The sequence below is a fragment of the Choloepus didactylus genome, chromosome 1, assembly GCF_015220235.1.
Source record: "Choloepus didactylus isolate mChoDid1 chromosome 1, mChoDid1.pri, whole genome shotgun sequence".
NCBI lineage: Eukaryota > Metazoa > Chordata > Mammalia > Pilosa > Megalonychidae > Choloepus > Choloepus didactylus.
In genome coordinates this window covers 196229514-196301602 of record NC_051307.1, presented here as the reverse complement: position 1 = coordinate 196301602, position 72089 = coordinate 196229514, and positions in this window count along the sequence as shown.

The window sequence follows — 72089 nt, the reverse complement described above, 5'->3', positions numbered from 1 at the left end:
CCATACCACACAGAACTATCCTCAAGATTCAATGAGATGACGAGGGTGAGCGCTCCAACTAAGTGGGTGCCTGGCACACAGCAGGAGTTCCTGAGAATCGCTCGCCTCCTGTGAGTGCAGCACATTTTATCACACCCTCCCAACAACCGTGAGAGGTAGATGGCATGAACGCCACCTGACAGATGAGGAGCTGCAGCTCCGCAAGGTTAAATGCCTTGCCAAGATCCCAAGGTCACTTGGCCAGTATGTGGAAGAGCTGGGATCCTGACGCTTGAGTGGGCTTTTTCCCACCCAGTCACCCAGCCTCACACCTGAATATCCACACGAATTCTAACTGTTGTTTTCTGAATTCATTGGTCTTCTCCTTTGACTGTGCCTCACTTCCTAGCATTATTTTACAATCTTTCTATCACGGCTTGGCTATTTCATCTGCTCGATCGAAACTCCATTTTACCCCATTTGCCGTCATCTGCTAAGCTTCTTCTAAAAGCCCTCAGAAATGCTGTAGACCCAGGCAGAGCCAAGTCCCTAGGGGAGATGTGCTCTTGTTATTTCTCCCACACTCTCCGCCATGTGTTTTCCTGACACCCTCACAGAGCTCCGTGTGGGGACTGACAACTGAGCTCAAGAGCCCCAGTGAGGTGAGTCGTCATCCTAGTTACACAGGCCTGCAACCGAGCAGCACAGCCAGATGGTTCTTGAATTCTTCGGGTAAACACCGTCCACCTGACTTACAGACCACTCGCGTGCCTGGACTGTCCTCACTGTGGGAGCCTCTGCTGCAACTGGAGCTAGGTGAGTCAGGCACATTAAGAAATGCAGACAGGGTTTGAGCACAGTGCGATCAGCTCAGGCTTCAGTGACAGACCAGGAGCAGGGTGGAGAGCACAGCGTCCAGCTTCTCTGAGCCTCAATTACCTTTTCAGTTAAATGGGAATTACACAACCTACCATGCCAAGTTTTGGTGTCGATAAACAGATGTGTGAGAAATCTCCTGGCACCAAAGGTACTCAACACATCTTTGTTAAACTTCTCTGACCTCCCTAATATTTGCTCATCAGGAGATGGTCCAGGATCACTATCTCTTTCCTGGTAAGGGAAGAACCCTCTCCTCCAGGTCCAGCGTCCAGCTTGAGGCCTGACCAGCTCTCAGGGACAGAAATGGCAAGTGGGCGGGTGGGGACTTCTTTCCTCCCAGTTATCTCCAACTGGCTTCTTGGCTTCTTAGCAGATGAGTTTGCAGATATCTCTGTCTTTGTATCTACTTAGGCTTAGCTTTCTGCCCACCCATGAGCCACGGTTGTCACCATGCTAGGTGCTGGGATACAAAGGTGAACAACACAGAAACAGCCCTGCCCTCATGGCCCCTACTGGGAAGCCTACTGGGGAACAGAGGAACAAAGCAGACCCATCCAAGTATACGGCTGAAACTACAGAGTGTCATGAAGGAACACAGAGGCAGCGAGAACTCACGAGGGAAGGGTGGGCAAAGGGGCATAATCTGATCAGACTTGTGTTTCTAAAGGACACCGTGGCTGCGAGGTGGCTGGGGACGGGGAGCCAAGGCTGGACACAGGTGGATCAGACGGAGGCTGAGACGGGGGCCTGAGGAGGGAGGAGCTGGCTTTTACTCTGACGGCCATATATGGAGAGGGGAGATGTGGGCGTGAAGGAGATGAAAGTATCTGGGATGCCAGCCAGGGTTGGGGCTTGCACAGTTGGCTTGCCGGGGTTCCTGGTACCTGGCAACTGCAGGAGAGACTTTTGGTCCCCTGAATTGCACCTGCATTCTGGCCATGAGGCTAGAAATGTCCCACACGGGAACAGCTGGGGCAGGGAGGGCAGGTTGGGGTCTCTGAACCACGCCCCTTGTATACAATGGCCTGGACCATCAGGCCACCATCTGCTCTTTTGGTCTCTAGATGTGGCTGTAGTGCCAGTGAGAAACCTGGCTCAACTCGGCCTCCAACTACCTGGCCAGGCACACAGGACCGCGCGACTGGATGAGGCCTTAGCCTGCGAGCACAGGAGGCACCTTCTTAAATGGAAAAAAGTCATGTGACTTTCAACAATACAGCATTTATGCCCCAGCCCAATGGCACAGGGAGTCGAAGGCAGAAGCAATGCGTCAAGTGAGAGCAAACACAAGGAGTGGAGTCACTCTGGTAGGACCAGTCCAGCTTCCAGAACTGCAGCCAATTTCTGCCCTAATCTCATTCCCACCAAGGAGTTACAACACATCAAGAGAAAGCAGAAAGAAGATAGATCAGACCCTGTGTGGAACTCAGCGTGGCATAAAAAGTTAAATAAACAACAAATCACATAATCTCCCCCCAAGTCCTGTGATGCGGCTGGCAGGGCCTCTTTTGATTTTACGTCAGAGCCTCACTGGAATTGTCAACTATCTCTGCTTATATGAAACAGAGATTATTCCTCTTGTTCATTGGATGGAAAATAACCCCAACTATTGTTCTAAATAGCCCTTCCCAGAAACCAGTCCGTGCCAGTGGCTAACAGCAACGAGCACTTACTATATGCCAGGTATGCTTCTCATTGTGTTACAGGCACGCACTCGCTCAGTCCTCACCACAGCCCTACGAGGCGGTACTACAGATTCAGAAACGGGATACACAGAGAGGTTAAGTGACCTGCTCAAAGGCACACAGCAGCGAGGAAGTGGCATAGCCAGCATCTAACCCCAGGCCGCCTGAATCCCGGCCCATGATCCCAAGCACCATACTCCAGTGCACTGGAGGTTTCAGCCACCCATCCTGCCCCTCTCCTCCCCCTCCCCCTGAAAGCTGTGCCCCTCTGCCTTGGTTTCCCTTCCTGCTAAGGTGGGCATCTGGGATGCTGGGTCCTCCTCAGGGATGTCATGTAATGTGAACCCCTGAGCAAAAGCCCCTATTTGCTCAGCATTTCTCCGGCTAAGATTTAGGTTTCTCTGAGGCAGAATGCTTGATTGTTATCTGGGATGAAAAATTCAGGGTGGATACTCCACCAAAGCCAATATCCAGAGCTGACAGCATATGGCTATATATTTTGTAGAGATAGAAATCTAATATTCAAACAAAAAATAATTCTGCAAGACTTTGGAACACTATAAAAAATGAGCTGCAGAGGCAGACATAAATCATTGTGAAGGAAACTTTTTCTTATAATAGGAATAAAAACCCTGAGGAAAAAAAGTCGAGGAAATGACTCACTGATGCACATGGAGGCGAGAGCAAGTGGGCCGCGGGGAGTCACATGGTGGGGATTACAGAGGTGCCAGGCCCAGCTGGGAGGAAGAGGCTGGGAAGGTGCCCCCGGAGGACACCTGTGCCTCTGACTCCTTCCTGCTTTTTCTTCTTCCACCGTTCACGACTCAGGAAACACCTGGGGTAGGTTGCAGGAAGGGCCCGGGAACCAGGGAGGAGGCAATTCCGGGTCCAGGCCTCGCGGCCAAGGGAGAGACAGGACTGCAGCATGGCCTGGCTCCACCTCCTCCTGGCTGTGCAACCCCGAGCTACCAGCCTGTCCTCTCGTGGGCACTGGGGTGTTGGGTCCTCGTCTGGCACACAGGACATTTCTTGTGCACAAAAGGACCTCTCTGTGTAGTTCCCTTGTTTGTAAAATGGTGATAAGAGCACCTACTGCATGGGGCGGTTATGAAGACAAAGTGAGAATGTCCGTGCCAAAAGCCTAGCTCAGGAAATACTAAAAGTGACCGTTAACAACAGGGATGGTCAATCGAGGGGACGGGGGATGGAGAAACCAACAAATCCCTTTATGTCCTGGATCATGATGCTCAGGGAACAGGGGGCCAATTCAGGTCCAGCCCCGAGAGATGGAGAACACACACCTGGACCCTCCCAATTCAAATGATGTCCCTAGAGCCTGAGACAGCGCCAGGGCCTGATGGTGGACCGAATGGGGATGCAGGCCCCACCCACACCCTACCTGCCCCTCTTGGCAGGGCAGGGGCTGCAGACCTGGGAGTTCAGGAAGAGGCAACCTGATGGGGCAGTGGCAGGTGGGACCGGAGCAAAGGCCTCTCAAGCTCTTTGGATCTTACTGCAGGTTGGATCACCCCTGAAACCGTGCCAGTATCTACGAGACAACTCCTTCAGGCTACTGTGTCTGCATGAAAAACCAAGAGAGAGGATGTGCATGTGGTGTCCTTAAGAGATGATGGAGTATTCGTCCTAACATCCTCAATTACAAATGCACTTCATCCTTTCCCCATGTGGACTTGTAGCTTTCAAGACTGTAACTTTAGGTCGTTAATGAACGTGAGCATCTCCGACTGGCATGAGTTGGCCAGATCAGCTCCCCACCGCCACACAGGCTGCTGTGTCATTCTGCAGGGGACTCTCAGACAGGGCCTGGCCTGGGGCTTCAGGGCCTGTCACGGGCCAGCATCCATGAGGCAGCCTCCCCCATTGCTCCCAATTTACCAGACTCAATGACAGAGGCTCTGCCAGCAAATTCCTGGTGACAATGAGCCTCTCAGTGTGCTTCAAATCAGAATGACCCAGCACCCTTCCTAGAGCAGTGCCGTTTGACCATTCTCAAGTACAGTGCCTCCTATCAATAAAGATATAAATGGTGCTAACATGGACGACTGGCCCATTCTTGTGCACAAAAGGACCTCGCTGTGTAGGCCTGTTGTGAATTGTGCATTTCAGTAGCTTAATTGTCAGCCCAGAGCCTGAAAGCAAATCAGAGAAGACTGTCCTTCTAGAAGGCACTGGCAGCATTCGGGGGATGGCACACAAAAGGGGGGCCACCCAGAGGGGACACATCATTTCAGGCAGCAGGGTCGGGGGTGGGCGGCCGGCAGAGGGGCGGGGCCTGGGAAGGTGGAATGCTGCAGCATTCCAGCGGCGGCAGGGAGGAAACCTGAGGGCTCTTCCCCACAAAAAGTCACCAAAGGGCCTCTTGGCTGAGAGACACTGCTCATCTCCACAGCAACAGCACAATGGGGGCTTTACAGCCGTTTCCCCTTTGGGATTAGTTCTCCTTCCCACCTGAGGTTGAGGGAGGATGGGAAAACCTATCACTATCCAAAGAAGGGCTCTGCTACCTACGGAAGGTGGAAGGTGGAGAGAGTGGAAAGCATGCCGGCCAGCCCTGCAGGGTGAGACTCAGCATCCCCTTGTCCCACTGTGCACTATAGCACAGGGGACTCCACGTGGCGGCTGATGTGGTGGCTGACGTGGCCCAGGTGCAGACGGCTGCACAGCCTCGGGAGCTCTGCCTGGCCCAGCCAGCCCAGAGCATCGGTGTAGGGGCACCAGGAGGGGGACAGCCCCAGAGAGATGGAATGGGGGAAAGCGGCTGAAGGTGGCCCATGTGGGATCTGCAGTGCCCTAATGACAAGGTCCCCCTCTGCCCTGATGGTAGAATATGCAAGTCTCAGCAGGCCAGGCCAGGCCCAGGAACAGCGCTCTGGTCTCTGCCATCCCACCTCCATTTCCACCCAACACTAAAATACTTGACGAATTTGCAGGTCCTTGAGTAAGGCCTGCCTTGTCTCCCTCCCTCAGGCCTCTGCAAATGTCCACGCAGGAGGGCCTCAGCCTCTAACACCTTCCTCCCCTCCTCCTTCACCATGATCAATCTCCAGAAGGGTCTCCAACCCGCCCCGGGTGGATGAGGCCCTCGGCACCCGGGATCAACTGAAGGGATCAACCTCCCTTCAGCACTGGTGCCCCTCATCTCCGTACATTTGCTGGAGTTCCCTGGGGGATCTCCCAGGAAGAACGGGGATGGCTCTGAGGGTCTGGCTCAGCTACTTGAGGCCATCCGACAGGTCCTGCCTGGGATCAGCAGCAGCCAGGAAGGCAGCTCCCTGGGGGCAGCTCAGGAATGGCTCAAAACAATATGGAGAGAGCTGTATTTGGAAAGCTGTCAAGGCAGGTGGGCTCAGCTGCAGAGTGGGGGGATGGGAGGGACGAGAGCATGGGGGTCCCTGGCAACCTTCTCCCCCCCTGCACTACCAACATGCACCATCTGGGTCTCCAAATTCCCATCCCTGGACATAAGAAGGGGGTGGAGGAAAGTGTTTTACAAAAGCACCACCAAAGGACTGGGAGGCTGCTCTGAGAACACAGGTAAGGGCAAGCAGCTCTGCTGGGGAGGCAGGGGGGAGGCGGCTGCAGGAAGGGGCAGGGCTCACCAGGGCAGCGATGCCGCATGTGGGCGCTGGGGCAAGGGCCCCCGAGAAGCTGGAGCAGCGGCTGGCAGACCGTGATGCGGGCCCAGCCCTCCCACGCTTGGGGGAAAGAAACCTGCCTGGAACATCCGGTCAATAGCACTTAAAAATTGTGTCTCAAGGCAGAGATACTGGAACTCTAGAGCATTGTTGGTGGGAATATAAAATGGTGCGGCCACTGCGGTAAGCAAGGTGATGGTTCACCAGAAAGTTAAATATTGAATACTGTCTATTCACTCCTAGGTACATATTCAAAGAAACTGAAAAGGGGTCACAAAGAGATAGAAGTACACCAATGCTTACAGCAGCATTGTTCACAACTGCCAAAAGCTGGAAACAACCCAAGTGTCCATCAACAGATGATGGATAAACAAAATGTGCTAATATATAATTTTGGCCATAAGAAAAAATGAAGTTATGAGACATACTGCAACATGGAAGAACCCTGAAAACATGCTCAGTGAAATAAAGCAAGACATATAAGGACAAAAAATTGTGTAATATTTTTAAGAGAATACGTGAGAGCAAATTCACACAGAAAGCAGATTAGGGGTTGGGGATGGAGCAGAAGGGTATATGTATGTGTTTGTTTAAAAAAAATAAAAGATGCCTCAGGTGGGAGTGTGTGATGCACAGAGGCTTTGCAAAGGCCCTGCCTGGGAGCACCGGAGGAAGCAAGGACAACTACAGTTCCTGCCTGCAGGAGAGAGTTGGGGGGTGAGGTTGGGAACCCCGTGAGCACCTGAGTAGAGCCAGAGCAGATGAGGTAAGCGCTCCAAAGAGCAGAGGTATAGGAGAAGGTGTGAGACCTTGGGATTGAGGGGTCTGGCCAACGATATCAGAGGAAGCTTATGGAGTGACCACGAACCAGACCTTGAAGGAGAAATAGATCAGTGAGAGCGGGGAGGAAAGCAGGAGTGGCTGGGCCACAGCTCCTGGGCTGCAGGGCTGCGGGGGTCCCAGTGAGCAGCCCAGGGTGGCAGGAGGAGATGAGACGAAAAGACAGGTTTGAGCAGATGATGGAGACTGTGGATTCTTTCCTGTCCCCACCAAGAAGCCCTTCCGAGTTTTCAGTGGCATGAATTCTGTGAACTGACCTATGTTGCAGCAACTGGTGGAAGGATGACTGGGGAGAAAAACAATCAGAGGAAGCAAAGAACAACTCAGGGCATTTCTAAACACCCTGGGCATGAGATGGTACAGACCTGAATGAGGTCAATATCAGTGTTACTAGAGAAGGCAGGGCACGGCAGGAGGACCACGGGTGGATGCAGGAGGACTGGGGACCAAGATGGACACTCAATTTGTGGGGTAGAGGAACAGCTGAGGAGGACACTGAAGATTTGGCAACCCCACTTCCAAAGAAAAGGAGGTACCTGGAGCAGAGGTGGGCAATGTGGTGCACTGAATGGGGACTGGTTCAGTTTCAATCATGCAGAAGGAAATGTCCAGCAGACGATGGAAAGCGAGATCTGGAAAGGGCACTGCTGGAGACACAGGCCTAGGGCTCACTGGCCCAGTGGATAGAGAAGTGACGAGACTGAAAAAGGCAGAAAACGGGAATAGGCCAGAGACGCTGAAGCCCAGCATCATGCTCAGGAGGGCCTGAGGCATACTAGGTGCTCAACATGTATTTATTGAATGAGTGAGTGAATTAATGAACACAAGCTAAGGTGGTACACACCCCAGGCAAACTCCGATTGCAACATCCTAACCACTCCTCTGTGGATATAACCAGTGCAGAGCGTCCCCCAAACCCAGCTGGGCTGCATCAGAAGCACCTTGGGGACTTTAAAAAATCACCCGAGTCCAGGGTTCACCCCCAGAGATTCTGACTTAATCTGGGGTGGGACCCCGGCATCAGCATGTTTTAAAAGCCCCCAAATAATTCTGTGAAGACTGAATGAAGGGTGGGGCCAGGAATTTGTTTTTTGGTATTTTAAAAATGCTTTCCTGTGTGATTCTGGGGGACGGCCAGTTTGGAGGGTCTTGGGTCTAGTAGAAATGGTGGGGTATAGGCATAAGCTTCCTAAGGACAGTGACGTGCCGCAGCCACCTTCACACCCCTGGAGCTCAGCGTCCATCTGTTCCGCACCATCTGAGCCTCCTGTGAGTTCTGGGCAGCACGAGGCTGCCCAGGGTAGGGATGTAGAGGGAGGTCACTGATGGAAAAAGCTCACCCTTTCTACCCTTTCTCTCCTTACACACCACTTTTTAAAGTCTTGGGATGGTGGGGGCACGGGAACAGAAGAAACCAAGCCCCACCAGGAATACATCCGCTCACCCCAGTACTCTCTACTCTTGAGTCCCTGAGGCTCTGAAAGCCTCCCGGTCAATTCAAAGTCAGGGGACCCTCTACTTTTATAGGGAAAGATTTAGCTGGTTTGAGTAACAGGACTGTGTCTCAGGGGTGAATGAATTGTTGCAACTTCTTAATCAGTATCATCTTGACTGAGGTTATTGCTACTTATTTTTTAAGTGCACTTGAGGTAAGATTCTTTCAGACTCAGGGCTCCAAAAGTAAGTCAGATGGGGATGAATCTGACCAGGTGCAACACAGGGTGAGGTGACAAAGAGAAGAAGAAACAGTGGTCGAAGGACCCTCTTGAAGGGCAGTCCAATGAGGGCCGCATCAGAAGCACCTTGGGACTTCAAAACCCATCAGAGTCCAGGGCTTTTGTCCCCCAAACCCTGATCCCCAAAGCCAGAATTCTCTTTGAACTCATCTCAGATGTGCACTCAAAAGTCAAACAAACAAGCCAAGCTCTGGAGAAGTTCTGGGTCAACCAGGACTGTCCAGATGGAGACTGGGTCTCAGAGCAGCAACGATGTCACACGCTGTGAGCCGATCAGGAAGCTCTGTTCTACTTCAAAATGCAGAAACAAACCCCAACAGGAATAATCGTGACTTGTAATGCAGCATCATGCTGGGAGAGGGTGGCCAGCAGCACTGGCCTCTCTCCAGTTTGCGAGGTGTGCCCTGTCCTTAGCTCATGAGGTCCACAAAGAGGACTCCATGGTGAACCTAACTCGCTCCCCGCTTCTCTAAGGCTATGCCAACCAATATGTGGGGCTTTTTACATTTAAATTCTAATTAATTTGAACTTAAAGATTTAGTTCTTCAATTGTACTAGCCATGTTTCAAGTGCTCAGTAGCCCCGTGTGGCTAGTGCACTAGACAGAACACTTCCATCATCTCAGAAAGTGCCACTGGACGGCACTGCACTGAGGAATAGGCCCTGTAAGGACTCCAGTCAGCCACTTCTAAATCGAAAAAATGAAGAATGTTTGGATGACCCCCAGAGTGACATCCCTGGGCTATTACAAAAGAAAAAAAAAAAAAATAAATGAATAAGAAGAAGAAGAAGAAAAAACCCAGGAATTTGGCTGAGTTCCTTGCACTCACTAACACCACCAAAGAAACAGTGGCAATTTCATTTCCATAAATGTTCACCCCGTGCTGTTTTATATTTTCTTAAACTGTGGATTTAAATCCTTGCCTTAAAGAGGTGTCTGTCTGTCTTTTTGCTTTAATCCAGCATCCCAGCTCTGCAGACACCAGGCTAAGGTCTCCGGAGGGCACCGTGAAGGCTTGCAGCTAGAGCTTCAAGTAGGCTTAAAACTCATGTCCCCCAAGTCGCTTTATTAGAAGGACCTGACAATGTGAGTCTGCAGTAGGTTTCATATTTGTAAGTCTAACTTGAACACTAATTTTTATTTTTAATGATAAGAGAGGAAAACAATTTTGAAGACTCATGAAAAGGTATAATTGTTTGCAGGAAATACCAAAAAGAACACACTGACAAAAAGATGATTATGAAGACGGTGTAGCCACCTTGCTGGAGAATGGCCATTGAAGCGGAATTTTCAAACCCTGGGGGAGAGAATTCCTCAACTGGGCTCAGCTTGGCTGCGCCAGAATCCAGTCAGTCAGATGTTGGATCTGTGTGTCCACACACATCAGTTCAATCGAAGCAGCCTCAAGAAGTCCAAGTCGCAGCATTATGAAGGAAGAAATCTAACCTGAAGGTGCTATCAAATGTTTCAACTTCGTTTTTTGATTTTTAAAAAAGAGAGTCTCCTTTACTTAAGCTACCTCCCAACCCCCATCCAGCCCACCACACACACGAGCGTGCACACACACACATATACAACAAAAACAAAAACACCATGCATTTCTTTTTCACTAAATTCCTGCATGACCACAGTGGATCTGCTTATCAATAAGAAAACAACTTCTGCTACCGCATGTACCCCAAACCAAAATTTAGCAGGGGAAACAGCCAAGACTATTTTTTTTAATGTTGTAAGACATTTGGTTTTGTCTTTTTCTCACTATGGAATGACTGAAACTCAGTGAAATGGCGTGTACATTTAACTATAAATAAGGTCATGAGCAGGACAGATGCCGACAGGCAGTCACCCAGCTCACTCGGACCTCTACATTATTTCCCTCTTACACGGAGGATACAGGTTCTTAAGAGGCTCGTGGGAGTGCACTGAAGGTTTCTTCTGCATTAGTTCCCCTTAGTGAAACAAATTTACACAAAGCTCGGCAGTTACATGCCTTAAGCAAATTGTCTGTTGATCTTCCCCTAGCATGAGCAATTAAACCTGAAAATAAACTATTTATTAAATGTAAAGTTAGATTTATTAAAAGTAATAAATACCAAAGTACTACTTTGCTGATAATTGTATTCATATACTGTAATTTGTCTTTGCAAGGCCTGAACGTGTTTATTAAAGTAGGAAAAAACCCACAATTTTTAAAAAAGCATATTACCCTTAATCCATTTCATCAATCTAGTTATTATTTAAATCACGGTTGAAAGAAAAAGTAGCCCCACTGCAGTTCTTCCACTAAATGGGTATAACTTTAAATGCACTGCATCTAAAGGAAAAGATCTATGATGACTCGCTGGTTTCCGAGAAAGCAGCAATTTCAAGAAAACAAAAATACAGGACATCCAGTTATTTCCTAATCTCCTGTTGGCATATATAAAAATCAAACCCTAGACACTCATCATGTCCACTTCTGTGAAACAGCTGCAAACTCAAATCGGTTTTTCAAAATTTATGTTGAATAAAGACTTTTTAAAACATAATTTCAAAGCTTTACCAGGAACTTGGTGAGTATACTGATGTTTCTGGTTCTAGTGACCAGATCTATAGGTGATATGTACTTAAACTTGCTCTATTTGCCAGTAAATATTTTTCCTGGAAGAGGTTAACAAAAAAATCTACAAAAACTGGGTATTTATGTTACCAAACTAGGTATTACATTAACAAAACATAATCTCTAATATCTTTTAATCAGAAAATAGCTCATGTAATTTCTACTTATTTCGTATTAATTAACCTTTTCCCCTTCACTTTATTAAAATAAATTATAAAACTATCCAAAATTTAAGACCATAGCAAGGCCTGTAAGTCCAAATTTCAGACTCAAATTTCTTCCGAGAATTTCTCTTTACAATTTTCTTTGTCTTGGGATTTAACATTGCCCTTTTATTGGTCATATCCAGTAAATCCCAGTTTTAACACTTGCAAATATACACTTCTCTGTAGGTTAAAATTAATGAAATTCATTCAAATAGCTTCTTCTTGATTTTAAAGTTCTAGCATAACCTAGCTCTTGCTAAAATCTCAATGGCATAATTCCCCAATTTTAGACTATCTAATTCGACTGTTTGGGCAAAAAGCCACATACTATAAAGTTTCTAAACTACACATACATAAAAGAATATGTAAGATTTTGCTTATAAAACATCCTATTAAAATATGTAGCTCTACTACAATCATATATCTTTGAACCTCTACAATTGTCTAGTTCTCATATAATCTCATTTCTTCAGCAAACTTCTCTGTTAATCAGAAATCTTTTAAAACAAACCAGAAGCATTTCCATGCTGAAGATGAAAACAGGCAAAAGGTCCCAAAACTCTACAGAAAAGAGTAGACATGGTGATGGCCTGATGCCATGCTCTCTCTATCTTAACAGCCTCACTTGTTCTGTTTCACACATTCTTTGTGATAAGTAGATTTTTCTGGTTATCAGATATGACCTGAGGCTAAAATGGCAAAACTTCTACCAAAATACACTTTTAAAATTCTTGAATACTGCCTAGGAACTGGAAGAAACATTTGGCCATTGTGTGATTTTTTTTTTTTTTCCCATAAAAAAGCAAATTAAAAGCTGATTATTAGCAAAGAGCCCATTGGTGTCATTCACCGACAGGAGACAAAGAATTCCAAACGGAAGCTGGGCCACGTTCCACCCAGTAGACTGGGAAAAGCATAATGTACCCCACGCTGTCCTGGGGTGAGGCAGAATCGCAGCTGTGGCCAGATTCCACACAGAAAACTAACAGTAAAGGAGACGGCTATTAAGTCAGCTACATAAAGTAACCCAAAAATCACATTCCCAGGGATACCTACCATCATAATCACAACCCTACCAGGAAAACTGCTTTTAAAGAATTACATATAAAATTTTAAAAGTCAGATTCCTTTACACTTCATTCACTGTAAAATTAAAAAGAAAAAAGAAGATTTAGCTTTCCTAACGCATGACTACTCCTCTGCTCAGTTATTCTTAAAAATAAATTATGTAGAGTAGGATTTTCTCTAAATATACTGTGCTCTCCCATATACACATTGAAAATGATATTTGCATACACCGAGTGTATGCACTGATACACACATGGTAAAAGCTTAAAAAATATGGACTGCATAAATCAGAGGCTCATTTTAAATACACACCAACTTAAACAGATTTGTTTGCAATTTCTGAATTCCTCAGGTAGAAAAGATCTTTCTTGCTGGCTATGGTTCTAGAAGATACTTCTACTCTATAGGGTATGAAAAAATGCTTCTCCACATAAACAAAGAAAGAAAGGTTTCAGGATCTTGATATTCTAAACCTTGCCTCTGCTATTAAACATCCACGGATGAACGTGATGGAGACCAGAAAAATCAGTCTGTCATGCTACAGTAAACATGATATTTTGTGTGCTGCCCAAGACATTTTTTCCCTCATGAAAATAAGTTACCTGCCATTTATTATGAGATTTTCCCCCGATTGACACCCCATTATGTATATTCAGTCAAGCTCAAACAAGATTTCAAGTGATCAATATGCTATTTGTGCTGAAACTCTATTAGCAGCTCAAGCGATAAACTGCAGAGTAACAAAAATGCAGCGATATTTAGTGAACTGAATTACATGGAAATCTGTGTTTGGGGAGTGGGGGGCAGTCAGGAAGGCAGAAAAGCAAGGGGCAAGAGAGGGTAGAGGAGACATTTTTCCTAATAAAAACCAGCTTCCTTGAAGCCCGACCACTGATGAAATGCATTCAATGCCAAAGAATTTTTCAAAAATACTTAAAATTCCATATTGAGATCATTAAAGCAGCAGGGAAGGGTCTAAATCAGCACTGCGTCCCTTCCATAGAACCGACAATTCCCGCCTTAAAGAGCCATATTTGGAAGTACTTGATCATCATAAAATGGAGAAGGCGGACCCATCCCCAGGAAATGTGTAACATCTCATACCATCCAACATCTTTGTTTGACACTGCAGTGGCCTCCTGTATACTTTAACACCTTCCATTTTATAACTGAAATTTACCAGATACTAACAGAGCATGACCTTCATCAGCTGGGCTGAAGAAGCATTTTGGTCAAGGTATAGGGTAGGAAACGTAGTTCCACGGCAGCCACAGGATTTCATCTGGCACCGAGCAGCTCTGTTCCTGAAGTTGGGTATCTACATATTGGAATCCGTCTGCCTGAACCAGGAGAAGATGAGGACAGTCAGGGCCCCCCCCCCCAGGAGGAAGTGTCCATTTGGCATTACCCAGACACTAAAGGTCCATGTTCTATTACCACAAAAAATAACAGGGGTGGAGTGGTTAGAGAAGAACACTAAGCAATGGCTGTGATGGCAGCCATTTAAAGTTATACTGCTGTGTGCTGAACACACACTAGTCCAGGTAAGGCACTGTTTCCCTCCCAGGAGGTGATATCATCTCCTTTTAGATGCTTATTTATGAGGCTAGAGTTGGGTAGAAGGAAAGAAAACGGAAAGTACTGTTCTACATAGAGCTCCAGAATTATGGATGTTTGATTATTTAGTTTGCTGAACTTACATTTTTGAGCCACTCACAAGCAGAAGGACAGAGTCACCATCCATTATATCAAAGGAACATCTGTAAAACCAAAATATTTAGGTTATTAGTAGTCTGGATGGTTCCAAATTCCACGAGTAGCAAAGAAGATTTACAGTAATTTAACCAATAAAGATGCAGCCTGAGTTACATCTGGCCCAGAGCTATTTCTCACGATACTTTTAGTTCTAAAACTAGAGCTTGACTACTTTTAAATTGGCAACCTAAAAGAAGACATTGCAAAAAAAAAAAAAAGGTAATTTACTTAATTATAAGAATAATTCTATTTGTCCGCTGCCCCTTTTTAATGGTCCTAAGTACTAAGATACTCAAGCACAGGAGAATCAGAGCCCAACATCCGCCAGGAAAGACACAATTAAAAACCATCCCTCAAGTATTCCCAAAATAAAAAATCTGATCATCTTAAATAGCAATTTTGGTTTATAAAGGGTGCATGTTTATGTGGCAGAATGCGCACACCACAGCACGTTCTTTAATTCTGCAGATGCATACGCAAATATTTGTCATATAATTTTAAATGGGCAGCAATTTCCAAAGCCTTTTTAAAGACTACTCTCTACTGCCCCAACCCAACACTCATGCACTCAAAAAAGTATGAATATATTAATTTTTAACTACTTAAAGCCAATGAAACCTGATATTACTAGCCCCACGACTCCCTATAATATGTGGATTAGCAGAATGTGTTTTCCTCCATTTCCTTGCAAAACACACATATCCTGATATCCTCAAATGGAAAAGATAGATTCTTAATGGCCAATTCTGAAAAAAGTCAGACATCAGGTACCCTTCCCTGTTCTGCAAGGCTCTCTGATAGTCGTAAAAAAGGCTCAGTGTACGTCAATATCATCTCCTGAGGTAAAAAATGATATTTGCTGGCAGGTTAAGGCAGTCCAGGTGTTGATTCAGCCAGCACATTCACTTCGCCAGAAGGTGGATATTCTGGAATGCTCCTCACGCAATGTTGTGTGCATATTTACTGTCAGAACTTAAAGAACTACTGTTCTGGAACCTTCTCACACAGCAATTACCGTGCAAACAGGTAGAGCTAAGTTCCACAAAATAATCTCTGCAAATCTTGGGGAAAGAACCTCTTTGACAGCAGGCTGCCAGGGCACCAGCGTCGGAGCAATGCACCAGGAACGTCTGATCAATTTGATTCTTGAAGCCGATTCTCAAATCTACTTTGACTTTGGAATGACTCACAATCATAGGCAATTTACCTGACTGTGTGTTTCTGGTGAAATCTCCAAGTTTTCTAGGTGCAAAGATCTGCAGGTGTGGTTTATGGATTTTAAACAGGAAAAAGGTAACATAAGAAAGAAGGAAAAAAGCAGATGGTGGTTTCAGCAGCTTTGAACTTATCTTGGTTCAGAACAGAACACACAACTTTCACCTGGAGTATCACTTCAGACTGGAATAACTGTTGAGACACTGCTAACAGGTCCACCCCATCCAGATTTAGAAATGCATTAATTCACTCTAGCCATCCGGGGAAGAGCATCATTTTGTCTCCTTTAAATGATTTATCTGCCTTAAAAAAGGATTGGTAACATCAAGTGGGCCACTTTTTTTTGCTGTTGTTAAAAAAAAAAAGCAAAAGAAAAATGTCTTCATATTTCTCTTCCTCGTGGTCAGACCCGTTGTCTGCAGCAGACACTGCGGGTAAGCATGGGTGTGATGATAAAGAATTGTGAATTTATTATGCTCCTTTCTTCAGAACAGCTCAAAACATTTTCTTTCCCATAGATTTTTAAATAAGATTTGAAATCTTCTCGGCTTGTTGCAGAAATGGCCTTCCTCTAATCTGACATGACACGACTGGGTTTGGTTTGAAGGACCAAGCAGTAAAAGGTAAGCTCATTCATCTGTTTCCTGCTCCAATTATGCTTCTCTGTTCTAAAAGAAATGCCAGGTGCTTGTCTATCCCACATGCTTGTTTTTTCTATGCCCTGCCTGAAAACAAGCCCTTTCCAAAAAACTTACTTTAATAAAGAGATTTTATTAAGGATAACAGAGCAAAAATGACTCTCTTTTGGTTTCACTGTATGCTTTGATATTTGTCCTTCCAATAATGGATTATAGCCCCAGGATCTTAAAACTTGGAAGCAGCTACCACTTCATATCAAAATAAACCTCCCAAAGTTAAACAGACATTTTAACAAGCTGAAAGGTGAAACTGAATAGCACTGTGCTTCTTAACACCTACCTGTAAATTAAAGCCTACCCCCCAAAATGTCAGTATTATTTAAATAAACGTAACACCCAAGCCTAGAAACTGCCTCTCCCTGCACCACTGCAATTGTCGAATTCCTTTTCTAGTCTTTCTGCAGATGCTCAGAAACAGGGTGGGGCTCGCTGGCCTTGCAGGCAATGTTGAAGGAGTCTGTGCTGCAAAGAAAATTCAATTAATCGATCATATTCCAGTTTCTGTTTCCTTTCCAAATTCCTTTGACATAACCAGGTTGTTAAGAGTGCCACTGTTTATACTGTTACAATGTAGGTTAAAATCTTTATGTCAAACCAAATGTACTGTGCAAAAGCATGGATGTCGGGTACTGAAATGAAGGTGACAATTCTAGGAATCGAGGAAAACCTCCCTGAAGAAGAGATGTGAGGAGACTGACTTCTCTGTTCAAGGATGTCTCTGTTGAAGCTCTTTTCCTCTTTTTCCACAGGTAACAGTTTTTTAGGTCTACAAGAAAATCCAAACCTGCTAAGCCATGCTTGGTTCCCTTATGAGTCAGCAGGCCACTTACAAGTTCAGACAGTGCAGTCCAGAGCAAACGACCAAGAGCTGTCTTTGGACACACCCATTCTACTAATCCTGATTCTTTGATTGTTTTTTTAAATCATTTTTTAAAAAATCATTCTGCCCTGCAGAACCTGCATCAAAAAAAAACTGCATGCCTCTGCCTCCACTAAAGACTCAGGCTTCAATGTAAAAGCACTACCCTTCAGCTCTTTTACTGAGTGCAATTGAATTAAGGCTTATTTCCTCCTCAATGGACAACTCCTGTTTCTTTTTCTCTCCAGTCTGCATGTCATCAGCTTGACATTCCCTTCAGTGGCATATGACAAATCAAATTGGCCATCATTGCACTCAAAGGAAGATGTTTTCTATTTCCTATGCCTGCTTTCTCCACTCCTTTTACAATCATGGACACACCAAAGAAACATGTCTTGGGTTTGTTTTTGTTTTTTTTGTTTTGTTTTTTTTGGAGGGGAGAGGAAGAGTGGTGAGGGTTGGTAAGAGAGAATCAATGGATATAACTTGCCATAAAGAAGAAAAGCAACACATAGCCATAAAGCAAAAGACACAGTCTCAAATATTAAAAATCTGGTGCCTACACCATAAATTTAAGGCATTCATCCAAAAATGCAGGTGTTATTAGCTTTGAAAAACTTCACCAAAAAAAAAAGAAATTATTTTCCATGTCTTTTTGCATGATTCAGCACTTTAAAAAAAAAAATTTCTGCTGAGAAGTTAAAAGGTAAAAGAAATATTATCTGAGTGTCTTGAAACACCACACACTCTTTGTTGAACCACCTGCACTCCTATTTCAACAGGGCATATGAGAAATATGCGGTCTCTGAATTGCTGTTGTAATATGCAGTGACCACTTCAGAGACCGCAATTTCTCTCTCCAGCTTCTAAGTGGCTTTTGGGAACGGAATAACCCGCCGCAGAGGCTTCGCCCCACCTTGGGTTGTTCCTTGCCCGTCAGCCACACACACCTAGGCACACTCGAGTTCAACTATCTCGTTCCTACCAGCTGCAGCTATACGTTCCCACCTGGTGGGTCTTTTCAATCTCTGTCAAGTATCTCAAAACAAGCATTTCCCTAAGCCCTTCCCCCAAGTCAAGGATTTCGCCCGAGTCCCCGACCTTCCGAAGCGGCAGGGAAAGGCGGAGGAGGCAAGGAACCTCAAGCTCGCTCTGCAAACTTAACCTGTGCATGGCGCGAGCCGGCGTCCGTGCCCCGAGACCTCGCACTGTCCCCGCAGCATCCCACGCCCGCACTGCACACTCACCTGTGGGTAGGCGAGCCGCGCGCCTCCGCCGTCCAGCCTCCCGCCGCGACCTCCGCGGGCGAGCCTCCGCGCTGGGTGCCGAGAGCGAACTGAGGGCTGGCCCGGCCGGCGGGCCGATGCGGGGCAGGACGACCGGACGCCAGGAGCCGGCAGGACGAGCGCGCCCAGGCGGGTCCGCGCCGAGCCCAAGCGAGCGGGCGAGCGGGGCGGGAGGGGCCATTTGTAACCGAGCAGACGCTACCACCGCCCCTTACACGCGGGGGGCGGGGGCGGTCAGGTGACGGCGGCCCACCCTCCGCCGCCGAGCCGGGTGGTTTCTGCCCGGGAGGAGCCCCCTGGCGCGCTCTGATTGGAACTCCCGCCGCAGTGGCGGGGGAGGGGAGCACGTGACCGCCCGGCCCCACGGCCCGGCGCGCCCCACCCCCGCTGGGCACCCCATCTTCCCCCTGGAAAAGCCGGGGGACTCAGAGAAGGAGGGGGAGCACGCGGGGTGTAGAAGAGCCTACTAGTCCCTTTAGCTGCAGCTCGGGGTGCTCCGGGCCGCTGAGCCCGGGGAGGCAGGGTTCCTCTGTCCCTCCCCTTGGCCGCAGTACCCTACCCCCACACCTCCGGGCACAGACATTTCTCAGGATAGACCACCGCCACTCTGTAGATGCCTACGCCACTTAGGAGTGTTTGTATTTTCCCCCCTGCACACCGGCACGTTGTATCAGGAAGAAACCCACCGCGGTGCATTGCAGACACCGCCCAGTTCCGAGGCTCGAGAGATTCGGACCACGCCCCGGGATGCCTGACGGCTCCTGGGTCAGGATGCCGGGGAGGGGGCGGTGCTGCGGAAGCCGCAGTCTCGGATCCTGCTAAAGAAACGGTGTGGGGGCGGGGAGGAGGGCGATCCTCTGGGTGCGAATCCAGTTCGCAGCCTCTGGGAGTCCGTTGCTAATAAAGGTCAAATTAGAACAACTAAGCTACTGGTTCCCGCAGGGATGCGCCGCTTGGTCGCAGGAAGCCCGGCTATTAACCACCCATAACAAGCATTGCTTTTCTTAGCAGGGATGATGGGGTTGTGCAAGAGCCCCCTGGGGTTGCACGCTGTTCTAAGCCCCAGTGCTCCCCCGGAGCGAGTGCATTCTGCAGCTTCTTTCCTTCACCGCCTCTGGCCTGTCTCCGGGCTTCACCGCCCTAGAAGGCAAGAATCTAGAGAAAATGCGGTGTCATGTCAGCCGCTGTGCCCGCGGACGCGTCCCTGCAAAACTCAGCAATACGTGGGGACCGCGGGTCTGGGAGTCTGCTCTCCACTAGGGTAGTTGTGTGGATATGCTTATATGATTATGTATTATAACCAAATTGGAGGGACAAGTCTTTCTCTACACTGGTATCTTTCTAACTTCAGCCCAAGGGAGACTTGTACTTGCTTTGGGCGGAGACGCGGTTTCCAGGGAAGGCCGCCGCCGCGGGTAGCTGAGCCCGGGCACCGCGGGGAGGGTGTGTGCAAAGGCCCTTGTTCCTCGGGTGTCCAGCCTCCGTCCCCCCTTCCCCGTCGCCATCAACATTTAGGTCAGTCAGTCGTCTCCCCCGAAGGCCTTTCCAAACGCAGTGTAACTCAGGTAGTGTTGAGGTCGGGGAACACTGACCTGTTCGTACCTAGGAATCGCGCGGCATGGGACAAGTGACAAGCAGGTTTACCCCGAAAGGGGATTTAGAAAGGTTTTGGTACAAACGCAAGACAGGGAATCTTTGAGGAAGCGGAGAATCTTAATTTTAAATGGGGGAGAGAGAGGGAAGGTGAGAAAGAGAAACATCTGATCTATAAAGAAATGGCTCAATTAATAAGGCGCTTCTTATTTTTCAAGTGGACGCCTCGCTTCCGTTGCGTCCCCCTCCCCATTTCTCCAAACCACAAAGGCTGGGGAAATCCCAACAATAAATTAAAAGTCCGTCGGGGGGACGGGGCTTGATAAAAAAGAAAAAAAAACCACACACCTCTTCAATAAGAAAGGTTGGGTAAGTTTTCCATTCCCAGGTGTTAATCTTGATGACACCGCCGCGTTACAAATAGGAGGTTGATTGTGACAAGCGAATCTCAGTGCGCAGGACTCATACGAATTTTCACAATTAAAAATACTCTCCCCCACGCCCACACCACAGACAGCTACTCCCTCAGGACTGGGGGGTGGGGAAAGCGGGAGGCTGCAGGAAGGGGGTTGGGATGGGGTGCGGAAGCCCGGCTACTTGTTGCGGCCCTGCCAGGGGAGGTAATATCCAGGCTGATTTGTCAGGAATTTAGAGTTAAAATGCCTTCTTACTGTTTCAGACGCCCCAGAAGTCGAGGCAAGCGGCAAGCACAGACTCTGCGCCTCGAGAGGAAGCTGTGTGTGTGTGTGTGTTTAAACCTAAACTCGGGACCATCTTTGCTTGAAATGCTTTGTCCTGCATGTCTGGGAATTATTCTGTGCAGCTAAACGCTTGCCGCGCGCGCGTGGAAACACACACAGGGGGTAGCCCTGCATGGTGGGAGGGTGGGTGGCGGAACCGGGTCCTTGGACTTTTGACGGGCTCTGCCCCTGGGAAGCAGAGCGAGAGGAGGCCTCAGTGTGGTACTGTTGTAAGACAGGTAACTCGGAAAGGCCCTCCTCCGGCTGCTTCGGGAGTAGGAAACTGGGGGCCGTCACGGTGCACGCATGTAGCCGGCTGCAGGGAAGCGCAGAGGTGTCGCGCAGCAGAGACTGCAAAAGGGTAGGAAGGTTCTCCCGACTCCAAGTTATTTTGTCTACCGAGTCACTGTTGAGAAAATGCGCGATAGCCTAGAGGGATAGAGAGACACCAAGTGTCCACGCAGGGCTGACCAGCACGGCAAGGGAGGGGGGAGCGAGACCTGTCCACACCCGGCTGCCCCGGGAGCTGCCGCTCGCCTCCCACCGCTTCCTAAACCCGCGCGGCCGCCTAGCCTTTGCTTTCAGCGTCCTCCTGTGGCACTGTCCGGGGTTTGCGGAGCAGGAGCCAAGGGCATAAGCAACTCGCTGTGCGTTTGGAGTGACCACGCCTTAGAGCTGTGAAAAGCTGACACTAGTGTGACTTGAGGGTGGGGAGGTTAACCAAGTGAGGAATGTACTGGTTTTTACAGATAATGAAGCTGGTATTACTGAATGCTTAAATGAATCTTCTAGGAACTTGATGTGTGTGAGGGTAGGGAGGGGTGAGAGGATCGGGCTGATGATGGGTTGACAACTACGGAAAATACCCAATTTAAGGAATCTCCCCCTCTCCTGTCGCGCTCTCAGGAGTTCTGCCCAGGTGTAGGCACCGCTGCGTTCGCGGTCACCTGCCCGCATTATGACACCGGCCGTCGCGCTCTAACGCCGGTGCCCCAGCGGCCAAATCCTTTCACACCAGCTGGAATTAGCAAATGTCTTTGCCCGCCCTTGCCCCTTTATATGTACCCTTTGCCGTCTCCTTTCATTCTGAGGACAAGTTAACGCCAGCACGCACCGCAGTGCGACCGGCGGTTACCTAGTCGCACCCCGCAGCCTCCTCCACGCCCGGCGAGGACTGCGGGGCTGCTGAGACAGAGGCCACAGGCTTCCGGTGCCTTCCGCCCCCTTCCTGGCAGCCACACCTTAATCTCCACCCCTAGCCGGTACCCGCCCTGGGTCGCTCCCCTCCCCGGCGCGCTCCCGACGCCAAACAGTCAAGGGCGGAAGGAAGTCGGGTCCATGTGCAGGCATTAGGGAGCGCACACGCTGGTGGGGGGCCCGCGACCCCACCGCCGCCCCCAGTTTGGGGCCCATCCATAGGGAATCCACCCGCCCCCGTGGGTCCTCGGCGCTAGTCTCCAGGGTCTACTGCGGGCACAGCGACCTCGACGCCCCCACTGATCTCTATCCGTCCCAATCTTTCCTCCATGCCAGGGTTTGGACAATCCGGGGGCCTCTTCGCCCCACGCCCGCACCTCCAGCTAACCCCGGACAAAGCCGCTTGGCTTCCTGCACCTGAGCTGAAAGTAGGCCCCGGTACTGGGGAGGAGGACAGCGAAGAGCGCCTCCAGGCCCCGGACCAACGCGGCCCTACCCCTGGCCCTGACCGCTTGTTGCCAGACTGGGGCTAATGAGGGGTACCGCCTGAGCTGGGAAGGCACCCCGCCGACTGTTCCTCCATCACTGGCGCGGTCCGCCAAGCGCGGACTCCCAGCAGCCGCGGCGCTGCAGGGAGGAGGCTCGGCGGTGCGGGTTCCTCCACACCCACGTGCCCTTCGTGTGCGCGCCCCGGGCCTGCAGATGCTACCCCACTGGCGCCGCCGGGATTTCCGGGCGGCCCCACCCTCCCGGGCTGCAGCGCCGGCTTCCCGGCGTTCGGAGTCCCCTTGGCGTCCCCGCAGAAGCATCCAAGACCAGGCGCCGCCTCCGCGAGCCTGACTGCCCAACACACTTGCGGCTGCTGCCGGGAGGCCGCACCTCGGGTCCCGGCCGCCGCCCGGCACTCACCTTTCTTGTGGACAGTGGGGATCAGGCACTGCACCAGGGCTGTTCAGCTGCCGCCCAGGGCCTCGCGGAGGGTGCAGCGGGAGGGAGTTCCCGAGGTGCCAGCACCCTCCTTAAACCCTTCCCTTCAGTACAGCCCCTTCTCCAGTCCGCCACCCTCCGTGACAGTAGGGTGGGGTATAGCTCTCGTTCCTTCTGCTTTCTCTTTTTCACTCTCACACCAGCGCTCACCTACAAACACACCTACACACCGCTAGGCCAGGGCCAGTGTCTCCCTCTAGAACTCCCAATTCTAACACTCTGCAGCACGCATCACGTCGCTGACAGCAAGGGAGGGGGGGACTTGGGAGTTCGGTTTCTTAAAATGTAGAAAGTCATTGCGTTTTTAGGAGGATTGCACTTTATTTTGAGAAATATGTAGCCAAGGAGCATTCACACATTAAAAAAAGATATTTTGAGTTACTTGTAGATTCAGGTGCAGCTGTAAGAAATAATACAGAGAAAGCCTGGATGCTGTTTTCCTAGTTTTCCCGAAAGGTAACAGTTCCCAAAACTATACTACAAAATCACAACGAAGTCTTATTTAGATTTCCCAAGTTTTGTGTGTACTCATTTATGTGTGTGTGCATAGTTCTATGCAATTTCCGTGTATCCACCACCAGAGTCAAGATACATAGCAGTTCCATCACCACACCACAAGGCTCCCTCATGTTGCTGTTTTTATAACCCACCTTTCTAGAATTCTGTCATTTCGGGCATGTTATAAAAATGGAATTACACAGTAATGCAATTTTTTGGACTAGTTTTATTTACTCAGCATAATTCCCTTGAGATTCATCCAGGTTGTTGTGTGTATGTGACTCATTCTTTTTATTGCTCTGTAGTAGTCCATAATATGGATGATCCAGTTTATTTAGCCATTCACCTATTGAAGGGCATATGGGTTGTTTCCAGTTCAGGCTATTAGATATAAAGCTGCTATTAACATTCATGTACAGGATTTTGCATGAGCATAAGTTTTCATTTTACTGGGATAGTTGCCCAAGAGTGCAATTGCTAGGTACTATGGTAATTGCATGTTGAGTTTGATAAGAAACTGCCTGTTTTCCATTTTGCATTCCTACCAGCAATAAATGAAAGATGCAGTTTCTCCCCACCCTTGCCAGCATTTGATGCTGTCACTATTTTATTTTATTTTACCCATTCTGAAGGTGTAGTAATATCTCATGGTTTTAATCTGCATTTCCCTTATGGCTAATGATGTTAAACACATTTTTTTACATGCTGATTTGACATCTGTGTCCCCTCTTCTATGAAATGTTTGTTCATGTCTTTTGCCCATTTTCTAATTGGATTTTTTCTTTTTTACAGTTTTGAGAGTCCTTTGTATATTCTAGATACTAGTTCTTTTTCAGATATGTAGTTTGCAAATATTTTATTTGTAGTTTTTCATTTACTTAATAGGGTCTTTCTCAGAGCAAAGTTTCCAATTTTGGTGAGGTCCAATTTATCAAAATTTATTTTTATGGGGCTTGCTTTCGGTGTCAAGTCTAAAACCTTTTGCCTAGCCATAAATCCTGAAGATTTTCTATGTGCTTTTCTAAAATGTTTATAGTTTTACATTTTATATTTTAAGTCTGCAATCCATTTTGAGTTACTGTTTCTATAAAGTATGAAGCTGAGGTTGAGGTTCATTTTTCTGCCTATGGAGGCCAATCATTCCAGCACAATTTGCTGAAAAGTCTATCACTCTTCTATTGAATTTGCTTTTGCACCTTTGACAAAAATCAATTGGCATATGTTTGTGGATCTATTTCTCTGTTCACTATTCTGTTCCATTGATCTATATGTCATCCATTTACCAATAACACACTATATTGATTACTGTAGCTATATAGTAAGCCTATAGAGTGATTCCTCACACTTTCTTCTCCTTTTCAAGACTATTTAAGCCATTCTGGGGCTTGTGCCATTCCATATATAAATTTTAGAATAAAGTTTGTCTAGGTTTACAAAAAACACATTGGGATTTTGACAGGAATTGTGTTAAACATATATATCAAGTTGGGGAAAGTTGATCTATTTATTATGTTAAGTCTTCCAATCCATGAACATAGTGTGTCTTTCCATTTATTTAGGTCTTGTTTTATTTCTTTAATCAGTATTTTGCAATTATCAGCATACATATTCTGTACATGCTTTGTTAGATTTATACCTAAGTATTTCATTTTTTTGTGGCGGTTGTATATGACATTGTATTTGTAAAAATGCAACTAATTTTTGTGGGTTGATCTTGAGGCATTGCTGAATTCAGTTATCAGTTCTGGGACTTTCTGTGGAGACCATCATATCATCTACAAAAAGTGTCAATTTTATTTCTTCCTCTCCAAATCTGTATACCTTTTATTTCTTTTTCTTGTCTTTTTTCATTGACTAGAACTTCCATCACTATGTTAAAGAAGAGTGGTGAGAGCAAACTTCCTTACCTTGTTCCCAATCTTGAGGGGAGAGGATTCAGTCTTTTACCACTAAGTTTGATGTAAGCAGTAGATTTTTTTGTAAATGCTCAATCAAGTCAAGGTAATTCCCTTCTATTCCTAATTTGCATAGAGTTTTTATAATGAATGGGTGTTAGATTTTGTCAAATGTTTATCTGCATCAATTGATACCATCATATGATATGGTGGATTGATATAATTGATTGCTTTTTGAATATTAAATCAAGCTTGCATACCTGTAATAAATCCCACATACTGTATGAGTCATCTTGGTTGAGTTTTGATAGATGATGATTTTCAAGAAATTGGTCCCTTTCTTTTATATTTTCAGATATCTTCTAATAAGTTGAATGTGAAGTAGTTCATAGAATTCTCTTATTTTCCTTTTAATGACTGCAGGATCTATAGTGATATCCCATGTCATTCCTAATTTTGGGGATTTGTGTCTTCTCTCTTTTTATTGTTGTCAGTGTTGCTAGAGGTTAAGCAATTTTATTGATTTTGTTGAAGAACCAGCTTTTTGCTTCATTGACTTTTTTTTATTATTTTCCTATTTTCAATTTCATTGATTTCTGCTCTTATCTTTAATTTTCTCCTTCCTTCTGCTTGTTTTGAGCTTATTTTTCTCTATTTTTCTAGCTTATTGAGATAAGAGCTTAGATTATTGGTGTAAGATCTTTCCTCTTTTCTGATGTAAGTATTTAGTGCTATGTATTCCCTCTAAGCAACTCTTTTAGCTACATCCCACATATTATGACATGTTGCATTTTCCTTTCCAGTAGTTTAGTGTATTTTTAAAATTTCTTTTGACACTTCCTCTTTGACCCATGATTTATTTAGAAGTGAGTTGTTTTATTTCCAAGAATTTGGGGATTTTTCTGTTATCTTTCTGTTACTGATTTCTGGTTTGAACCTATTATGGTTGGAGAACATATTCTGTGTGATTTGATTTTTTAAAATTTGTTGAGGTTTGTTTATGAGCCAAGATACGGTCTATTTTTGGTGAATGCTGCATAGGCTCTTGGAAAAAAAAATGCGTATTCTGCTGTTGTTGGGTGGAGTGTTCTGTATCTGTTGATTAGATCCTGTCGGTTGATTATGTTGTTTAGATTTTCTATATTCTTACTGATTTTCTATCTAGCAGTTCTATCAGTTTCTGAGAGGGAACTGAAGAAGTTCCCAAGTATAATTGTGGATTTGTCTGTTTCTCCTTTCAGCTCCATCGGTTTTTGTTTCATGTATCTTGGGGCTCTGTGGTTTAGTGGGTACATGTTAGGATTGCTACGTCTTCCTGGTAGATTGAGCCTTTTATCATTATGCAATGTCCCTCTTTCTCTCTAGTAATTTTGTCTACTTTAAATGGTATTAAAATAGCCTGTCCTTTTTAAAAATAGGACAATTTACAAATAGGAAAAAATAATTTTTTTGTAAATTCATATGTGCATGATGCATTTTTTTCCATCATTTTAATTTCAGCTTACCTGTATCATAGAACTTGAACATTCACACATTTTTAAAAGTTGGTTTGGAGAGGATTTTGTTGTTGTTACCTGTTAATTGATAAAATTCTAAAAATAATTCCAATAAAAAACTTAATGGTTTGATTTGTCAGATATGTTTACCTTATACCACAAAGGTGTTTCCATAAAGCTTATGATGGCTCACTGTTAAGAATTCCTCCCTTACTCCCACTCCCATCCAATTTTGTTTTTGTTTAATTTTGGCATCCTTATTCTCCTTCCTTCAGGTGTCCTGCTGTATCAATTAGAGGATATTGTCATCTACCGTATTATCATTGGAATGAAAATAGCCAATTCATAGCAATGCTTCCAATTCAGGAAGAGTCTTCTCCTCATCTTCCCACTTAGGTGGAACCCAGAGCCATTACTGACCTCAGCAAAGGGCCACATTGCTAACCCTATGACTTGCCTCTTTAAAGATGAATATGTGGGCTTAGGGAAAACTACCCAACTTCTTACATTTCTTTCAAATTTCTTTGGCTCTGTGAGCCTTTTGGGCTGGCATTATTATTAAAGCTGCATCATCACAAAGATAAAATGCAATTATTGAGGGGGGAGAACCTAAGATGGCGGCTAGGAAAGACAGGGCAAAAAAACACCTCTGTGAAAAACATTAGATAAAAGCCAAAAAGTGACCCAGAACACCAGTTCCAGCGATGCACTGCTGGACAAGTTCTGCTAAATCCACAGGGACCATGCACTTGGTGAAACCAGGAGTCTGCATTCTGAAATGAATGAGTAAGCTTGCTGAATATCCGGCAGCCACGCTGCGGTGTGGGGAAACTGTGAGTTGGCGTTTGGAGTCGGACTAGTTCTTTTTTAAAAAACCCAAAAGCAGCTGCAGGTACGGCAGTGAGAACCGCACAGTGAAGCACGGCAGGAATGGGCTGTGCGAACACCTCAATATCTGGTGTGGAAGATAGCCTTTCGCACGCCCGCTACTAATTGTCTCAGAGCAAGGAAGCCAGAGGTGAGCCAAAAGAGAAAATAACCACGCCCCTTGCAGCCATCTTCCCAGCGGGCTGGAAATGCTCCTGCCCTGTGCCGGAGCCACAGCCCAGAGCCGCACCAAAAATCCCAGTGTGACAGGAAGTGTTTCCAGCAACACACGAATATGCCACAATATCAGGCACGGACAATAGCCTTTCCTGCACCCACAGCTAATTGTCCCGGAGCAGGGAAGGTGGAGCTGTGTGAAAAGGGGGAAATTAACACACCCCATTCAGCCATCCTTACAGCAGTCTGGGAATGCACCTACACGGCCCAGTGGCCCAGAACTTCCCTTGAGGGACAGCGCACCCTTGTGACGTAGCACAACCTTCCCTCAGCAGAGGCCCTAGAAGGGCATGGCTTGGAAGAGGGACCCACTTGGAAATCCCAGGGTCCATAAGCCAATACCAAGGAGTTGTGGGTCGGCGGCACAGACAATCTGTGGCGAGACTGAAATGAAGGTTTAGACTCTTATAGCAGCCTTAAATCTCCAAGAACACCTGGGAGGTTTGATTATTAAAGATGCCCTGCCTCCCTAACCACTCAGACACACACCCCATATTCAGGGCGGACAGCACCAACAACACACCCAAACTTGGTGCACCAAGTGGACCCCACAAGAATCAAACCCCCACACACCACAAGGACAAAGTTGGGGAGAACTGACTTGAGGGGAATAGGTGACTTGTGGAAGTCATCTGCTGGTTAGTTAGAGAAAGTGTACGCCACCAAGCTGTAGGTCTGACAAATTAGAGATTAGCCTTTGAATAATTCTACGTATCCTAAAAGAACCCTATCAAATAAAGCAAATGCCAAAAGGCCAAAAAGAACAGAAAATTTTAAAGCATATGAAAAAAACAGACAATATGGATAACCCAAACCCAAACACCCAAATCAAAATATCAGAGGAGACACAGTACTTGGAGCAATTAATCAAAGAACTAAAGACAAACAATGAGAGTGTGGCACAGGATATAAAGGACATGAAGAAGACCCTAGAAGAGCATAAAGAAGAAATTGCAAAAGTAAATAAAAAAATAGATGATCTTATGGAAATAAAAGAAACTGTTGACCAAATTAAAAAGATTCCGGATACTCATAGTACAAGACTAGAGGAAACTCAACAAAGAATCAGTGACCTCAAGGACCACAGAATGGAAAATGAAAGAACAAAAGAAAGAATGGGGAAAAAAATCAAAAAAATTGAAACGGACCTCAGGGATATGATAGGTAAAATAAAACATCCAAATATAAGACTCATTAGTGTCCCAGAAGGGGAAGAGAAGGGTAAAGGTCTAGAAAGAGTATTCAAAGAAATTGTTGGGGAAAACTTCCCAGATTTTCTACACAATATAAATAGACAAAGCATAAATGCCCAGTGAACTCCAAATAGAATAAATCCAAACAAACCCTCTCCAAAACATATTCTGATCAGAGACTGTCAAATACAGAAGAGAATGAGCAAGTTCTGAAAGCAGCAAGAGAAAAGCATATAAAGGAAACAACATAGACTAAGTAGTGACTACTTAGTGGCCACCACGGAGGTGAGAAGGCAGTGGCATGACATATTTAAAATTCTGAGAGAGAAAAATTTCCAACCAAGAATACTTTATCCAGCAAAGCTCTCCTTCAAATTTGAGGGAGAGCTTAAATTTTTCACAGACAAACAAATGCTGAGAGATTTTGCTAATAAAAGACCTGCCCTACTTGAGATACTAAAGGGAGCCCTACCAACAGAGAAACAAAGATAGGAGAGAAAGATAAAGGTTCAGTACTAAAGAGATGCAATATTAGTTCATTAAATGACAATAAGAGAGGGGAAAAAATATAACTGACAAACATAAACCAAAGGATAGGTTGGCTGATTCAAGAAATGCCTTCACAGTAATAACATTGAATGTAAATGGATTAAACTCCCCAATTAAAAGGTATAGATTGGCAGAATGGATCAAAAAATATGAACCATCAATATGTTGCATGCAAGAGACTCATCATAGTCACAGGGACACAAAGAAATTGAAAGTGAAAGGATGGACAAAATATTTCATGCAAGTTACAGCCAAAAGAAAGCAGGAGTAACAATATCAATCTCAGATAAAATAGACTTTAAATGCAAGGATGTTATGAGAGTCAAAGAAGGCCACTACATACTAATAAAAGGGGCAATTAATAAGAAGAAATAGCAATCATAAATGTTTATGCACCCAATCATGGTGCCACAAAATACATGAGAGAAACAATGGCAAAACTAAAGGAAGCAATGGATGTTTCCACAATAATTGTGGGAGACTTCAACACATCACACTCTCCTATAGATAGATCAACCAGAAGACCAATAAGGAAACTGATAACCTAAACAATCTGATAAATGAATTGGATTTAACAGATATATAAAGAACATTACATCCCAAATCACCAGGATACACATTCTTCTCTAGTGATCACAGAACTTTCTCCAGAATAGACCATATGCTGGTACATAAAACAAACCTCAATAAATTTTTAAAAAATTGAAATTACTCAAAGTACGTTCTCTGACCACAATAGAATACAATTAGAAGTCAATAACCATCAGAGGCTTAGAAAATTCACAAACACCTGGAGGTTAAAAATGAGGGGAGATGAGAACATTACTGGATAATCAAAAGCTGAGGGACGTCATCACCAGTAGATCAGTCCTATAAGAAATGCTAAAGGGAATCGTGCAGGCCGAAAGGAAGGGACACTAAACAATTGACTGAAACCACATGAAGAAATAAAGATTTCCAGTAAAGATCACATGGTAAATATAAATACCAATACTACTATATTTTTGATTTGTAACTCCACTATTTACTTCCTACAGGATCTAAAATACATCAAGTGTTATGATAAATCAGTGGTTTTGAACCCAATGTAAAATATGTAATTTTTGACAAGAACTACATAAAGGTGGGGGAATGGAGGAGTAAAGGAACATAATTTATGTGTCCTATTGAAGTTAAGTTGGTATCAAAGAAAACAAGATTGTTACAGGTTTAGGATGTTAAATTTAAGCCCCACGGTAAACACAAAGAAAGTATCAGAGAATATGATCACAGAGATGAAAAGTAGAATATGGGTTACAAGAAGTGGGGGAAGGGGCAATAGGGAGTTAAGAAATGAGTGTAGGGTTTCTGTATGGGATGAAGGGAAATTTCTAGTAATAGATGGTGGGAAGGTGATGGCATTGCAACATTGTGAATGTGATTAAGCCCACTAAATGGAATGCTTGGGAGGGGCTGGAATGGGAAGATTTATGCTGTATATATGTTTCCACAACTGAAAAAAAAGACAGTCTAAATAGGTAATGACAATTAAATGCCAAGGATGATCCTGGATGAGATCTAAGAATAGAGGAGAAAAGGCACAAAAGGACACAATTGGGACATAAGAAAAAAATGAAATATAGAATGTAAGCTTTATATCAATGTTAAATTTCTTGAATCTCTTAACTACACTTAATGTGATTACATAAATGAATATTCTTGTTCACAGGAAATGTATATGTAAATTACAGCATTTGCTCAAGGATGTGTGCAACTTGCTCTCATATGTTCAGAAGACAGAGCAATAGATGACGGATTATAGACAGGGAGAGAGGGAGGGAGGGAGGGAAAGAAAGAAGTGTTAAAGTGACAAAATATTAAAGTTGGTAGATCTGGGTATTGGTGGAGGGGGGTTGGGGTAGGCTGGAGTTCTGTGTATGGGGTTTGTATTATTTTTGCAACTGTCCTGTAAGTTTGAATTTATTTCAAAATAAAAAGTAAAAAAAAAAAAAAAAGAACAATTATTGAAAAAAAATTTCTAGTATCTGTGCCTAGACCTTCAAAAAGGCATATGCCATGTTCAATGACCTGCCACCTTCTGATTCTGAGACCATGATGCAGTAAGAGCAGCTTTAGGTTGCAGGAGGCCTGGGATCTGCCCCAACTGGCTGTTTGTGCTTGTTGAGCCATTTCCAGGTCCACTGTTTGTAAGCTTCCTTCATATTCTAAATGAAGATAAAAGGTCCTGGATTGTTGTGCTTCTGCCCATAACAAATATTTACTCTCCCCTCTTACCACAGAGAATATGTCATATTTTGTAATGAAGATATTCTTTATATGACATTTCAAAATCTAAGATATCAAAATTTAAAACATCACTCAAACCAAAAGCCTTGATCTTTTAGGTACCTTTCATTTTTCTTTCTTTCTTTCTTTCTTTCTTTTTTTTTTTTTTTTTTTTTCCCCATGATTGGTCTCTTTCCATAGGACTGACTGCAAAATTAAAATGCAGGGCCCCTTGTTCAAAAACTATTAAAATTTTCAAGGCAGAGATAGCATTGAACAAAGCACAAGGCCCTTCTGAGCAGGGCTCTTGAACCTTCACAGGTTGTACACTCGTGAAGCCATCCATGTCTGCTCATATGTTAAAAATCATCCTACTCCCCCATCTCACACCTAGGAAAACATTTAAGTTATTTGAGCATCTTGAACACATAGAGAAGCTATGTGTGGGGGTTGCATTTTAATACACAAATAACACAAACAGGAGGTAAGCCTTCCACAGCAGCTTGACCACATGAAAAATCTACAGAACTGGTCAGAAAAAAGATTCAGATTCTTCTTTTAATAAATATTTATTGAGCACTCACTATGTGCCAGGTCCAGAGCTAGGGGTTCCATCGGAGGTTACATAAATCTTTCAACCTGGGCAGTTTATTTAGTCTTAAGTTCTCAGTTTCCTGGATTATTAGATGGGAAAATAAGTATTGCTCAGTTGAAAATCTTGAGGACATAAGGTGAATTCAGAAGTTCACAAGTTATAGTTATGCCTGGAAAGCTTCAGTGACAATATCTGTTAAAAAATAAAATCATAAAAATATAGAGAATGAGTATCAATTATAGGGTCTCAGTGTAGCTTCTGATTTCCTTTCTTTGCTTTCTTTCATCTGACCAGCTCAGTGGGGGATTCCATGTCTGGAAACCATAACCAGGTCCTCCAATATCTTGTATGAATTAATAGAATTTTATCCTGGGATTTCAAAGGCATAAAAACCAGTAACAAGGAAATTTCAGGTGTACCTAGTTTTATGCAATCAATGTAGTACTTTAAAAAAAAGTCAACTGAATTGTTGACAACTAAATAATCTTTTAAGTGCACTACAGAATTTGGCTATAAAAAGAAAACCTGTATTGAATCCTTCATACAACAAAGAGTAATTTTTCATAAAGCAAAAGATTACCCCTAATTTGCCTGATGTGAAAACTCAGGCTGAAGCACATAGAGTTTTGTTCAAACGGGAGCCCGTTGGGACTGCACAATGGCCCCTCCTCTTCTTTTTCAGTACAAGGAAGAGCGGGTGGGAGCAAGAGGTTGAAAGGGTGGGAGGATGTCAGTGTTCTTTGCAAATGTTCATAATCCACTTCCTACTTGAATGAAGAGTCTTTTCTTAAGCAAAGGAAGTAGGGCACAAAGCCTTCGATGTGATCAACACTGATGTGAAAATGCGAGCACTTTTCAAGAAAGATGAAGTGAAGGGTAATAAATTAAACTAAGCACCCAGAGTTTTACTCAACTGGGATGAGGTGCTGTGGTGTGGAGATTCACAGGTCATCCAGCTGGTGGCTTTCAAACCCAAAGAGGCTGCACAAAAATCAGCCAGGTAGCTGTTAATAGATACACAGATTGAGAGCCCGCCCACAAAGGTAACTTATTAAGCAGTCTGATGCCTTCTTAAGTGATTTGGATTTCAGTGCACAATCAGATTTAAGAACCAATGATCTACAAGCATTAGACCATAGGCCTAAATAGGGAGCTGGGAGATTGAGAGTGGGCTAGAGCTCCTCCTCTGCATTCTCAGTGCTACCTTTCCTTATATAACATTAAAGCCTGGCCAGAGGGTATGTATATGTGACCTATGCATGCTTGTCCTGCTCTTCTGCTCTGCTCCCAGTCTCTTCTTCACAGTCTCCTGGGATCCTTCTTTCTGTCTTTGGGTCTACCTCACACCTTATACTTCTTATGGCTCCATCTAAGCCTAAATATCTGGCGGAAGTATCTGCCAAGAAACCAAAAGTATGAAAGAAAAGATATGATATGGATATGGAAGACATACCTAAAATTTTTAACATTCAACTCATAGGATTTCTAGAAAGAGGAAACAAATGGAACCCTCAAAGCAATTAAAGAAAAAAAAATTCCCAGAACTGCAAAAAATAATGAGCCTTCCCCTATAATAAAGGGGCCCATGTTCTGGTTTGCTAATACTGTCATTATGCAAAATACCCAAAATGGATTGGCTTTTATAAAGGGGATTTATTAGGTTACAAATAACCTAAGTTCTAAGGCCATAATAGTGTCCAAACTAAGGCATCAACAAGAGGATACCTTCACTGAAGGAAGGCTACTGGCATCTGAAACACCTCTGTCAGCTGAGAAGGAAGGCACGTGGGTAGCATCTGCTGGTCCTTTGCTCCTGGGTTGCATTTCAAAATGGCTTTTTTCCAAAATGTTTCAGGGCTTGTGTCTCTCTTAGCTTCTGTCTCTCAGCTCCTGTGCATCCTTGCTGGTTCTCTTAGGGTGTTTCTCTCTAAGCATCAGGAGGTCCTCTCTTAGCTTCTCTGGAGCAACCTCTGGGCTTCATCTCTTAGCTTAGCATCTCCAAACGTCCTTCTGTCTGCACCTCCCAATGTCTTCCAGCATCTGTGTGGGCTCCTGAGGTCTCTGAAGTACTCCAGTGAACTAATCAAGACCCACCCTAAATGGGTGGGGTCCACATCTCCATGGAAACAATCTAATCAAAGGCCTCACCCACAGTTGGGTGTCACATGTCCATGGAAACATTCAATCAAAAGGTTCCACCCAATAAAACTGGATTAAAAGATCATGGCTCTTCTGGGGTCCATAACAGTTTCAAACTGGCACAGCCTACCAATTGTGAAGCAGGATTAATGAATTACACACCCATGCACACACTTACACAAACCTATACTTGTAGTGAAATTTCAGAACACCAAAGGAGAAAGAGAAACCCCCAAAGCTTCCAGAGATACTACCTACAAAGGAACAAAGATCATGTTGACATCAGACTTCCTTTGGGTCACCAGAGTCACAATCAGGCAATATCTTTATAAAGTTCTAAACATAGAACGCCAAGCTCTCAAATAAGTGTGTGATTGAAATAGTGACATTTTCAGAGATGCTGCAACTCAGTTTACCAGCCTCAGGCACTCTCTGAAAGAAGCCCTGAAAGCTGTATTCTTAATTGAGAAAAAGTCAATCTAAGAGAAAGAAGTAGGAGAGAAAGAGCAGTGGTGAGTACAAACCCCTAGCAAAATTCAGTGTTAGGTCTAAATAATGATTAATTATGAAAGTGAAATTAATTATCTGGGACTAGATTCCCAGTAGTATCAGTAAGAGAAGGTAAACCATAAACCAAGGGATGAGAAGGGTCAGAAAGTGAAAATATGCCAAGTTATTTTCTTATTAGAGTGAGGACATAGATAGTGAATCTTTCTAAAAATTATTAGACAGATACAAGTTTAGTGAGTGGCAAATTTAACACAAGCTTAAGTGTGTGTTACAATTCAAGAATAGTAGCTAGATTAATAGAATATATAATATCTTCCAGGCTGTTGGAAGAAAAAAGATGGAACAAAGAAAATGAAATTGGTCAATAAAAAAAGAGGGAAATGATCAAAAAATGTGTGGTGAAGAAAAAAACAAAAAATAAGATGAAATGAATCCAAACACAACAGTAATCATAATTGTGAATACCTGAAATTCACCTCTTCAAAGATTAATTGGCTTAAAAAAATCAAAACCAGAGGCATTGATTTTTATAAGATAGGTAGACCAGATAGATAGATAGTTATAGAAGGTATACCTAAAACAAAATGACACAGGACAGTTGGCAGTAAAGAGATAGAATAACATTAACAATCCAAAGTTTACAAAAGAGTCAGAAAAAAAGTGAAATTTAAGGCAAAAAAAAAAAAAAAAATCACCCCAGAACTAACAAGGACAAAAGCTATATTTTCCCCTGGTCAAAGGGATGCTAACTGGTGGTAATTAGGAGACCACAGTGAACTTCTGCATAGCAACTTTGGACGAGTTGGGAGCTGAGGCCAGACTGAGGGCACGAGGAGAGAGAATAGACAGGGAATATGATTCCCGCCCCCTGGTGTACAGACTTTGTATAATCCTCTCTCCTTGAGAGTGAGCAGGATCTATGAAGGTCATGGAATCTCTCTCCTGTGATTAGGTTCCGTAATACAGCAAAGATGTGATTAAGATCCCTAATCAGTTGACTTGGAGTTAACCAAAAGGGAGATTTTTTGGGGGCCTGGCTTAATCATGAGAGCCCTTTAAAGCCAGGCCTAGAGGTCAGAGACAGGAGAAGTCAGAGAGATTTGAAACTGCAGGAGATGCTTTCCTGATGACCTTGAAGAAGATGGAAGTAATTGTGAGTTCTACAGCTGCCGTGAACTGAGTGCTGCCAATATCCCCAGTGAGCCTGAAACTCCTATGGAGCCCCAGCCCTGGCCGCCACCTCAGCTGCAGACCCTGAGGAGACCCAGCAAAGCTGTAACTGGACTCCTTATCACAGACACCATCAGAGAGTAAATTTGTGTTGTTTTAAGCCTCTAGGTTTGTGGTCATTTGTTACGTAGCAACAGAAAACTAATACACAAGATTGCCTTTAAGATTCTTTTCTTTGGAATAACGGGGTCTTAGAATGAAAAAGAAGGGAGGTATTTGAATTACAGAGAGCACCAAGACAGGTCTGAACCTTCTAAGCCTGTAGAGTTTGCAAGCACTGATTTCTACTGTCTAGGCAGCCTGCTTCCCCCCAAATACTAACCATAATCCCAGTGATCAGGGAACTGAGGCAGACCTGGGGCTGCTTCTGGAATAAATTACTGTTAGCGAGAACTGCCTTGGAACACATGGGTGCTACAGACTGGTGAGTCAGAGTTAATGGCAAGTTAGGTGCAAAGAAAACCTTGTTCCTCCATCTATGGGGATTTCAAGAAGAATTTTATTTCATCATCATCATTCAGTTTAGACAAAAGAGAGGCATCCTTAGAGCCAGCATGATTTGATTAGTAAGGGTTTCTAACCTAGATTAAATTTATAAATAAGATCCAGAAAAGTTAACCTACAGCTATTTGATAAGTATATATATCTTTGTACCTTACTCTAGTGAACACTGGTACTGATTCCAAGGATGTGAAAGAAGAATTTGATTATTTTGATATTTTTGCCACAAACAGTTTTTACTTTTAGAAGTTACTATTATTAGAAGTTACTATTTATTTTTACTTACAATGTCTTCTTTCGATACTTAATTGAATAAATAAGACGGTCCAGCACATCTGCCAGATAGAATAACAGCAAAAATAATAGCTTTCCTTTACACCAGCAATAGAAAATTAAAGAATAAAATAGAAAAAAATCCAAATTAGAAAAGCAGTATAAACAAAAATTACTTTGAAATAAATCCAATAAGAGATGTATAAAACTTGTAAGTAGGTCATAAAACTACTGAAATTTAAAAGAAAATGGGATTTAATGAAAAGATACACTGTATTCCTCGTTAGAAAGTTCTAATGTAATAGGGATGCTTATTTTTAATGAATTAGTCTGTAAAATTCATATAAACTCAAAATCCCAATAGGACTTGTCTTGAGCATTGAAAAGCTGGTTCTAAAATGGACTCATCTGGAATGGAAGATGAATAAGAATAGTCAAGACATATCTTTGAAAATGAATGTTAATGAAGCACCCCAAATACCACAAATACACTGTAAAGCTTCAATAATTAAAAGTGTGGTATTGGCCCAGAAATAAGCAAATAAATTAACAGAACAGAAAAGAGAGTTCAGGTACAAATTTAAATATATGGGAATTTTGTATATGGAAAGATAGTGCATTTAATTCAGTGAGGGAGGTTTGGACTACTCAGTAAACATGGTTAATAAATTTGCTATCCATTTGTAAAGGAATAAACAGATTTTATGTCTGCTATAAACAAATATTCCAGGTCGATTAAGGAGTGTGCCAGTTTGAATGTATTATGTCCCCCAAATGCCATTATCTTTGATGTAATCTTGTGTGGGAAGACCTATCAGTGTTAATTAGATTGTAATTCTTTGAGGTTTCCGTGGAGATGAGACCCACCCAACTGTGGGTGATGACTCTGATTGGATAATTTACATGGAGGTGTTGGCCCGCCCATTCAGGGTGGGTCTGAATTAAATTACTGGAGTACTATATAAGATCAGACAGAAGGAGCAAGCTGCTACAGCCAAGAGGGACACTTTGAAGAATGTACAGGAACTGAGAGAGGAGCTGCAGATGATGGGACAGTTTGAAGAGAGCCATTGAAAGCAGACTTTTGCTCTGGAGAAGCTGAGAGAGGAAAAACGCCCCAGGAGCAACTAAGAGTGACATTTTTGAGGAACTGCAGCCTAGAGAGGAATGTCCTGGGAGAAAGCCATTTTGAAACCAGAACTTTGGAGCAGATGCCAGCCACGTGCCTTCCCAGCTAACAGAAGTTTTCTGCACACCATTGGCCATCCTCCAGTGAAGGTACCCGATTGCTGATGTGTTACCCTGGACACTTTTTGGCCTTAAGACTGTAACTGTGTAACCAAATAACCCCCCTTTATAAAAGCCAATCCATTTCAGGTGTTTTGCATTCCGGCAGCATTAGCAAACTACAACAAGGAGCAATTATTAGATAAATAATGAGCTATGGATTAGAACATTTATAGCTTTGGGGTAAATTTAGCATTGTGCAATTTAGCATTTAGCAATTTAGCAAGGTGCAAAACTGAAAATATTGAAAAATGATTCACACTTAAAAAAAACTACAATATGAGAAAAGATGCTATAAGGAAACCACATATCTTATAAGGGTTTAACATCCAGAATATATAAAGAAATCCTAAAACTCAACAATAAAGACAACCAACCTAATTTAAAAATGGGCAGAAGACATGAACAGACACTTTTACAAAGAGAAAACACAAATGGCTGAAAAGCACATGAAAAGATAGTCAACATCTCTAGCCGTTCCAGTTTGCTAATGTTGCTGTTTTGCAGAATACCAGAAATGGATTGGCTTTTTAAAAGGGGGTTTATTTGGTTACAAAGTTACAGTCTTAAGGCCATAAAGTTTTCAAGGTAAGGCATCAACAATAGGGTACATTCACTGGAGAAAGGCCATTGGCATCTGGAAAACCTTCCTTAGCTGGGAAGGAACACAGCTGGCGTCTGCTTGCTCCGAGGTTGAGTTTCAAAATGATGTTCTCCAAAATGTCAGTGTCAGCTTTCACCTGCTGTCTTCAAAATGTCTGTCTCAGCTGCAGCAAGCCTCTGGGCCTGTGTGGCTCTTTTTAAAGTACTCCAGAAACTAAATCAAGACCCACATTGAATGAGCGGGGCCACACCTCCATGGAAATAATCTTATCAAAGGTTTTACCCACAGTTGGGTGGGTCACATCTCCATGGAAACAGCCTAATCCAAAGATTCCACCCTAATCAACACTAATACATCGGGCCCTACAAGATGGCATTAAAGAACATGGCACTTTGGGGGGACACAATACATCCAAACCGGCACACTAGCTGTAAGGGAAATGCAAATCAAAACCACAATGAGATATCATTTCACACCTACCAGAATGGCCATTAGCAAAACTAGCAGAAAACTACAAGAGCTGGACAGGATGTGGAGAAAATAGGAGCACTTATTCCCTGCTGGTGGGAATGTAGAATGGTGCAGTCGCTTTGGAAGGCAGTTTGGCAGTTCCTCAGGAAGCTAAGTGTACAATTGCCATATGATCTGGCGATCCTGTTACTAGGTATATACTCAGAAGGACTGAAAGCAGGGATGCAAATAGACAGTTTTCACACCGATGTTTATAGCAGCTTTACTGATGATTGCCAATAGATGAAAACAGCTCAGGTGTCCATCAACTGATGAGTGGATAAACAAACTGTGATATATACATACAATATAATATTATGCAACCATAAGAAGGAAAGAAATCCTGATGCATGCAACAATGTGGATGAATCCTTGAGGACATTATGTTGAGCAAAATAAGCCAGACACAAAAAGACAAATATTGTATAATCTCACTAATATGATCTAATTATAATGAGCAAACTCTGGGAGTTAAAGTCTAGAGTATAGGTTACCAGGAGATAGAAAGAGGGTAGAGAGTGGGCAGATGATGCTTAAGGTGTACAGAATGCTTAATAAGGTCGATTGTAAATGTTTGGAAATGGATAGAGGTGACGGTAGCACAACACTGTAGGTGTAATTAAAGTGCTGAATGTGTGTGGTTGAAAGGGGAAGTGTAGGATAGTGTATGTCACGAGAAGGAAAGCTAGAGGATAAAACATGGGATGGCATAACATGGCAAAACCTGTTGTGGATGATGATTGTGGTTAATTGTACAAATATAAGAAAGTTCTTACATTAACTAGACAAATGCATGTCACTATTACAAAGTGTTAATAATAGGGTGGTATACAGGAAAAAATACCAGTAATACAAACTAAAGACTATACTTAACAGTAACACTAATATTCTTTCATCAGTTGTAACAAAGGTACTATACCAAAGCAAAGCATCAATAATAGGGGGATATAAGGGGTATGTGTTTTTTTTTCCCAGAACAATAAGAATGTTCTCAAATTGATTGTGGGGGTGAATGCATGACTATGTGATTATACCAAGAGCCATTTATTGTACACTTAGGATAGATTTTATGGTGTGTGAATAAAACTGTCTAAAAAAACAGAAGACTAAATTGCCTATGATTGATCTTAAAAAGATATTTCCAACATATATCACAGGAGTTGATATTAAGAATATATTAAAAATTACAAATCCAATAAAAAGAACAAAGAATACAGCCTAATAAAAATGAGGGAAATATGAATATTTAATTCATATAAAGGAAATACAAGTCATCAATAAACATGGGAAATATGCTCAGACCTGATAGTAAGTACAAAAATGAAAATTAAAACAATAAGATCTTAACCTATCCAATCACTTAAAATATATTTTATATTTATTATTTAAAAGATACTAAAGAGGGTAAAAGGGAATTGCACATTCTTATGCAGTTATTGGAAGGATATATTCGTAGCTTTTAAATTTCTATTAGGCAGTTTGTTTTAAAATTTATAAGAACAAAAATCAATGAAATAGAAACTAACAAACAATAGGGTAAATTAGCAAAACTAAAAGTTATTTGAAGAGATTAACCAAATAGCTAGACAGATAAAAAAATAAATAAAATACAAGTTATTGACATTAGAAATGAAAGAAGGTATATTGCTACAGATCCTACAGACGTTAAAAGGACAGCAAATGACTATTACAATTTTATGTCAACCTATTTGATAAATTAGATGAACTAGATTAATTTCTTCAAATTACTTTAAAAATACAACTTACCAAAATGGACACAAGATGAAATAAATCTATTTAGATTTATAAGTATGAAGAAATGAAATTCATCATAAAAAACCCTCCTATGTATGAAATTCAAGGCCCAGATGCTTTTGTTGGTGACTTCTATCACACATTTAAGTAAGAAATAACCAGTATTATACTAACTCTTTCAGAAAATAGAGGAGGAAGAGGAGATAATACTTTCCAACTTGTTTTATGAGGCCAGCATAACCCTAATACCAAAACCTGACAAAGGCATTACAAAAAAGAAAAATCAGAGACCAATATCTCTCATGAATATAGTTACAAAGATTCCTAACAAAATATTAAGAAATTGGGTCCAACATTAAAAGAAAAATGTATCATAACCGAGTAGTGTTTATCAGAGGCATGCAAAGTTAGCTTAACTTTAAAAAAAAAATCAATGTAATTCACCATATCAACAGAAGAAGAAAACCCATAAGATCATCTCAATAGATGCCAATAAACCATTTGACCAAATTCAACGTTCATAACAACAACACACTGTAAACTAGGAATAGAAGGGAACTTCCTCAATGTGATAAATTGCATCTACTAAAAGCCTATAGCAAATATCATGCTTAATGGTAAAATACTAAATGCTTACCCCTAAGACTGCAAACAAGGCAAGTATGCCTATCTTCACATTTCTATTCAACATTTTACTGAGATTCTAGTCATAACATTAAGGCAAGAAAAAGAAAGAAAAGGCAAAAAAATTGGAAAGAAAGAAGTAAACTGTCCATTTGCAGATGACACCATTGTTTAGCTAGACAGATTTATGGAATCTATAAAATAACTATTGAACTACAAAGTGAATTTAGTTAGGTCACAGGATGCAAAGTTAATCTACCAAAATGAATTGTATTTTTATATACCAGCAGCAAACAATTGGGAAGTGAAAATTAAAGCCACCATTTCCATTATTTTTAAAATACTAAAGTAAAATATTTAGGAATAAATTTAACAAAAGTTATTCAAGACCTTTATACTGTAAACTACAAAACATGCTGAGTTAAATTAAAGAAGAACTAAATAAATGGAAAAGTATATCGTGTTCATTAATTGGAAAATCCAGTATTATTAAAATGATAATTCTCCCTAAATTAATCAACAGATTTCTCTCCATTCCAATCTTAATGCCAGCAGGCTTTTAAAACAGAAATTGACAACTAGATTTTAAAATTTATATGGAAATGCAAATGACTTGAATATCCAAAGCAATCCTGAAATAGAATAACAAAGTCAGAGGAAGTACACTACCTGATGTAAGACTAATTATGATGCTACGATAATCAAGAAAGAATGGTACTGGCATAAAGAACAAATAGATCAATGGCACAGAACATTGAGCCCACAAGTACATTCACACTAATACGGTCATTTTATTTTCAAATAAGTTGCCAAAAATAAATCCAATATTGAATGCAAAATCTTTTTAACAAACGGAACAGGAATAATTGAATAACCATATGGGAAAAAATGAAATACGATTCTTAACACATTCCCCAAATTAATTCAAGATGGCTCCTAAACCTAAACATAAAAGCAAAAACCATTCATTTGTTTTAGGAAAACATCAGAGAATGAATGAGCGTGGATGTGTGCCAGTAGAACTTGATTTGCAGAACAGGTGGTGGGCTGGGTTCAGCCTGCAATCCTTAGTTTGCCAATCTCTGGTCTAGAAGTGTGATTGATTGCAATCATGGCTCCAATGCTTTACCTATGTCTATAACCTTTGCTATGCATCTCTGTTTTGCCCTCTCTTTCTGACTCTGGGCTCAGTCACGTGGCTTGCTTTGGATCAGTGGGATATTGGTGAGTGTTATGTATGCAGAGGCTTGAAAGCCACTTGCACCAGTGGTCTTGCTCAGTCTTATACCTCTATCATTACTCTAAAAACATGCACATGAATCACCTAGGGATCTGGTGATTGCAAATCCTGATTAGCTCCTGTGTGATGCTGGTGCTGCTAGACCATGGGTGTCTTGGGGGTTGGCAAAAGACCCCAATCATATGGACTTGGGTCCCAAGGAAGAATTTTAGTTTCTAGACAAGGAAAGTAAGGCTTAAGTCCCACCTTAAGGACTGGGCCAGCTCAACAGGGAGGTTGAGCAGAGAAGCCGCTGTCCTTCCTAAGCCTGGTTCTTCATCTTTCATTCCCACCTTGGATTAGCAGTCAGTTTCTGCTGCTTGCAACCAAAGGAAACTCGAGTGAAATTGGCTCCTAACAGTTGGATAGGTCTCCCTTCCAATGTTTACATTTTGTAGACCTTCAGGAGGTATTCCTTTCTGTTTCTGGTCCCAGTTCTTGGGGGAATGAAGGCTCATTTGCTTGTAAACCACGTTCTTCATTTTGTGAAGCCAGTTCTGGGTTCCAAAACACAAGTGTGGTTCTGTGCTTTCCTGGGGCACATTCCCACCCCCAACACACACACACACAGGTTGGGACAACGTCCATCTTTCCATCTTCTACTCTTAGTTCTAAAATCTTAATCCTAAAGTCCAAGGGCTTGACCAACAGTCCCAAGGTCTTTTTTCTCTTCCACTCCTGGCAAATGAATATGCAAAAGGTTTCCTGGGGCTGGTCAACTTAATAGAATTCCCTAGGTGCAGAATAAGCTCTGAGGAAACCTTGTAGCCTACGGGAAAATTAGAAATGCTGCTTAGAGGCAGGTACAGTTCTCCTACAGCCACTAAATCTCTTGCCTGCCCAGCTTCCACCATTAGGCCATGGCACTAATAATTACAGCGTATCAAAAATTCAAATACCCTGGCACTCTCCTTGTCTGATTGTATTCTGGAAAAGTAAGTAAATAAGGACTCTGAATTCTAGAATAGAAGTCATACATTTATCTTAGTTTGTGTTCCCCTAGAAGCAGAACCTGAGATAAAGACTTAAGTGCAAATAGTTTATTTGGGAGGTGATCTCAGAAACACTGGGAGGGACATAGGGAAGAGAGACAGGGCAGGGAGGGCAGCCATGAAGGATGGATAATAAAGCAAGTTACCACTGTGGGCTCCTGGAGCTTAATGCTTTTGAGCAACTGTGGGAATCAGTATAAAACACGCATCTCAGATCTGTCCGGCCAGAGGGTGAAGGAGCTGGGGTATTTAGACAGAACTCCTTGGGTAAGGGCAGCTCCTGCGGTTTGAAAGCTCTGGCATGTGGGACCTGCTGCAAAGAGGGCTCCAGCAGCAAGAGAGAGCCCCCGGTTAAAGTAGTGTGGGCGCTGGCAGCTGGGAGTCAGGCCACAACTCCAACCATCTCAAACAGCTTTCTCAGAGGGGGCCCCTCAGAGCAGCATTCACAGCCCGTTTTCTTTACCTATCTGCACAGCAGAAGCAGCACACAAACTGCCCCACTGAAGAGCTGTGCCATGTAGGACCCTGACAGCCCCGCTGTCCCTCACGGCGGGGAAGGTCGACATGTCCCCCGATTGGAGAGCAATCCTGAATGGGGTGTGGGGTCCTAAGGCCTGAGGATCCCTGTCATTGTACACTGTGAAACAATCAGTTCTGTTTCTCCTTCCATAGACTCTGCCCTACTCCTAGCTCATTCCCTTTATTTCCCCCAGGAATATATGTCAAAGAGATAGATCTCTGGAGAAAAGCCATGCAGAGGGGCTATTTTCAAAGAAACTATTTTAAGGCTGTCCTTCCAGTCTGCCACATCCTGACAGTCAGTATATTTAGCATCATCCATAGACAGGGCTAATGGATTTTTAGTTGCAAATCATTATTATTCAAACCACTGCAGTCTTTGTGTGTTTTTTTTTTAATGTTGTTAAACTACAACCAAGTCACATACACACACACACATTAATAGCTATCTTATATTTATACACACAGGCAAAAATGCTTCCAATAAAAGCAATTTCTCTAGTTAAACTTAGAAGCCTTTGCTACTGAACCCTTATATTTGGGGGTGGGGGGTGGGGCAGCTAGTGCCGCAAGTTAGCATGTAGTGCTTCACACTGGGTGTGAAATGCACATGTATTTGGTCAAAGAAAAGAATGCACAAAAGGTGTTTTAAATTGACAGCCTGAGACAGGAGTAATTTAACATGCCATTCTTTGCCTCTGGCTCCTGTAGTTGCAGGGCACTGCTGATTTGCCTCTCTGAATACAAATTTATATTGTCCCTTCCATTAATATAGTTTCTTTTCAGCCCATAAATTAATCTCCTTTTGCCAGTACAGTAAAGACTAGAAGAGTAACAAGTTCCATTGTCAAGTATCAGAACTGCAGTAGACTCAGGCTTTCTGATGGAAGTCTCATTCCAGTGCAGCCCCACAAGCTGTATTAATTAACTTCAGATAAAATAGGAACCATGTATTCAAAAGCAGCATGCATAGTTCAGCTCTGTCCTGTTGGCCACCATGCTAAGGCTAGACTTCTTACCTGCTCTGATGACTGATTTGGTGGCTGAGTTTCTGGACTTTGGTCTCATCATTTTGAGATACAAATCCAGGTATCAAAACTCTCAAGCATTTTTAAAATCAGCTGTCTGGTATCATGGTTTATGTCTGGTCTTAATTCTCCACCCTGGGATATTCACCCTACCCATTCTTTGATGCTACATACATTTGGTCACATGCATTTCTGTATCTCTGCAACATTTTGCACAATGACCAACATTGTGGATACTCAAAAAATACTGGCTGGAGTGCACAGAGTATAGTAGCAAACCAGGGCCCAGCTCCTCTGGGGTGTGAGACCTACATGGGACAGGCCTTACCATTCTGATAAGACAGATCCGTTGTTACAAACATCCTCAACAGCACAATGACTGGGGCTAAGTACCATCGGCTACACTGGGAACTTGTTGGACATGCAAATTCTCAGTCCCCACCCAGACCTGCTGAATCAGAAACTCTGGAGGTGGGGCCCGACCATCTGGGTTTTAATATGTCCTCCAGATGATTCTAGCACCTGATTGAGTCTGAGACCCCTGTAGAGGACACTGAGAGTTCATCCTCTAGAGTCACACTGCTTGGGTTCCAAGCCCAGCTGTGCAACTTTAAGTGGTCTCCTCAATGCCTCAGTGCCTAAGTTTCTTCATCTCAAACACAGAGGAGGTCTTAGCTTGTGTTCCCCACAAAGCAGAACCTGAGCTAAAGATTTGAGTGAAAGACGTTTGTTTGGGAGATGAACCCAGGAAAAGGGAATGGGGAGAGGAGAGCAGGGAAGGGGAAGAAAGCTGAAACAGACCTGAGTGGCTCACCCCATGAGGACAACTGGGGTTGAATTCCACTGGGGACCCTATGTGATGGTTTGAAGCTGTATGTACCCCAAAAGATCAAGTTCTTAAATCTAATCCATTCCTGTGGGTGTAGACCCATTGGGGTGGGACATCCTAATTAGGTTATTTCAGTTGAGGCCTGCCCCAGGTGGGTCTTAATCCTCTTACTGGAGCCCTTTAGAAGAGAGAAGCTAAGAGAAAAAAGCCAGAGACACTTAGAGAGAAGCAGACACAGAAGCTAAGAGAGACAGGAGCTAAAAGAGAGAAAATGCAGAAGCTGAGAAAAGAAACAAGCCACTGAAGCCGGGAGCTGGAAGCAATGGAATCCGGGAGAGAAGGGGGGACCAGCCTCAGAATTGTGAATTTGTAAGTTAATAAATCTCCATTGTAGAAGCCAAGCCATTTCTGGTATATTGCACTTAACTTTAGCAAACTAAAACAGCCTATAAGAGAGTATGGAATAAATACCACAGTTTATTATCCCATCAGTAGGATGGTTCTGAGTTGCATTCCACACACTACCCCTTCACTGAATAAGGGTCACTCCTGGGGTGTAACCCCCAGCTCTTCTGGCCTGCCTTGTGCATGGGCTGAGCCCACTCCTGGACCAGAAGCCCTCAGGCATCAGTCTGCATGTTTGCGGACTGTCTGCAGGAGGCCTTCCTGGACAGAGCCTGCCACAAGGGTAAACTGAGTGTTCCCTCCTTGCCATGTCATGAGGATTAAATGAGGTGATAAATAACATGCAAAAGTTCTTGCAAAAATTCATCCTATCCTGGTCATAATCCTTTTGTCCGCCTTTCTTCTCATGCTCTGCCTCCAATCTGTCAGCAAATCTTATTTGCTCTACCTTCAAGGTATTATGTCACTTAATCCTCCTGTGTGACAACAGTGTAATGGTGACATCATGGTCAGTTCCCTTTTACACTGAGACCTAGAGGTGTTGAGAAATCCGTCTGAGGTCACCCTACTGGTAGGTAACAAGGATCCGAGTCAGGGTCTACCCAACTCCCAAGCCCATGCTCTCGATAACTATACAGTTCTGCTGCTGACAGATCAACTTCCTGTGTGTGGCCCCCCTCCCAAAGCACAGCCATTTAGAGACAAACTTGAAGAAACGATGTGTGCAAACTGTGCCACAGTCATATTATGCAGATGTGTGACGTGAAATTTCTGGAGATGTGGGTAGTCAAGGATCTGGGAGCCTCCTTCCCTCTGACAGAATCCCTAGCCCACATCGAAGGGGTTCTCAAGTGAGAGAAAGACACGCCCCCTCAAGGGGCCAGTTCTGCCTGCTGATTCCTTCAGCTCTATATTCAGCAGGACCATGTGTAACTGGTGATGGCTCTGAAGTCATCGCTTGGCCTTGGTCCTGCCTGACAGTTGTGTCATTCCTGTGATCTCACCTCCTGGGTCAAGCCTGGCTTGAAGGGCTAGCTGTCAGGTTTCTCCACAATTGCTGGTAGACGTTGTTGGATTCAAGGGGCTGAAGCAAGTCTTGCCAATCCGGCCATATAAAGCAGTGCACAAACCAGGTCAGCCAGTGTGCTCTTCCCTTTCAGCACTAATCTGAAATCTCAATCACTGGGCCCCCAACTTCCAAAGAAAGAAAAGCAAATAGATAATAACATCATTTATAAGCAGGGTGTAGGTAGACCTAGACTTGGGATGTCCTTGAAGGCAAGAACTGGACCTTGCTCACTGTTATATCTGCAGTTCCCAGGGCAGTGCCAGGCACCAAAAGGTGCACCATAAATGATTTTTTGGAAGAGTGTTATGGAGGGAAACAATGGTGGCAATCACGGAAGAATTATCGTTCTAGAGAGATATGACTCAAGACCTTTGAGAACCTCCAAATCTGTGTATTGCTTGGTGACAAATAATTGCACCTATAGGATACAATAAAGTAAAACTGACAAATGTGTCTCCTTCAAAACACTTAAACAGGAGTGACAAAGCCTCGGTGAAATGCGGAGGCCAGGTGCTCGGCAAATGGCAAATGCATACACATTGTTTTAAGTTGGGGTCACTCAGAGGCAGTCCCTGAGGCAAGAATTCAAGGGGAAAGTGGTTTATTTGGGAAAAGACCTCAGGAAGCACCTCTGGGGAAGTGGGAATGTGACTCAGGCAAGGGCAGAAATGAACACAGGATGTTTTTTAGAGCAGGTCACAGCAAGGAGAACTGCGGCTCGGTCCCACTGGGGCCTCTGCAAAGCTGTGTAGTATGCGTCTCGGAGTTGCCCCACCCCAGCTGGCAGGGGGCTAGGACATTTGTCCACCAATTCCCTCTATCATTAGTTGAAGGCTGCTTCCAGGAACCTGGCTCTCCAGACTTTCTAACTTTCCTTGCACAGGCACAGAGCATGCTCCCAGGACTGGAAAAATGCCCCCCTCAGGCAGAATTGCAGATTTCAGAGGGCAAGCTGGCATGGAGGGTTAGCCTCATGCAGCATGGGCACCGATCATGTCTGCTACACACATCAGGGTCACCAGGGGCCATACACAAACAGGAAAAGCTCCCAAGAGTTGGGTACACTTGTGTTTGGTTCAGCCAGAACAAGTGTGAAGGAGAAAAGCTTCCTGCATTGTCCCCTGAGCCTGCAATGGGGAGTGCTCTGGCTGACAGAGCCCCCTTCTCTTTTCTTCTAGGCATGCCTTTGCTTTTTGTCTCTGTCACACTCACATGGAGGGCCAGGCAGTGGGAAGACTGCATCACAACCACCCCTCCCCACCCGTCACCAGTCCCCAGAGAAACCGAAGCTTTCATTACAAAGGGAAAAGAAGAGGTACCGTTTGTGGCAGCCATGGAGGTGTGCTGCTCAGATCTGCCTTCAAGAAAGGATTTGCAATTCAGCTGTGAGGAGGGCTGGTGGGCTAATGATCTCCAGCTGGTAATGCCTTAAGTATCTACCACAGTGATCCAGTGATTGCAGTGATTGAGTCAAGGCCACGTGCTTCCCAGGCAGCCCCACCCCCACCCCACCCCTTGCCTGTGGCTGGGCATGGTGAGCGCACTACGGCCTAACCTTTTTGCCCAAAGGAGAACCTTCCTAAGGGATGATCTTTGCTCTGGACCTCTCTTTGGGTTGGCCAAAACTTTTGGCATTACTTGCATTGCACACTGATGTTCTCACTGTGCAATCCTGCTTCCTTCTCTTTTACTATTTTATACCAATAAAGCTCCTGCACTCCTTACTGTGTCTACACACACACACACACACACACACACACTCCATGCATACATATGGAAAGAGAGAGGGGAAAAAAAGTGACAAAATGTTCCAAATGTTGACAGTTGGTGAATCTGAATAAAGAGAATATGGGTGCTCATTGTCCAGGTCTTGCAACTTTTCTCTATGTTTGAAATTTTTAAAAACAAAATTTATGGGAAGGGAAACACACAAAAAGAAACTGGAGACTTCTCAGAGGATCCCTATGGAGCACCATCTGCAGGACAGCTGGCCTGTAGCAGTGATCAGCCCAAGGGTCTCTCACCTGCCCACCACTGGCCTTTAGAGCACTGGATTCTGGCCAGGCTGCCCCTCTCATCCACATCTTCTCCTGGGTGGCACTGGATACAAGCAAATGAATTGTATGGCTCCCATGGAGGAGGACTGAGGGTTTTACACTAGCTCAACACACCAGCTTGAATAAAGCTTAGTCTAGCAGGCATCAGGGGCACCAGCCAACACCACAACATTCCAGCGGTAAGACACAGAGCACGGCATTGGCCCTCGTGTTTGTTGTGGGGCGCTCCGTGTGTGGGCTGGGCGAGGGCCACGGTAGACAGAGCTTTCCCTGAAAACCTTCTGCAGCGAGTGGCATGTGCAGAATGCAGTAACTGACCAGGGAAGAGGCCAGCTCAGGGGAAAAAAAAAAATAGAACAAAAATAGTGTATTGAATGTCTTCTTAGGATCCTTAAGCAACGCAGCAATGGATCTACTGGGAACGACGAAGATGTCAGCAGCTCAGTTCTCCTGAGAGTGACCAGATGCCCCGCTGTATCTGAAACAGTCTTTGTTGATTCCTTGTGTCCAGTCTCAGAAGGGTGCTGGTTTGGATGCTAAATTACATGGTCAACCTACTTCTTTCCTTTCTGATTCTCCTTGTCATTCGTTGGTTAAATATTTGCTTCAGGTCAAGGCTCTGAGTTTATTCACAGAAGGATGAGCAACATGGTTTCCTGGGCTCAGAGAGGAGACAGACCTGGACTTCCATCCCAGATGCATGGCGGGGCAGAAAGAGCAGGGAGTTTGCAGTCAGACAAAGCAGGGCTTGAATTCCAGTTCTGCCACTCAGCTCTCCAGCCCTGTGACAATTAAATAAAACTCTCTTTGAGTCAATGGGGCATCACATGTTGTACATAATTCAGGATGCTATAAGTATGAATCAGAGTGGATGAAAAAGTACCTGGTACATGATATGTTTTCAATAAATGACACTTCATTATTAATAGTGAACCTCCTCAAGGGTTCTGTAGTTCAGAGCTCCCTCCGTTGAGGGCCCTGCACCCCCATCCTCTTTCCCATTGTAGCTCCTCTCTGCCCTTTTGTATGGTATAAGGAACTAATGACTACAGGCTCCTGCTCCATGCCCAGCCCTGTGCCAACCGCTCTCCTGGGTGTGAGGGATAATCCTTTCCGGGTTGCAATCACAGCTGTCCTTTGAGACTGATGTTACTGCTATATAGGTGAAGACACTGAGGCCTGGAGACATGCTTGGAAGTAGAGAATATTGCTATTCACCAAAATTTCCTCTTAGGGCAATGTGTATAGCCAGGGCTGGCTACATAATTTGCAGGGCCCAAAGCAAATGAAAACACAGGACCCCTCATTCAACATTTATTAAAAATTTCAGGATGGCAACAGCAGAGCACTAAACCAAACACAGGGCCCTTCGAAGTGTGGGGCCCTGGGGGACAGTGCAGGCTGCACACCCAGAAGCCAGCCTTCAGCAGGGCCTTGGATATGTAGCTGGGGGTGGCAGGCGAGCCCCCAAGGCAGACCCAAGCAGCAGCGGAAGTCTTCACACTGCTATGCACACCACACAGGGAGGAATTCACTTTGATTCTGACAGCAGAGGAAGAAGGGGGGAACCTGGGAGGTGGAGGCAGAGTGGGACCATCCTCTCTAATACTTGCGTCTTCAGTGGAGTCTATTAAGACACTCACCAACTGGTGGACATGGAGCAAAACAAAGGCAGCACTGGGCCATGTTTACTTGGGTCTTTGTGTGTTTTGTGAGGTTTGGGGGATGGGGCAGAGGTCTGCGGGACAGCAGGATGAGTGCATTCTTCCTTTACCCAAAGCGGTTGGCAGTATTTATCTCTTTCATTTTGGGGTTCCATGTAGAATCCACTGGCTGGATGGTTACCCTGCTCAGGCACCACCCCCACCCCCCACCCCAGCGACTTCAGAGTCATAGGCGGTGTGGATGGAGGACTGTGCTCTGGGTCACTTCCACTAGTGGAGCAGTTGCCTGAGTAAGCGAATCTGCAGGATGTTTTGATCAAAGAAGGTTTCCTGAGTTATCGTGGTCTAATGGAGAGACACAGCCTCCCATTGCAGATTTTGCTTTGTTTAGTTTCTGTGAGTCTGGACGTACCCTTGGAGAATTTTAATGGCTGATAATGCAAATAATTTCCCTAGTACCTCTCTAGAGTTGTATGGACAATAACTATGGAGGCTTGCAAAGTTCGTGAACATTAGAATTTTCTCCACATTTCTACATGTGGCTAACCTTACCAGGGGTGGCATAGCAAGTTTCTCTTCTGGCTGGCACAGGGTCTTCATTTACCACAGTCCCCACCCAGCCCACATCACTCATTTTATCCTGTGCCTGGAACCTGTGAACATTTGCACTTGTGTTGGTGACATACCATGAACACACGTGACGTCCTCAAATGGAGTTATGGGACGTAGATGTCATTTAGCACATCCCTCATCTTTGAGCATGAGTCTCTGGCCAGGGCTTCAGAACTAAAATTTTAGAGTCAAGAATTATATCCTTTTTTTTTTTCACTAAGTGAGATTTTTTAAGACTTAAATGTGTGCTGTGAGCATATGTGCTTAAGTCTGGATTCAGAGATGGACTTCTTCCTTACAAATTTCACCCTGGCTCCAGGGGTTTTACACTTTGCTCACACTTTTTAGCAACTTTCCAAAGGGCTGTCTGAGCCTGTGACTTTGAATCTATGAGTCCTAGTCTCTCTCTTTCCCTCTCTCTCCTCTCTCCCTCTCTCCCTCCCTCCCGCTCTCTCTCTCTCTCTCTCTGCAAAATGAACATAAAAAAAAAAGACCTGTGTGGAGGATTATCTAATTAGCAGAGCCCTCGCAGGAGAAGAGTCGTCGGATGCCGGGCATGTCAATAATTACGTCTCTGGTTCGCGGCCAGGGCCCCCTCTTCCTGCCAGGCTGCTTGCCAGCTCGAGAAAGAGACCACAGGCTTCTCACAGCTCCACACGGACAGCTTGGAGCTCCAGCCTCCCACTCCGGAGAAGTGAGCTATTTCTGTGTGTGTATGTGGGAAGGGTGGGAAGACGGAAAGAAAAGTGAGAAAATGTATGTAAGCAAATATTTCAAAGAAAAGAGGGGAAGCTCATCTTTAAGCAGCATTGTAAAATAATCGATGAAATCCTGCCAGATCCCAAAATGAACAGCAGACCCCGTGTCCCTTTGTAGCCCAGGGAGACACTAATTATTGCTAGTTTCAGCCCCAGTGCAGTCTGGAGGTCCTCAGAAACATTAAGGCAGCCTCAGTTCCCTTTCTACCTGCCTGGAAATGATCAGGTAGACTCTGGGGCTGTGCTCAGTCCAAGCCAAAGGTGACTGTGCAGTCTTGTAGGATGCTGTCCATGATTTAACATTTATATGGCAACACCAAAATGCACTTTGATGTGATTTTTTTTTTTCAACTTAAAGATATTACTTACAGGAACAAAGGATGATGATAAGACAGACAGGAAGGAGAATCAAAACTGAGGAGTTAATTTTGTTCTTCAATATGCCAGGGAAACAATCAGGAAAGTTTGCTGCTAAACATGAGTTGTTTTTTCCCTTGTCAATTCCATTCCTGTCCACATACTCAGCAGATTCTAAAACTAGCCATCTCCCTTCCCTTCCTCTTCCAACTTTCATGGACAAATTGAAAAGGTAACTGATGAGATTTTGAGTGAACAGCGAATGACTAGAACTGAGACAAGAACATCATGACAGTACTTAGTCAGCCGCTTGTTGGGGACAAATGTCCACAAGTGACTCAAACCAAATGAAATCGTACCAAAAATCAGTTTCTGTTTTGAGACTGTTTTTTTCATTCAGGCTTTTATTTGTTTCAGTAGTTTCAGAAAATATTTAAATTGGCTTGTGATTTACATTTTCAATTCATTTTAAAAGAATTTGAATTTGGTTCCATTTGAACTCAGCAAACTAACATTTTTTTTCTGGGTTTGGTTTTCAGTTTGGTTAAATTTAAGATCCAGGCACATATAAACACAGAAACACACATTTCAACATGGCAAAACTCAGAGGAGCCGAATAGTCTAACTATTGATTAGAATAATTAAAATCTCAGCATCTAATGGATGGGAAGCATCTAGAGGAACTTATGTTTAACCTGCACGGTACTGAGAGAAGGCTGATTTTAGTGTTTTACTGGTATCAGCTATTAGCATGGATAAGAACTGCATTTCCTTCTATGGTGGTCATGATTGACTGACACGGGATTACAAAGCCCCATTCCTTTGCCTCAAGGTGGGGGTGGGGTGGGGGGTGGGTCCGACTCCGGTGCAATTCGTGCTCCAGAACATGCGATGGGCTCTGACTGAGGCCAGACTCCAGCCGAAACCACAATCCTTGCTTAGCTCCTTCACTCGCCCAATCGTGCTCCCCTAACTCCTGAGAGCTCTCGCAGGTAAAAATCTCTGCCTGGGGCTCTGTGTTCTTCTGAGTCCTTTTTAGCCAAAGGTGACAACTGCCTTCTGAAAGAAGTTACACCTGGTTAAGATGTGCTTTGCTGAATTCCTGTCCAATATCTTAATATTATGCTCCAGTAACCTGAGAAGTATTTTTGGCATAGCAAATTGACCTTGTCTCTGGGATTGGCGCCTGTGGACCCAATATGGGTTTATCTACCTTGTCCATGGGCCTCCGGGTGAGTAGAGGTTTCCAGTTACAAACAAGAACAATACAAAATCAAAGCCACTCGGATTTCTTTCTGAGCTGAAATGAATGCCTTTTCAAGTAACACTTCCTATGCCCATATCTTGGATACTAAAAGGCAGAAGAAAAATAAAACAATAGAAAATGCCTCAACCCAGCAATTCTATTCTCAACTCTGATAGTTCTCTTTCTCCCTCCTTTTCCCTCTCCCTTCACCCCAAATTGCTCTTTATCTCCCCCTTATATATCTTCCACACAGCTGGGAAGCCATTGAATCTAGGAGAAAAATTAGCAAAACCATACAGCTTTGTTGCAACAAAACAGCATTTCCTTCCTGGGCTTCCATGTTTAAGCTCTTTTGCCTTTTGAAGGATGGTGCTTGGGGTGGGGGGTGGTTAGCACTCCATTCCGTTTTTGGAGCTTTTGTTTGGGTGGGAAACACCTGGAGACCACAGTGACAATAATTTCAGTTTGTCAGTGGAGCAGAATCCTGTAGTAATACAGGGGATGGAACTGTACCAGAAAAACATCAGTGGTGTAGACAGTTTGGGTCAGAGTGAGAGCGACACACTGATCCCTTGGGGGGAAGAGAGGGAGAAGTATGATCTGGCATCCACTCTAATAATGATATGGACAGAGTGAGTCACAAATAAATAATTGTTCGTCTCTGCAGTGAAGGCCCTGTGTCTGGTGTTGGGATAGGCTTGGGAAAATCTTTTCTCTCTGAAGGTTAATAATACTGATGGCTCAGTCTTTGACATATTTACATTGTAGCAGATGCTGTTGTTGCCCTGCCTGAGGGCTCTCTCCCACTGGAAGTGCAGGAGAGTTAGGGCAGTGGAGGCTAACCAATGGGGGATGGGAAGAGATACATAAATCCACCCCCACCCCCTTCCTTTCTTCCTGCAAGACCCCTCTGGGGCATGTTCAGTGCAGTTCCTCTGGGAGTCCCTAGTGGGACTGAACCCGCAGTTCCCCCCCATGGCAATTCACTCTATTAGATTTTCTCCTGTCTCTCTCAATTTCTCCACTTACTTCTGCTTTCTGGGATTACCTCCTATATAGATTACCTGCACCCAGGTCCTTATACTGGTTCTGCTTTAGGAGAATCCAGATAAGATAGTATCCATCCATCCATCCATCCATTCATCCTTCTACGATCCCCTATTAGGTTCCAGCTACTGTGCTAAGCATGGGTAGGGGAGTGGGAATCAGGAGAGAACAAAACCGAGTAAGATATTCTTCCTACTCCCAAGGATCTCTTGGTCTACATGAAACAGATAATTGCCATACGATGAGACAGTGCTAAAACAGACAGAGACACAAATTGCTAAAAGAACACAGACGAGGGGACAACTTACTCAGCCTGGGGGTGTACATGGAGGCTTCCAAGGGGAGGCTATGGGCCTGCCACTTGAAGGATGTGTCGCACAATGGAATGATGCCTTATTGAAAGATTGAGGTTCAAAAGCTGGCATAAAATGTGAAAAAAATATATACGGTGGAAAGTAAAATTTAGATACTAGAATCCACTCTGCCTAGCATCATTGGCAATGTCTAAAATTTTCTGTCTTTTGTCTCTTTCAGCAAGACAATATTTGTCAATTAAATTCTTACATGATATGAGTCCACTGATGTTTATAAAACAAACAAAGGGGGAGGATTTCCAGGTGGAGGGAAAAAAACGTAAACAGGCATGGGGGCACAGAAATGGGTCACATTCCGTTAGGTAGCTGGGATGTAAAATAAGTGGAGCTGGGTGGGTAGGTGGAGCCCAGATCATGAGACCTTAAATGCACACTAGGGAGCTTGGACTGCATCCTATGGACTATGGAAGCCATCAGAGATTGCTGAGCACAGAACTTGTGACTCTAGGGTGATCTTTTAAAACATAAATCTGAACCAAAGTGGATGATAAACTGGAGTGGGATGAAAGTAACCTGGAAGGCCTCTGAAGACTAGAAGGCAAGAGCAGGTATGTAGTAGGTTGTCGCAAAGCTAGCCAAAATAATTCTACCCATTCCTGCACCATGCCCCTTTGCAATGTGTCTTTGCTGATCCCTCCATGAAGAAAGAGGTGGGATTCATTTTTCCACCCAGGCAACATTGGCTAGGCCATGTGACTTGCTTTGACCAATGGGACGTCAGCAAACATTCCTCAAACAGAGACTTGAGAGCTCCTGCATTGGAGGTTGGCCTCTTGTTACTGCTGCACAAAAGCTGAGTGACATCCCTGTTGAGAGCCAAGTTCAGTTCTGTTACAAAGAAATAAAGCTCCGCTTTTGTATGTTCTGGGTTGTGGTCTGGGAAGCTCATACCTGTCGTTCTTGCAGCAAGGTCTCCCCTTCCCCCACTGGTCCCGCTGGGGCTGCAACGCAACTGCCTGCTCACCAGCTCCCATTCATCCCAGGCACATTAGCTATCGCGTCCGTTTTCTGGATGCTGCCAACAGACAGGCCTCCGTTTGCTGGCCTTTTAATAGCATTAGGAAAACCTTGGCTCCAGTCACTGCCTTAGTCCTTCATATTCGTAAACACTCACCAACTTACCCGTGTTATAAAGAGACAGCCAAGATGCAGTCCCCTATCCGCCCTTCCTCCACCACACACACGCGTGCGCGCGCACACACACACACACACACACGCTTGAAATAGAAAGTAGGCAGGAGCCAGAAGATTTACGACTGATGATTTGGAATGCAGGAGATAGGCCAAAGGAGCACCGAGATGTCCTTGGAGTTCAGACCCAGCGGAAGTTGGTCCTGACCTCGCAGAAGGCCACTGGCCAGGTGCAGGCTCCATCACTCAGGCTCGGCCAGACGTGCCGCTCTTCCTGCTCCCCGCGCTGTGTACTCATTCCCGTAACCCTCTGGCACCAGCAGCACTTAATCACCACATTGCCATGTATAAAAATTTAAGGAGTCTGCTGTCTCAAATAAATGAATCTTGTATCATTTTTCAATACTTCCTCCCCCACTTTTGTTCTTTCTCCTCTCTCATCAGCCCTTATTTCACTGCAGGGGCTTATTTCTGGAACATTCTCTGAAGAAAGCTTTAGGCCGGGTGCAGGTTATGGCTGAGTGTGCTCCAGAGCTGGAGCAGTTATACCTGCCCAGGTGCAAAGCCCACCTTGCCCATTTGAGGGGCATGGAGGGCTGCCTGCATGGAGTGGTATTTTTGAAGGGTCTTGGGCCCTTCAAAGGCACTCTGTAGCCCTAGACAGGGCTCTCGTGGTTTTGCCCAAAGTACTCAGGGAGTGATGAGCAGGGGTCACTGGAAGGGGCAAAGGGTGGGAAGACTCTGGTGCCCACTTCACTCACCTCAGTAGCATGTCCTCAGCCAGGGCTGCCATTGCAGGGTGAAGGATCTCATCTGGCTTCACCTGTGTGTCCCAGGTGCTTGGAGGCAAGACTGAACCATCCCTCAGTGTATCTAACCTGGAGGCATAGACAGGGAATTAGATTACCAGGTCTTCACTGGCCTGAGTCAAAGACAAGGTTTGTATTGGGGCCTTAAGACAACAACAGCTCATGGCCAGATAAAGCCAACCAGGAGGCAGTGTGGCAGGGTGTTTGAAACATGGCCTTGGGCGCACATAGACTGGGACTAAGAGCCCAGTTACCTGACCTTGCTGAGGCTCAGTTTTCTCATCTGTTAAAATGGGGATTGTTGTAGGTTTAAAGGGGCTATTACAATTAAAGCAGATGTCATATAAACACTCAGCCAAGGAAAGTGGAAGCAGCTGATGCTCTTGTTATTATTATGCTTACAATAAAATTATTGTCATTATTATTATTATTATTAGAGACACCAAATCTGAATGGGGCAAGCGTGTAAGCTGCAGCCCATGAGCAGAATTACAGAGCCAGGGATGCAGGAAATAAAGGGGGATCCAGCTTGGGATGGGACGGGGCCAGGGTCTCAGGACCTTGCTGAACTGGCCTCTCAGTCTGGCCCAACCTGCTTCTGTCACTCATTTCCCCGGTAGGAACCCCACCTCCAGATAACTGGCAAGTTCTGTCTTTTGCCTCAGTTTCCCTGCACATGTTTTTTGACAAAGAATGAATGATGGCATTTGGCTGTGTGATGCTAACTGTGCTCCACCCCCTGAACCACAGGGTCAATTGATGACCTTAAGGTCCTGGATGAACCTCGGCATTTCCAAAAAGGGTTTCTCTCTGCCTTTTGTTAGAATACAGTTATCTTGTATTTACCGGTGGAGCTTTTGAACTCTCAGTGCAGCAGCTCCTTTCACTCATGCACAGCATTCTAATAAAAACAAAACAAAACCAATAAACCAAATCAAACAGCCATTCCCAGAATTGCTGGGGAGGGAGGAGGTCCAGGCTCCATTGATTAATAAAACCAGTCTTAGTGATTATCTCTAATATATGGACTAAGTCTTTATTGTATTTTCATATACTCTATTCACTCTTTCCAGGCCTAGAATTTGATTCAGAAATCAGCCAACAATTTCAGGATTGTAATTTGTTGACAAAGTACTGGGTTTTAAAAATGTTCCCATGTTCTTGTTCAGGCACTAAAGATCTAGAGATCCAAGTTCAAATTCTGATTTAGACACTATCTGCGTGACTCTGGTAGGTTGAGTTATGTATCCCAGTAAAAACATGTTCTTAATCTTAACCCACACTCCTGTGGGTGTGAAGCCATTGTAAATAGGACAATGTTATTTTTAGTTAGGGTGTGGCCAGCTGAATCAGGATGGGTCTTAATCCTATTACAGAAGAGAAAAAGCCACAGGGAGGAGCAGGGAACAAAGTCCACAGAAACTGGAAGAGAAAGAAGAGAACATCACTATGTGATAGGAAAGCCAAGGAACCCAAGGTTTGCTGATCAGCCAGAATGCCACCAACCCCAGGAGGCAGCAAGCCTTCTAGCCTCCAAAACCATGACACCATAAGTTCTCATTGTTTAAGCCAACCCATTTTGTGGGATTTGCCATAGTAGCCTGGAAAGTAAAACAGTGACCAGAGAGGAAAGTCATCCAAAGGTGTCTTAGTTTGGGTTCCCTCAAAAGCATATCCTGAGATAATGACCTGGGTGCAGGGAGTTTTTTTGGGTTTGGAAGTGGGAACAAGGAGAGCGTTGGAGAAAATCCAGTAATGGGTGAGCTGACTCTGAGCCTCTGTAGCTCAGTTGCTCAGTCTTTCTGGGGTTCTCTGAGAAACCATGTGGAGTACCCCTCAGAATTATCCTACGGAGGCCGGGGCAGCTGGGGTGGCTGGGGCTGTCTGAATTTCAGTTGTGCCTGCTTGTGGCAGAGCAAGCTCCATGGTCCTGGAGAAAGTCCCATGCAGAGAGGAGGAGGCATGCAGAAAGTGCAGGCGACAGCTCATGTGAGAACTGTCCCCTGCACCTGCAGGTGAGCCCAGGTGGGCTGAGGGGATATAGGAAGGAGTAAGCCCATTGTGTGAGAGGGGGTACCCAGGAGTAGGTTCCATGGTATTTTATTGTTTAAAACATCAATGGGATATAATTCGTGTTCTCCGTGTAAATGTAGCCACCTTGGGGCCCAGCATCCTCATCTTTAAGATGATCAGTAAGGTTTCTGCAGTAGAGGCACAACATCCATTTCCCCCTTCTTCCTCAGTAACAGAATTTTTAGCTGGGCACATAGTCACCCAAAATAAAGACGTCATTTCCCATCCTTTCCTGAAGATGGTTGCAGCCATGGGATTAAAACTGAGTCAATAGGAAGTAACTGGAATCATGGTGTGGCAATTTCTGGGAATTTTCCTAAAAAACAGCTGGTGCAGACCCTTGCCCCTCCCTTCTTTATCTCAGTCCCTTTCTCCACCTTTCAACTGGGTTGGGGTGTGAGGGTTGCCATCTTCAACCATGCAGAGACTGCTCTCGGCTGGCATTGTGGGGAGCTGGAAGGAGCCTGGTTCCCAGCAGATTTTGTGAGAGAGTTCGCTGCATTAGTCCCTGACTAGAAAGCTCCAGCCTTTCACTTGAGAGAGGAATAAATTTCTTCTTGTCTAAGCCATGATGGATTATTTTTCACTTTTTAAAAATTGTGGTTACATATATATATAACATAAAATTAGCCATTTCAGCCATTTTTAACTGCACGGTTCAGGGGTATCAATTACATTCACAATGTTGTGCAACCATCATCACGATCTATTTCCAAAATTTTTCATCACCCCAAACAGAGACTCTGTACCTATTAAGCAGTAAATTCCCATTCCCAGCACCCCCATCCCCAGCCCCTGGTAACCTCTAATCTTTCTGTCCATATGAATTTGTCTATTCAAGATGTTTCATGTTAAGTAGAATCATATTTTATTTGTCCTTTTGTTTGGCTTATTTCACTCAGCATAATATTTTCAAGTTTCATCCATGATGTAGTATGTATCAGTACTTTTTTCCTTGCTGTGGTTGAATAATATTTCATTGCATGTATTTACTACATTTTGTTTACCCATTTTTCAGTTGATGGACACTTGGGTTGTTTCTCCCTTTTGGCTATTGTGAATAATGCTGCTATGAACATTGGTGTATAAGTGTCTGCTTGAGTTCCTGTTTTCAATGCTTTGGGTTATATACCTAAGAGCGGAGCTGCTGGGACATATGGTAACTCTATGTTTAATTTTTTGAATAACCACCAAACTATTTTCCACAGTGGCTGCACGATTTTACATTCCCACCAGTGATGCACAAAGGTTCCAATTCTCCACCTTCTTGCCAACACTTGTTATTTTCCATTTTTTTATTATCACCATCCAATCATGAAGTGGTATCTCATTTATGGTTTTGATTTGCACTTTCCGAATGACTAATAATGGTGAGCATTTTTGCATATGCTTATTGGCTATTTGTATATCTTCTTTGGAGAAATGTCTGTTCAAGTTCCTTGCCCATTTTAAAAATAGGTCATTTGTCCTTTTATTGTTGAGTTGTACAGGTTATTTCTATATTCTGGGTATTAAATCCTTATCAGCTTTGTGGTTTGCAAATATTTTCTCCCATTCTGTGGGTTGTCTTTTCACTCTTGATAGTGTCATTTGATGCACAAAAGTTTTTAATTTTAGTGAAGCCCAATTTATCTACTTTTTCTTTTATTGCCTATTAAGCCATGAAGTTTTGAGGCTCTCATTACTCGCAGCCTAATTTAGTCCTGATACAGTCCCACACAGTTGTATTTTTCCCCTGAATTCAATGTTTATTTCCTTTCCAGGTAACTGGAGAGAAGGCCTTGCTGGTCTCCCTTGCTCCTGTTTGGGTGGGGCCTGCAGCCCCTTCCCATGTGTGGTCAGATCTCCATGCCCCTGCTCTCTGCCTACCTGTCTTCTTGAACACTGGAACTCTCTGGGATCCACCTGGGGCTGAAGCGTCACCTGTCAACTTTGCTGTTTGGAGCAATCATTATCTTCGTGTCCCACACGCTGTTGAGACCATCTTGCCCTCAGGGATCTAAGTGTGTGAAGCAGAGGCTGTGTGTTACCTCGGCCCCACCTGAGTTGACCTGCTGCCATTGGATGCCCCCTCCCTGCTGACAGCCACCACCTTCAGTGTGAACACATCACATCAGGGCACTGGAGCTTAGAGAAGTGATGTGCGATGCTCACAGTCATATGACTTAGTAAGTAGATACAGCTAATGCTGTCGGGGCCCACCCATATCCCCTCAACATTCACCTTCCCACACTGACAGCTGCCTGTGGCATCTCCTGAACTTTCTACCTGAGGGCTTCCCACCCCAGCTACACAGAGTTAGGTGAAGTGCCAGAGAGTTAATGCCCTCATCTGATGAGGGAAGGGTGTAGGACACATTCCCCAGCTCCCTTAACTCTGGCAGGGAACAGCTCTGAGCCTCATTTCCCACAGTGGGAATTGCTTGAAAATTCACTCTCTATCTGCCACCTCTCATTACTTCCTCACCCCCAGTTGGTGTTTCTTGGTATCATCTCCCAAATCAACTACCTGCCCCTACATCCTTGTTTCATAGTCAGTGTCTGGGGATCTCAAAACGAGTTGGTAGCAGAGCTGGAATTCAAACCCATGGCTGGCTGACCTCACATGACATTGTTTCCAGTATACCACGCGTGGTCCAGCCCCAATCTCCCAGGTGCTCCGCCTGTTGCCTGGTTGCCCCCATCTCCGGATACTCATGATGTTATTCAGTCCCTGGCTAGGCTGCTCCCCTGCTCTGAGGGTTCTATCTAGTTAACACCCCATCCCCATTTCTGGCCTCACTTGGGACCACACAGTGAGCTGGGAGCCCTAGTCTCGAGACCGTGGGAATGGTGTATAGAAAACCCTCCCCACCCCGAGACTGTGGGAGTATAATTACTCGTGACTGTGGTTTGCCTGTAGCCTGGAGGTTTTCAAGCTCTCTGCGATCGTTTAGACGCAACCTGCCAACACTTTTGTGATGTGGTTATAGGAAATTGCCTCTTTGTTCTCTTGGCCCCCTTCTCAATTCCTTTGAAATGGGCCACCCTGGCCCAGTTTATTTCTTGCAAGACTTGACTGCCTGTCATTCTCCCCCACCCCTGCCACCCTGCAAAAAAAACAAATCAATACTAGAACTCAACATTCCTGAAGAAGGGAGTCAGTCATGGTTTTGGCAGGCCTGGGAGGGTCCCAGACAGTATATGAATGAGGGACACTCTGCCATGATGGGTTTGCCCCGGATTCACTCACCATTTGGCTGTGCTGGGATCCCTCCTGGGGCTCACCTTCTCTGCTCCTACTCCGACAGGGGTCTTGTTCCTGGGTGGGAGGAGCTGGCTGGAGGTGAAGGCACACAGAGATTCTAGTGGTGAGGATGGAGAGAACCGAAGGATTCTTATTTCCAGAGATGCAGATGACCTTGTGTGGGGCTTTGCTCAGGAAAGCCAAGTGTGGCTTTACCAAGAAGTTCCTTAAGCTCCTTGCTCTTGTCAGCTGGCTGCACAGAGGAGGTCCGTGTCAGAGACCTTGACCACATGGGCCAGGCCGGGGCTCCTGGAGGACAGGTGTTAGCACTGCCCCTCTCCCCGGTCAGGAGCTACGGGGAAACCTGAAGGGGAGATGGTGGGAGGCCAGGGGTTACTTGCTGTTTGAGAAATGAGATGCTTCCTGACCAGATACAAAAATTCACAAGGTGACTTTGCTGCCAGGGGATTTTAGCTGGGATATGATAACTAGATACACAAATATAATAAAATACAACTCAATCCAGTAATAATGCATCTGGGTTTGGCAGTGAATGACGGCCTGACAAGAGACTACATGAGAAAGAGGGTTCTGGGTGCCCATAAATTCACACTTGCTGAGAATTTAATGGGTTCATTATTTTCTCCATAACTTTTTGAAGCATCAAACCCTATTTTCACTTCTAGGGCTACTTCTTTAATGATGGATGTGCTGCATACCAGGGACATGCAGCAGCCACCCTGGCCCCTGGCCCTTCTCCTCACCAAACAGATTATCCCCTTATATTCTTGTTGGGTGGGTGACGTTGGGCTTAATAATCTAGGCAGTTAAAGACACCATTCAGTGAGAGTGTTTTGTGGTGTACAGTTTAATTACATAGAAATCCTTTTATTTAAACACTCTAGTTTCCCTGCATACATCACCTCAAAGCATTTGTAATTCAGTGCCTGGGAGGGCCACTGTGGCAAGCAGGGAGCAATTCACGCACTATGTGGGTTAAAGATTTTGAACTGATAAGCGGCTTTCCTTGGGTGGTGTTGGGGGTTGAGGGAGCTGTGGGCTCCTGATGCCTACTCTATTCTGTCAATGACCCGCCTTCCTGGAAAAAAAAATTATAAACTGAAAGATGCTGACAACGACTGTAAAAATCTGAGGGAAAAAAAATTACTTTGATGAGGAAGGTGTATATGATCAGAAACAAGAGAAATAAATACACCCAAGCTCTAGGTAGGTTTAAAGATTAAGGGGAAATGGTGCTTATTTGTGGTTTTTTCAAACTCAGATCAAGAACGATAGAAAAATTCTTCCAGATGTTCAGTGAAACTTGGGATGGAGCCAAATCCACCCAGCCCAGTGCTGAGAAAGGGAAAGGGGAGGGGAAAGAAAAGAGGGAGAAGGAAGGAAATAAAAGAGGGTGGTGGGGTTGCTTCTGGTGTGCATATTTAACTATGAAACTAAATACAAATGTTAAACTATGCCAAGTTCCCTGAGCCTGGCAAACGAATGCCAGGACAACCTGAGTTTCTGAATTTAAAATTACAGGATAGAGGCTTAAATTAGCCCCATTGTTGATTGCTTAGGAATCTTTCCTGCCACGGGAATTCAGGGTAAGGCAGAGTCCTGTAGGGTATATTGGATTCTTTTGCTTTAATTGCACTTGGGTTTCTTTATGTAGTTCTTTATATTTAGGCATTGTTTTCTGAATTGAAAATCTTGTCATGTTAATTTATTTATAATCTAACAGGCTGAAAATGCACAGATTTTTACTGACAATACATAGTAATTACTTTGTGGCTGAGTGCTGGAGTTCACACAAGAGTGCTGTGGCTGAGTTTCTGGTAGTGTTTTGGTAGTCAACATAAGATTGAGTTAAATCGCCCCCACTGTCTGATGGAACATATCTGAGTCCAGAAATAATATGGTTGTTATCTGTAAGCCATTCAGATAAGTTCAAATTAAAACAAAGAGAAAAAACTATCACCCAAGGTGTTTTAGTTTCCTTGGCTGCTCAAGCAAATACCATATGATGGGTTGGCTTAAACAATGGGAATTTATTAGCTCACAGATTTGAGGCTACGAAAAAGTCCAAATCAAGGCAATGCTTAAAGACTGGCATTTTGGGGTTGGCTGCCAGTGATCCTTGGTCCTTGGCTCCTCTGTCCCATGGCCATGCACATGGCGACCTCTTCTGGCCTCTCCCTTCTCTTCGGGGTTCTGCCGACCTTCAGCTCTTGCTTCCTGTGGATTTCTCTCTGTGTCTGAATTTCATGCTCTTATAAAGGACTCCAGTAATAGGGTTAAGACCCATCCTCAATAAGGTGGGTGACACATTAACTGAAGTAACCTTGTCAAAAGGTCCTACTTACAATGGGATCACACCCACAGGAATGGATTAAGTTTAAGAACATGTTTGTCTGGGGTACCCAGCTCCAAACTATAACACAAGGAATACAGAAACCTCCATCAGCTCTCTGACACTATTGCCCATAAATGCCAAAATCATCTGAACAGTTCATTTAGCATTTACTGAGCCTTCACTATGTGCCAGTCTGGTACTAAGTGCTAGCCTTTGAAGAACTGTTTACTGGGGGCTGACAGACTATAACCAACCAACCACAATATAATGTGTTAAGTGTTATAACAAAAGCTTACACAGAGTGCTGTAGGAGCCCAGGAAAACTAGTAAACAAGTTTCTGTTTGTGTGCCTGTGTGTGTGTGTGATCAGAGAAGGCTCACAGACAGAGAGACCCTTGTCCTCTGCATTGAGGAATGAGTAGAATTTCAAAAGCCAAGGGCAGGAGCAATTCCAGACCGAGGGACTGCACGAATAAAATAGATTGCGATTCAAGTGAAAAACAGTTCTTGTGAAAGAATCAGGGTTGATTGAAAAACAACAAAGCTCAACCTCTTTCGCGTCTCCTTTCACTTCCCTGTCTTCTTCCCCTCCCTTCTCCTCCTTTCCTGAACAATTTAGTCCTACAATCATTAGGTAGGGCAGAGAAAGGTAGGCATTCCATGCCAGGAGAAGCCCTGATGGCCCAGAGAGTACTGCGGGGGCCCCAGTGGGGTGAGGAGGATGTCCACCTGGGGGATCAGTCAGGCCATGTGGCATGGGTGATGCCGGGGGTGGGCAGGCAGGCGTGGGAGTCAGAGCCTGAGCAGAGGGAAGAGGGTGTTTCCCATGGAGGGGCAGCCTGGAATGAGGTGTGAGAACCTAAGTGAGGTGAGGAAGATGTCCATTTGGAGGTAGAGGTTGCCTATCACGGTGAGTAAGAGAACAAGCAGGATGAAGGAAAAAAGGATTGATTTTAAAAACAACAAACAAATTCAGGATCGTATATACTGATCAATTTCATTCATTCATTCAACAAAAATGTATGGAGCACCTAACAAGTTCCAGATCCTGCGAGGGGGGATGCAGAGGTAAGGTGGCCGCCATTGAGCTTAGGGTCTCCTGGGGAGATTTCCAAACCCCCACCCCACCCCCACCACCACATACAGAAACTGAGGAAGAAAGAAACTAACATCTTTTGCAAAAATTTAGGTCTCATAACATAGATGGGCCACAAATAAAACCAGTGAAAACCATACCAAGATTCTTCTTACAAGTGTAAGTGAAATGGAGCATTCTGTCATCCCAAAGGAATCACAAAACGGAACAAGTTTAGAATAGAAATATTTATCTAGATTTACAAACATGTTAATAAATTTCTTTGCTCCTCAACAGTGCATCAATTACACTATTTCAGATGCATTTTTTTCTTGCTTTTGTTGATTTGTATGTCTATACTTTTGAAAGACATACAAATGTCTTGATTACTGTAGCTTTTTAGTAAGTTTTGAAATTGAGAAGTATAAATCCTCTTTGTTCTTCTTTTTCAAGATTGTTGGCTATTCTGGGTTCCTTGAATTTCCACATGAATTTTAGAAATGCCTTGTCAATTTCTGCAAATAATGCATCCGGAATTCTGATAAAGATTGCATTTTATCTGTAGATCAATTTGGGGAGTACTTTTATCTGAACAATATTAGGTCTTCTTTCCATTTATTTCGGTCATCTTTAATGTCTTTCAATAATGTCTTGTAGTTTTCAGCATACAAGTCTTTCATTTCCCAGTGGACTTCTTTTGTTAAATTCCTAAGAATTTTGTTCTTTTTTATTCTACTGTAAATGGAAAGTCTTGTTTTATTAAACTTCACTTTCATATTGTTCATTGCAAAAAAAAAATACATTATTTTTGTATATTGACCTTAAATCCTGCAATCTTGCTGACCTTATTTACTAGGTAATAATTTTTTGGGAGAATTCTTTGAATTTTCAACATCATGTCATCTGCAAATAGAAATAGTTTTACTTCTTCTTTCCCAGTCTGAATACCTTCTATTACTTTTTCTTGCCTAATTTCCCTATCTAGAACCTCCAGTACAAATATTCAATAGAAGGGGAGAGCGTGGACATCCTTGTCTTTCTGATTGTGATGGTTAGGTTCATGTGTCAACTTGGCCAGGTTATGGTGCCCAGGAGTCTGGTCAAGCAAGTACTGGCCTAACTGTTACTGCAAGGACATTTGTGGCTGGTTAATAAACCAGAAAGCTGGTTTATTAAATCATCAGTCAATTGATTGCATCTGTGACTGATTATATCAGTGAAGGGCATTGTGCAGGTTTAGATGTATTATGTCCCTCCAAACGCTATGTTCCTTAATGAAATCTTGTGGGGACAGGCTATTAGTGTTGATTAGGTTGGAATCTTTGGATTAGGTTGTTTCCATGGAGATGTGACACACGCAACTGTGGGTAATACCTTTGATTAGATTATTTCCATGGAGGTATGGCCTCTCCCATTCAGTGGGTCTTGATTAGTTTACCAGAGCCCTATAAAAGCTCAGACAGAAGGAGATCAGTGCTGCTGCAGCTTAGAGAGACATTTTGAAGACAGCCATTGAAAGCTGATGCTGACATTTTGGAGGACGCCATTTTGAAACGCAACCTGGGAGCAAGCAGACACCAACCACGTGACTTCCCAGCTAACAGAGGTTTTTTGGATGCCATTGGCCTTCCTTCACTGAAGGTATACTTGTATTGATGCCTTAATTTGGACATTTTCATGGCCTTCAGACTGTAAACTTGTCACCAAATAAACACCCTTTATAAAAGCCAATCCATTTCTGGTATTTTGCCAAAAGGCAGCATTAGCAAACTGCAACAGGTGTGTCTTCTGCAATGAGAGAATTCAATCAGCTGGATTTAATCCAATCAGCTGAAGAGTTGTAAGGGAAAAAACAGAAAACTTTATTTTCTTCTTCAGCCAGCCAGCCTCTCCTGGGAAGTTCATCAAAGAACTTCATCAGAGTTGCCAGTTCGTTGCCTGCCCTACGGAATTTGGACTTGTGCCTCCTGCCCTACAGAATTTGGCCTCATGCATCCCCATAGTTGCATGAGATACTTTTATAAAATCTCATATTTACAGATATCTCCTGTTGGTTCTGTTTTCCTTAAGAACCTTAACTAATACACTGATTTTAGAGGGAAAGCTCTCAGTTGTTCACTATTTAGGTATGATGCTAGATGTGTGTTTTTTGTAGATGCCCTTTATCAGGTTGAGTAAGTTCCTTTCTATTTGTTTGTTGAGGGTTTTTATCTTGAAAGTGTGTTGGATTTTGTCAAATGTTTTTTCTACATTTATTTCATGTTCATATGGGTTTTGTCCTTTATTATATTAATATTGTGGATTACATTGACTGATTTTGTTTGTTGAAGTACATTGAATTTTTAATTTCAAAAATTAAAATTTTCTTCTCTGGCATTTCAATTCATTTCTTTTTCAATTTATTCCATTCTTTTTTTCATAATTTCCCAATTTTTCTCATGATTTCCATTCCTTCCTTTATTCTCTTTCAACATTTAAACAAATGTGTTTTAAAGTCTCTTTCAATTCTCAATTTTTTACAGTTCTTGGGATGGAAATTATCCTCTTTGAAGCATCTGTCAACTCTCCCTCATGGTGGTTTGTTTCCTTATCTTATTTGCATTTTTAGACTACAAATTCATCTTCAGTGTGGGTTGTTCTCCATTGAGAGATACATGTGTCCTTGGTTGTGAAACATTACTAAGAGTGGGCTCACATTTGCCTCTCTTAGGGCTCCTGTGGGTTTGATTTGATTAACTTTTTATGTTAATTTACCAGCCTTAGGTGTTTGTATTGCACCTGTGGGAGTGACAGAAGTTTTTGACTTCTGGACAGTAATTGTTTATCTACCTATGGCTCCTTTGCTGCTTTCTGAAATGCATGGGAAGCTCTTTCCCCTTAGGCAGGGATCTCAATTTCAGATCCCTGAATACCTGGAACCAAGGTCCAGATCCCCTGTCCATGCAAGTACTCAAGCCTCAGGCCCCAGTTATAGTGGAAAGCCCTGTAGCTGGTTGTGATTCTCCCTTTAGCTCAGTTCCCACTCACTGCTCTCTCTGACTTTGTTCACTTCTTATTTCTGGCACTGAAGAATTTACTTTTCCTGGTTTCAAGTTTGATTTTATTTCAAAATTTGCCCCTCCCATCAAGATGGCAGAGTGAGATGCTTTAGGGCTATGTCCTCTGACAAAAGGTTTGAACAACTGAAAGAAATCCTTTCTCAAAGCTCCAGAAAACCGTTAAAGGGCTGCAGTAACAGGGTGAGCACTGAATCAAGAAAAAGGCATCTAAAAAGTGGTAGGAGCTCCTGGGTTGGCCCCTCCCCCACCCATCACCAGCTGGTGCTGAGCAGAATCATGCTGCCAGTGCAGATCCCTGGTTCCTGGTTCTGGTGGGAGTGCAGTAACCCTCTTGCATATACTGGGAGCATGTATGTCTGGCCCAGTCTGTCTAGTGGTGGCCTGAGGGGTCTATGTCCCAGAACTTGCCCTGCATGTAGAAGGCAGTTCAGAGAACTGTCCTATAGAACACTGTGAGAGAGCAGTCAAGTCGCGCATCCTGGGGCAAGAGATTGCTGGCTGCAGGACATACAGTACAGTGCCCCAGATGTGAGGAAACTGCTTCCTAGAGAAGAGGGGACATTTGTAACTGTGTAAATGGGGGAATTCCTAGGGTCACCTGCACATGCCCAAGGCAAGAGGCATGTGAAGCAAGGATCAGGGAGGCCCCTAGGCTTTCTCTAAGCCCACAACCACTATTCAGAAAACCCACTGTATGGATAAACTGTGAAGGAGAGATTTGCACAGGTCAATCTGCAAAGACTGGGAAAGGTGTTTTCTTTTTTTCCTTCTTTTTTTTTGTTATCTCCTGGCATTCAAGGAAAGCTCTGCCATGAAACTAACTGGACACAAGCTTAAGAAACAGATGCATTGGAGTCTAAAGTCCACTGATTACACCTTAAAATATCAAAATGTCTAGGTTCTGATAAAATATTACAAAATATAAAAAGAAACAGGAATTGAGGAGCCAGGCAAAGGGGAAAATTAAAACATTAGAAATCATCAATGAGGAGGACCAGATCTGAGACATACTAGGCAAAGACTTTTAAAAAATGATCCTAAATATGCTCAAAGAACTAAAGAAAAATATGGACAAAGAACTAAAGAAAATCTGGAAAATAATAGCTGAAAATAAAGAGAATATCACTAAAGAGATGGAAATTATGAAAAGGAATCAAATAGAGCTGAAGACCACAGTAGCAGAAATAAAAAATTCCTTAGAGGGTTCAGTTCAGAGATGGCAAGAAAAAGAATCAGAGAACTTGAAGATAAGGCTATTGAAATCATCCAGTCTGAGGAGCAGAAGGAAGAAAGAATGAATAAAAGTGAACAGAGCCTGAGGACTCTGTAGGACACCATCAGGTGTACCAATATATGCCTTGTGGGAGTCCCAGAGAAGAAAGAGAGAAAGGGGGAGAGAGACTATTCAAAGAAATACTGGCTGGAAACTTCCCAAATTTAATGAAAGACACGAATATACACATCCAAGATGCTCAACAAACTCCACACAGAATAAACCTAAATAGATCCTGGCTGCAGCATATTATAATCAAACTGTCTAATGCCAAAGATAGAGAATTCTGAAAAGCTGCAAGAGTGAAGCAACATGTCACATACAAGGGAACCTCAATAAGATTAAGTACTGATTTCCCATTGGAGAAACATGGAGGCAAGAAGGCACTGGGATGGCATATTTAGATTGTGGAGAGGAAAAAAAAGTGCTAACCAAGGATTCTGTATCTGGCAAAATTGTCTTTCAAAAATTAGGGAGATAATGAATTGGAATAGCTAGCAGTAAATACCTGAAACTATCAAACTACAACCCAGAACCCATGAATCTTGAAGACGATTGTATAAAAATGTAGCTTATGAGGGATGACAATGTGATTGGGAAAGCCATATGGACCACATTCCCCTTTGTCTAGTTTACAGATGGATGAGCAGAAAAATGGGGGAAGAAAAAAAAACGGCACCCAGTGTTCTTTTTTACTTTAATTGTTCTTTTTCACTTTAATTTTTATTCTTATTATTTTTGTGTGTGTGGTAATGAAAATGTCAAAAATTAATTTTGGTGATGAATGCACAACTATATAATGGTACTGTAAACAACTGAATGTACATTTTGTTTTGTATGATTGC